This window comes from Camellia sinensis, chromosome 1 (assembly GCF_055761805.1).
Source record: "Camellia sinensis isolate YWXY chromosome 1, ASM5576180v1, whole genome shotgun sequence".
In the NCBI taxonomy this organism is placed as follows: domain Eukaryota; kingdom Viridiplantae; phylum Streptophyta; class Magnoliopsida; order Ericales; family Theaceae; genus Camellia; species Camellia sinensis.
In genome coordinates this window covers 47,064,557-47,136,645 of record NC_138961.1, presented here as the reverse complement: position 1 = coordinate 47,136,645, position 72,089 = coordinate 47,064,557, and the positions used below count along the sequence as shown (strand labels likewise).

General features: G+C 31.1%; 3 protein-coding genes across 3 annotated transcripts; 2 read left to right on the top strand and 1 right to left on the bottom strand.

The window, feature by feature from the left end:
- Window positions 1-4,693: 4,693 nt before the first annotated feature.
- On the bottom strand, window positions 4,694-7,201 carry LOC114285595 (U-box domain-containing protein 1). Its single transcript, XM_028228636.2, has one exon. It carries the CDS (start codon window positions 6,920-6,922, stop codon window positions 4,868-4,870), a length of 2,055 nt encoding a protein of 684 aa, XP_028084437.2. The 5' UTR covers window positions 6,923-7,201; the 3' UTR covers window positions 4,694-4,867.
- A 35,001-nt stretch (window positions 7,202-42,202) lies between these two features.
- Window positions 42,203-43,910, top strand: LOC114285584 (HXXXD-type acyl-transferase family protein). Its single transcript, XM_028228631.2, has one exon. It carries the CDS (start codon window positions 42,298-42,300, stop codon window positions 43,759-43,761), a length of 1,464 nt encoding a protein of 487 aa, XP_028084432.1. The 5' UTR covers window positions 42,203-42,297; the 3' UTR covers window positions 43,762-43,910.
- Window positions 43,911-61,970: 18,060 nt separating this feature from the next.
- LOC114285626 (RING/U-box superfamily protein) lies at window positions 61,971-62,426 on the top strand. The gene has a single exon (XM_028228692.2). It carries the CDS (start codon window positions 61,971-61,973, stop codon window positions 62,424-62,426), a length of 456 nt encoding a protein of 151 aa, XP_028084493.2.
- The last annotated feature ends 9,663 nt before the right edge of the window (window positions 62,427-72,089 follow it).

Genomic DNA, 72,089 nt, shown 5'->3' with positions numbered 1-72,089 from the left:
GCTCCATGGCAGCAATAAAAACTACCTGCAAACATTCAGGAACCAGGGAAGGCAGAGATTGAAGACGAGGACATGGAGGTCCTAGATGATGTCGGCAAGGAGCCAGCCAAAAAGAGTGAAGAGACACTGAAGAAAATCCTCGTCCAGGAGGGCGACGGAGAGCGCTTCATTCAGAGAAGGAAAATTGAATTTCAAGAACAAAGAGGCACATCGGCCATATGCAGAGCTTACATTATCTAGAGAACAAAAAGGTACAAGAGTACAAGCGACAAAAAGAAGGAAAAACTTCAAAAACTGAGATGATGCTTAACCGAAGTTAAGCCGAGATGATGTTTAACCGAAGTTAAACTGAGGTGATGTTTAACTGAGGTTAAATTGAGATGATACTTAACCGAAGTTAAACCGAAATGATATTTTACACTTGTTGAAATTCTGAGAGAATTTAGAAGTTAAAGAGTGCACAAAGTTAAATGTCGGCAAAAGATTCGCCGGAGTCAAACGTCGTTTTGATTAGAACCACTAAATGCATGCCAGAAGTGGTTACCAGAATTGTGAAAAGAATAAATACTTCAAGAAACAGCAATGATAGTTTGCAAAGGCCAAGAGAAAGAGGGTCTAAAGGGGGTGAATTAAATACCAGAAGTTTTAATACATCGGCGAAAGAAGAACACATCAGGTCTGTGACTACGGCACGAAGCCAACTTCCCTAATGTGATCCTAAGTACAACTTACGTTCACATTAGGGGGCAGGGAGAAGGTCTTGGGGGAAGGAATGATAATTAAGGAGCAAGGAATGTTAACACTTGTTGAAATTTTTTACAAGATGAGTTAACCGAAGATTATAAAGTCTACCACTTGTTGAAATTTGTAGCAATTTACAAGTTTGGTATAGCCGAGATAAACACTGAAAGACGTTTCTGAGATATGATCAACCGAGATGACCAACTAGCTTGTTAAGAGCTGAGAAGGTTGGCAAAGTACAAAAATGAAGACCTTAAAAAACTAGGGACTGAAAGTAAGAACGTCGGACTAATCTGCTTCGACGGACGACAATGGTTCAACCTCGGCAGTCAGTTGGAGGAGCTTCTCTTCCGCTACCTCGGCATCAATTTCAAGAAGGAAGCAAACTACTCGGCATCAGCGGTAGGTTGTGTCTCACTCCCAGAAGACAGTTGGAAAGAACTTCTCAGCAGCCTTCTCAGCTACGAGCTCAGCATCAACCTCCTGAAGAGTTTGATCAAAGCTCTTCTTGGCGATTGGCACCTCAGAGTTTTGAAAGCAAGGATTAAAAGCAAAAAATCTGGAAAAAGACACAGAAAATAGAAACATGAATGTAATTAGTAATCAAGAATGGTGATGAAGCTATCAAGAAATCAAGATAAAAAGATTGAACAAGTATGTCAAGCCAAGAACAGTGGTAGAAATCAACAGATGTGTGAACAGTGTGTATTCAAGAAGATGATTTGGAAATAACGGGTAAAAAAAGCAATGGTGATTAACAATGAAGCAGAGCTTCTTGGAAAACAACAAGAAATAAAACCAGGAGGAAAAGTGGCTTACCAGAAAGAGGGAAGCCGGAATGAGAATCGCCGAAGTCTGACGACAATAACAGAATGACATAAAGCTTCACCGGAGGAGAGAAACGAAGACGGTTGCAGAAGCTTGAAAAGCTTAGAACAATGACGGATTCAAGCAAAAGAGCTAGAAAGAGAAAAAGGCAGAGGATTGAATGAAAATTCAGAGTCAAGAAGATGACAAAGTTGAAGAATAAAGCCAAGTACACAGGCACTAAGTAAGTATGTGAAGAACAAGAAAGTAATGAACCGGGCATGATGCTAGCAACAGAAAGCAAAAATGACAAGAACAGTTCCAGGCATTCTAACAGCTCAAAACTTGAAAACAGACGAAAATAGAAGACAACAGAGGGCAAGTAAACGGATTTAGAAGAATTATGAAAGATTGAGCTTAATAAAAGAGTTTATGAACCTACCAAGAGAAATGAATGCCGATATGAAGATCGCCGAAGTCAAATAGATGACTGGAAGTCAGGAACCCACTAGAGAATGTGAGTGGAGCAGTTGTAAAGCTCTTGGAGTTTACGAAGTAATGGAACAAGAACCTCGGCAAGGAGGTGTAATCTCGAGCAGCTTGGAAAGCATGAAGCTATACACTTGACAGAAGTGGACAGTAAAGTCCAGGGAACTTTGAGGTCGGCGAGTTTGATCTCGGACAGAGGGGCACAGATGAACGAACAGTATAGGTTCCATCACCTCAGAATGCCGAGGTAATAGAACCTAGGGGGCAGTTGTGGGGATATATTTTCTGAGTACCAACACGTGGCAAGGTGACGCCGACGTGTCAGCCGAGGTGCCACGTGTCTTGGTCGTTGTGCCGAGGTCATCTCGGTTAGGCCGAGGTTGCCTCCGAAGATATCAGAATCCGAGATAAGCGGATAAGGGACAAGAGTCTTAGAATGAAGAGGGAACTCAACTTGGATATGGACAAGAGTCCTAGATTGGAAGAAGACTTCAGTTTGGGTAAATATAAGACTCTTAGAGAGTTTATCCTAATCTTACTGGGAGTCCAAGATTAGCAGTAATCCTGAGTCCATAGAAGTTAGGCTTCTATTGGGACTAGGTTTATGTTGACTATAAAAGAGAGGCACCCCCATGGGTCTAAGGTATGCTTTTGATACTCAAGCTTGTGAGTTTAATATTTGATTTATCTTTGAGAGATATACTGACTTGATCGTCGGAGTGCCCCCGGGTGGTCGAAACCACCGCGGGATTCTTATATTTCTGTTGTAGGTCAGTCAGGTGCCATCTATTCTGCCAGTGCTCTCCAGCTGATTACTAAGCGGGCAGTGTGGTCGGAAAATCACCCACACACTAATTGTCAATTTTTAACGACACATGTAAAAAATGATCACAAAAAATTATTTTTAATGATGATTATATTAAGACTTATTTTCAATAGGACTTGATAGGAATCAAGTACTGCTATTAGGACCTATTGGTAGTTTACCTTAAATTTTTTTGGTGGTTTTCAGCGGTTTAATAAATGAAGAAGATGGGTTGAATTTTAAAACAGTTTAATGCATTTGCGGGACGTGGAATTTGCAGTTAACAATCTTAGGGGCCTTCTTGACGGGGAAAAAAGAAAAAGCGACAAAGCTTCTTCCTTTGAGCTGTGTGCACACTCGATGGGTGTGCTAAGAAAATAAATCAAACTTGAGCATTCTTGTCATACATAAAACCAAATTCTTCAAGACACAAACTTGAGCCTTTGCTTTATATACTAATAATAGTTATAGATATAATAGAAATAGATTTGTAATTTGCTATTGATTTCTCATTATTTCAACACCAACTACACACAAGAACCTGATTAGCTTTGCTGTTGCAGATGCACATGACAGATTTAATAATGTGTACTGATCTGCAACCTTCTGGCATGATCACATTACCATAGATTATTTTGGAATTACAATATTTTTATTTTTATTTTTTAGGGTTTTCCAGACCTTGGTAAAATTTATCCTCTTTGAGGTTCTTCAGACAGGCTTGGTTTGGTCAACCCTGACACAGGTGACTGTCTCCCTGGTGGAATGCTTCCTTCTTGCGGTAAGAAATCTTCAGGTATAAGATCTCTGTTTATCAAACTTGAAAATTTCATTTTTCGCTTTGATGCTTGAAAATAGGGTTGAACTTTTGTTGACTGCTGCTTATTGACTATAGATGTCATTATATATGTGTGTATTTAAACTAAATAATAGCTTTCTTTTGCCATTTCAAGGCTAGAGAGTTTTTATATTTCAAGTTGTATGGAAAACAATGCACCACCGCTGTTGGTATTATGACATGTTCGGCTAAGAACAACCATGAACACACTTCATCGGTTGTGAAAGGCTCAGATGGGTTTGGAACGACCTAGCAAGTCTGAAAGGTTCCCAGCTGCATCTCATGTAAATTAAGTATAAAAACAGTGTCAAAGCTCAAGTAATAGAAGATATGTATTTCAATATTCTTTTCAGATGTCCTTCTTCAAGATGTAAATAGTGAATTTGGTTCAGCTGTGAAGTCTGTAATATAATATTTTTGGATAGTTGTTCAATCATTCATTAAAACGTTTTGCTAAAGAAGTCTTCTATGCTTGCTGGAAAACTATCAAACAGTGCCTCTGCTTCTCTCTTGATTTTATAAAAGCCATTGGGTTATGCAGTCCTAAATAAATTTGTATTGACTTTCATATTTGTTTTTTTGGGTGATATCATGCATAGAATGGATTGGATTGGAGAAGGTGGAAGAAAGAGACCAAAAATTTGTTTTGAGTGATTCTAATTTATTTATTTTTTATTTTTTTATTTTTTTATTTTTTCTCCTCTCTCTCTCTCTCTCTCTCTCTCTTAGATTAACTTCCAAAGTAGCAAGCAGAATCTTGTAGGTAGATTTTGCGGTTGTTTACTCTAGTGCTCTCATGTTTGCTCTTTATTATGGAAAAGCTGCTATATGATTTTTGATGTAACTGCTGGTATCTTTACATGTTATTCTTCTTAATCCTGTAATTCTTTCATTTTCCTCTCATTCCTTACGGGATGTATGCCCCATGATCTGCTATCCAATGGTCTTAACAGGACCTTGAGGCACAAAATTTGCTGCTTTGTATCCAGAAAATGAGAGACGGAAACAATTGGTTTTTATCTAAATCAATGTTTTCTTATTATCAAAACAAGAACAGTTTATAGAACAAGAAAATCTAGTGAGACATGGAGATCCAACTTACATAACAAATGAACAACATTTCCATTTATGTAATTTTCACTAATTTACACTTCTCTTATTTCGCAGTCTTCTTACACCCTGTGTTATCAAACTGGATTGCGAGATTGAGTGCAGCATCTGTTGAGTAATCTAAGAAGAGCACCAGCCTTTCTTCGAGATTTTAGTGACCCATCAGCAACCAAGCTTTGGAGGGAAGGGATGCTCCGTGGATTCATCAATAATCGTCTTGCAATCTCCTCTCCACCATCTTTGCACTGCCCCAATAGAAGGGTTATTGAATTCTCTTTCCCCTTCGGAGAACCAAATCTTAAGAGATCAATGAGAAGGGGCACCAAGACCCTACTCTTTTTTATTTCCTCCAAACCTTCATGGCAACCCAAAAGCAAAGCAAGCACTGCCAAGGCATCATCGGTGATGCCTGCCTTGTCATCCATCAACAGGTCAATGAGCAATGGAACTGCCCCGGCAACAACAGCACTTGCCTTGTTTACATCGTAAACTGTGAGGTTAAAAAGTGCTGTTGCAGCATCTCTTTTCCCAGCTGTAGTGCCTTCCCCGAGGAGCCCTACCAATGCTGGAATGGCTTTGGGACGTGAACCAATGATCACTTTGTAATCATCTATCATAGACAAGCTGAAGATAGCTGCTGCTGCATTTTCTCTCGCCTCCATGGTTTTCCCTGATTGTAGAACATCAATTATGTTGTCAATCGCACCAGCTGCCATTATTAATATCTTGTTGTTGTCAAAAATGGACAGGTTGAGGAGGGAAGTGACTGCGTTTTCTTGAATTCTTGGGTCAGGGGATCCAAGTAATGTCACGAGGAATGGAATAGCGCCTGCCTCAGCAATTATCCTGCGATTGTCCATGCCTGTTTTTGCAAGTAACCGAAGCTCATAAGCTGCCTGCCTTTGGATATCAAGTGACCCAGTTGCGAGTTTCCCCACCAGAAATTCAGCTGTCATTTTGACAGCATCTCTGTCAGTTTTTGTGGCGGAAATGTGATCGATTGCATTCTCACCAGATTTTCCCTCGCTGTTGCTTCTCTCCAAGCTTGATGAAGATGAAGATGTTTCCTCGGTTATTGGTATATTGTTTTCTTGGCACCATTGATGGACTAAGCTCTTTAGTGCGTAGTTGGGTATGAGGGCCATGTGAATTAGCCGCAACCCGCTTTTTGGGCACGTGTGGTGCCCTGAATTAATCCACTGGGAAATTGAATTTCGATCAAAAGTGTGCCCCGATGCTACTATCACAGGGTCCCTCATTAAGTCAAGTGAAATTGGGCATCGATATTCGTCAGGGATGTTGAAAACCGTTGATTGGGAAGAAGAATGATCTTGATGCCTAAATGATGCTGAGCGATGCCTCAAGTCTTCGTGGCTTTTTTCATTTTCTTCCTCGCTGAAAATCATAGATTTGGATAACGAAACAAGGGATATGAGATTGTTGATATTGGAAACCACGACGAGCCCACCTGTGCCTGCCTGCTTCTCAGCTTCTGCCCCTAACTTTGATATTTCTTGGTCATAATCGAATGAGCTTCTCAAACCAATGCTGCTTAAGATCTCTTTCAATTTTTCAAAGTCAATAAAGCCCTTGTTCTTGCTGTTCTCATTATTAGTAGCCATAACTTGGAGGAGCTCCTCTCTTCTCTGAATCTCACGAGGGTCAACAAACAATTCGACCCTTTTTGCTTGCTTGTGAAGAAGCTCGACTTGCTCTCTAGTATCAGCCGTTAGATTAAGCAAGCTCAGAGGTAATATATCAAGTGCTCTCCCCATCTCCTTCACTATACAATAAAATTGATTGGAAATAATCTCCGTCTGCACAAGGTTCCACAAAGCACTTCCTTCTTTACACCCTTGTATGAGAAACTTCACTTGACGTATAACAGAAAAAAGCTCATTGAGACACAGGATTGATGATGGAGGAAGCGGTCTTTTTGATTCTTGAATTTCTTCATATAGCGGAGAAAGAAGCTTGATCCTTCTTATCATTGTCGATACATTTTTAACCTGCACGAATGGAAGATTTGCGACAGACGTGACTTCTCTAGAGATGTGGATCAATGACTCTAGCAAAGACCCAGTTGGAAGAAAGCCTGAGGACATCATGAGAAGAGGTAAACCTGCATTCATGGCTTCTCACTGTGATAAATACATTTCTGTTCATTGTTGTTTTTGTGATTCAAAGGGCCTGTTAGGGTTTAGATTACTTGAAGAAAACTTCTATAGTTTGCTAAAAGAAATAAAATAATGTCATGGACTATTGATTGCTTCTGTTTGTACTTTTATCAGTGGCTGACAATAAGATGGCTGGTGAGAGAGGTTGAGGAGGGGCTCTTGGGTTGCTGCCACTTGGAAGACAAAGCAGCCTTGCTGGGTTAGTATATTCTCTGCCAATTTTATATTTAGTTCAAATATATCTATATGTTCAATGGGTTCATATATTAATAAGTTGACCAATGAGCCGTGTCAAATCTTGCGTTCGGTGGCAGCTGCTTTCTTGCAAATATACTTGTCCATATATTATATGTTTAATTAGGTATTCTCTTAGATCATACACTCACACCGTAATATGAACTTTCTTTAAGCACTGGAATAGGATACGTGTAATATACACTGCCGTAGGATGAGAACAAATTGAGTGACATCATTGTCTTTTTTGTCTTGATCCATTTGTTCTGAAACAATAATGTTATATGCTCAGAAAAATACTCATAAAATATCTGGCGGCTCTGTTTGGTTCTGGTTTATCTAACTGACAATTGATAAAAAATTAATTTTTTTATTTTTTTTTATCTTTAGTATTTTGTAAAATTAAATTATTTTTATTTTTCAGGCCTTTTTAGTTTAGAAGGATTAAAAAATTTAAAAAGTTTATTAAGGACAAAAAAATTACAAACCCCACCTAAACATTTCCAATAACAAAAAGGCACTTTTTTAGTATGTGTCAACCTCATCAAGTTTTTAAATTACAATTTTATCCTAAAAAAGTAAAAAATAAAAAAGCTACTAAAATGGAACTTGCCGCATCAGCCTAAAAAATAAAATGTGCGTACAAGATTTATTATGACCCACATAAGATCAAATTTAAATTTACATTATACATTTCATTTTTTGAATACTTTTTTGAAGTGCCTAGCCTTCTTTTGAGCTTGAGAATGAGGAGAGATATGAAAGAATTTAGCTTTACCAAAATGAATGGGTTAAATCAAGCTAGTCCAAATTCATCTGTATATGATCATGTTGATTTTCTTGCTCTTTTGTCTTCTACCTCTATCATGGTTTCTCCACTTCTTGCACCCTAGGTTTTGCAACAAGCGGTTTGACTCAGTTAGTTTTGAAACTTGTGATGCTGTGAAACACTAACATATAAATTAGAACTAATGCTCCTGATCTTGTAATGATTTTTAAATTTATATTCTTAGATCATTGAAACCTACAGCAGAATATTTGGATTAAACTGAATGTGAACATTAAAATGGAATAGACTGATTTTATTAAAATAATCTCTTTCCCCCTCAGTGTCTAGATCAGAGTTTATAAAATCTCAAATTCAACTTCGTTATATTTCTTGCACGGTTAAAATTTAATTGTCATTTGAAATGTTTATGATTGGTGTACAAAGCATCATGCTTGATGCTGCTTAGCATATCATTAACTTTTTGTTCTTTTTAGATTTTGATATCCATTGACTTGGCTAATACCACATTTGGAAGTTTCTAGCTGGATTATCTGCGCCTAATCGGCTGATTATTTGTTAAAATATATATGCCAGCGAAGCAAATCCTTGTCAATAGCTAGTTGGGTTGTTGCTAATATAATGAGAATACAAATATAAAACAGATGGTAAGACAAAAATGGTAGCTCTGAGACAGATTAATAAGTTAAGCATGGTTCATAACAAGTATTAATAAACAATGTACTGAACATTGTATTAATAAACAATGTACTGATCACATGTTGAAAATAACTCTCTCTCTCTAGGTTGTTTGTTTGTTTGTTTTTATCGTATTGTAAGATGAATGCACACGAATGGGTAGCTTCTAGTGGTGTGCTTGGTCAGCCAGGTTGCATAAAACCTGAACTATCTGATTGAGAATCACTAACCTTTTCATGCCTAGTGGTGTGGTGTCATGTTGGTTTCTCAACGTTTTAGGATTTAAATTCTATTTTGGAATTTTGTTTTTGAATTTGAATTTGTCAAGGGAAACAAAAATGAAAGAGAAATGGAATTACTTATATATTTTACAGAAACATTATAGGCTTCTAAAACATGACCTCAAATTTACCCTTAGATTGTGTTTGAAGTATGAATTTGGGTAGAAATTTAGAAAGGGAAAGAGAGAGATAGGTAAAATGTGAAGAAAACATGACTACATTTTATTTATATTTTACCACATTTTCTCTTTCTTTTTTCAAATTTCTATTCAAATCCATGAATAAAAAATAACCTATATTCCACCTACACTTTTCTTTACTTTTTTTTTAAAAAAATCTTTACTTAAATCCATACTCCAAATACAAACTAAATGTTATGACTGACAATGGGTTAGGTCAACTCCAATGGTTAATGCTAAAATGATTTTACCAAAGTCATTTTTTGATTTGCTGCAACACAAAAGTTATTTTTTAGTTCACATACCAATTTTTTGCCATTAGATGCACTTCAAAGGAATCTTTTTTATCATAGTTTAGTTGCATTGATGTGGCAAAAATAACTTTGCCAAATTTCAAGTCAAATTTGGTATAAGAATTTATTTTTTTGGTATTAAAATTTGGTACAAGATTTACCTTTGTCATTTTTTGACAAGTCATTTGATTTGTCATTGGAAAAAGTTTTTTTTGGGATGCCTAGCAAAAAAATAACTTTTGCAAGTCTTATGATTTTGTCATTGGAGTTGTTCTTAGATAGTTAATTTTTATAACCAATCAATAATCTATATTGTTATGGATAATTTAAAAGTCATATTTTAGTAGTCTCAAGTTTTTTTTTTATTTAAATATATTTTATGGGTAAACAAATATATATATATATATATATTTTTTTTTTACGACTACTCATTCATTTTCTTCCATTTTTCCAACTTAACGAAGCAGAAGAATTTTTTCTTCTTCTTTTACTTCATTTTATTTTTCTAAAGGCCTTATTTAAATTTTTTTTGCCCCTAAAGTTGCATTCGGAACGATGAGGGGAATTAGATCTGGCGTAGGTGGGCCAAGTAGGCCTGGACACATTCCTTGCTTCTTCTAGATCGTCCTCCAGATATTGGCTGTGTTTGGTATAGTTTTTTTTCAGTTTATTTCAGCTTTCAGCTTAATTTAAGCCATTTTGATGTGTTTGGTTTAGTTTAACAATGCAACTTATAGCTTTTTGTAAGTCAGAAATCAGCTTATTCATTGAGTGGGGCAGAAGAAGCTTAATTTATAAGTCAGAAATCAGCTTATGTTCATAGTTATAAGCTATAAGCTGTTAAGGCATAAGCTATAAGCACTTTTTCACAGCTCTACCAAACGGGGTCACTTTGCTGGCTATTATAATTAGATTTGGTGTCATTGCTATGGGCAATGCACAATTGTGATTGTTGTACAGGTTGTGAGATTTATTTCAAGTTTTATTTTGATAATTTGAACTATTCAATTTTTAAGAAATATCGAGAATAATATACTTATAAAATATTAAGTTAATCGGATATCGATAACTATTTTGTCAAATCATATTTGTATTTAGTTTGATGCATAAATATTTATTTATTTTATATATTGATGTAATTCGACGAAGAAGTTATTGATATCCAATCAATTTGATTTTTTATAGATATATTCTACTTGATATTTTTTTTAAAAATAAATATTTCGAATTATTAAAATAGAACACGAAGTGAGTCTCAAGAGCTGCACAATAGTCAATGCCATGCATTGTGCACAACAGTGACATTGGGTCTATTATAACTAGTATCAATCTATTTTAGTTACTCTAAAGAACTAGCTAGTTATTACAGTAGTTATTTTGACAAAAAAAAAAAATCAAGTTTAGTTACATTTGGAGAGTTTTGAAAGGCTTTTAACATTGTTTGTGTAGATAGATAAGAAACATAAAGAGTAGCGTTGATATACATAGATAAAAAAAAAGAAGGGTAAACTACCTAAAAAAAAAAATTATGTTTTAGTTTGTAAAATATAGAGTCATAAATGTTGCTCTGAAGGTTTTGTGTTTTTGGAAAACGGCAAACAAAACATTTTTTTTTAATTAAAAGAAGAAAAAAAAAAAAGGGAGTATGTTTGTTCTCTTTCCATTTCGTGCACATTATTGAAGTGACAATTATATTTGAACCTGATTTATGTGCTTCATAAATAAAAATGCCCAAATATTTGAACGCCATTTGTTAGAAATAGTTATGTCACCTGCTGGAACTGTCATACTACTATGTTTGGTTAGAGAGAAACAAAACAGGAAAGTGCCATGGTAGGGGTAAAGAAGGGAAAAGAAAGAGAAATTTTGCGGATGTTCTTCACTGAGAAGGGTATTGTTACTCAACTGTTTAGTTAAATACCACAGAAAATTGTAAGGAAGTTTTTTGCAAAATGACATGATTAAAATTGAGGTCTTGTTTGAGAAGGGTTAAAGTGGCCAAATTAATACAAAAAGATAAAGTAAGCTAATTTAATTAATAAGACAAAATATCACATTTAAATCATAATCATTTTACTTTCTTTTTTTTTCTTCTCACAACCATCATATCTAAACTAAAAAAAAATTCAAAAATTATTTCCAACTGGAGCTAATTTAGCCAAGTTAAATTAGTTAAAAAGTCAAATTAAATTAGATCTTTCCAAACGAAGGCTGAGTAATATATCAACTTGAAATAGAAGTCAATCAAGATGGTTGACTTTTATTTAACAATGCATCAACTCAAATAATATGAAATTTTTTTACAAAAGGATTTTAGACATTTTAAACTTCGAACATGATATTAGAGATGTATTATTTATATGATTTTAACATGGTTGCTTGAAAACATAGACTATATTGTTGTACTTATGTATAGTATAATCTCAGTTTTTATTTTTTGGTGGGAGGAGGGAGAAGGGATTTAAATATGATAGTAGGGTTTGTAAATTAGTGGTGAGAGGGTAATTTTGCAGTGAGTTAGGTTGGAGTGACGGTTAAAGATGTTTAACCGAATTAGTAAATGTCCATATTTCTAAACTTAGCTACCTCCTAGTGATGGTCAAAGATATTTGACCGAATTAGTAAATTCTCATATTTCTGAACTTAACTACTTTCTAGTTGCGGTTAACGCCATGGCCAAGTTACCAGGCAAGGTAGTAAAATGGAGAGGAGTCGAGTTAAGAGGAGAGCCGCGCAATGTCAGCTTAGTGGCACATCGTGCAAACATTGCACAACGTTGCATGTTGTACGGCTAAGCCATTGGTGGACAGAGCAAAAGTTGTTCGGTTGCACAGTAGAAGCAAAGACTTATGCCATCTCACTTGACTTGCAGTGAAGATGGTATTAAAGGATAAGCATTATCCTTTGGAAATGTGATTCTTAGGAGGACTCTACATAAGAGAGTTAGAGTCCTATTAAGATTGTGTCATGCAGAATCTACAAAAGCTCAAACCAAACCCTAATCTTAGGTATTGCAATTTATACTCCCCGAATTTATAGAGCTTTTATGTCTATTGTCTACTTGCTGACTTAGGCATCAGAAGGGTTTCTGGCACACACTTGTTGGCTAGCTCACGTTTGTGTTTTTAGGTGACAAGACGATGACGTTTGAAGGAATGCAAGTTTGATCAATAAGATTATAGAATACCGATTATTTCACACTCGTACAAGTGGTATGACCCATTTATTATGTATGAAAGGTCGGAGGTTCAACTATCGCCTGAGGTGAGAGTTGAGTGATTTTGGTATAAATGCAATTTAGCTTTGATTTGTAACCAGTCACTCGTAGCTAGTGTCACTTGGCAGCTTCTCTTATCTACCTTTTTAGGAGTATAGGCTAGATATATATTGTGTATTGGAATCCTATAAATAAATAAAGGGTAAATTACAAACACTCTCTCGAACTTTAGTAAAAATATAGATTCTCTCTTGAGATTTAAGAAATTATAAATTATTCCCGGAGAGTCAAATTTGCATAACAAATTAGGGGGGAATCTGTATGAAAATATAAACCTCATGGAGCAATTTGTTATGAAAATATAAACCTCAATGGGCGAAATGTAATTTCTCAAACCTCAGGGAGAATCTATATTTTTACCAAACCTGCCTATAAATAAGCATGGAAGTACAAAAGCTCAACTTCTGCCTTGATAAAGATAGAAAATAAAAGAAATGCTCTTACCGACTCTTTCAGCTAACTAATGTTAGTTTGGTGGATATGATGCTCTTTTATATTTGAAGATTAAAATGTCATGCTATATAGTGCCACTTTCATTATTATTATCATTTTTAAAATAAACATGTAAAATAGGAAAAATAAATAAAAATAAAATGATAGTTTTAATTAGCCACTTAAAATTTCAATTGGTTTGCGAAATTATTTTTTTATTTATTTTTAGTTTTAAAATCAATCTGAGATGTTTGACGGATGTGGGAATGCTACTGTGCGGAAAAATGGGCCCATTTTGGGGCCTATTTTGATAATCCGAACCATTCATATTTTACAATACATCAAGTAGAACATGCTTGCAAAAAATCAAATTAATCGGATATCGTTTACCTATTCATCCACTCACATTTGTATCTACAAAAATAAATAATAATTGTGATTTAAAGTATTAAAATGAATACAAATGTGAGTGGATGAATAGGTAATTGATATCTGATTAACGTGATTTTTTGTAAGCATGTTCTACTTGATATATTCTAAAATGTGAACGGTTCGAATCATCAAAATGGATTCATTTTTCCGCACAGCAGCCGCTACTTTGCAGCCCGCGTAGTAGCATCCCCACTTCCGACGGGATTCGATGCAGCTACTTTCTTTCAATGTGGTAAAGAATGAATTCCTATTTTGAATTTGAATGATGAGCAAAATTTAAAAGATATATTTAAAATTACTCTTTTGACATTAAGCATGCTAATTTAGATTGTGTCTCACTGTCCCTCCTTCATTTATCTGATTTTCTAAAAAAAAAAACCCTCCTAGAACTAGAATAAGAAAAATAAATTATTTAAAATCTATATGATTTTCAATCCTAATTTTAAGGCCACTCTAGCAAGTGTTCATGCCCAATTCAAATGTATTTTTCTTTTGGAGCAAAACAAAAAAAAGAGAAAAGAAAAAAAGAGTATATTTTCACAATTTCTACATAGATTGTTTTCATTTTTATTTTATTTTAAATCTTTATTACTCTGTTCTACCTCTCTTATATTCATCTTGTTTTCAACTAATCTTCATGGGCATTAGCTAATCTTCCCAATTGTTAGGTCTCTATTGTTATTTTATTTTATTTGTTTCTCATGATACTTCAATGAATGAACCAAAGTTCTTCATCAACATTGAAAATTCAAACTTTTAGACATAACTAAATTATTCTTCAACACTAAGGGTGGTCTTCTTTTTCTCCACTTATATTCATTTCTTAAATGGATTAAAAAAAATAAAAATAAAACCTAATTAAATTCTGTAATCAATTTCAAACTACCCGTTGACATATATAGTTTTTAATCCCCATACTGAAAGTATCTTATAGTTGACAAAAAAAGATATCAACAGGACAATTCACGTAAAAATATTCGTTGAGAATAGGACTAATGTTATGATAGTGTATTTTTTTTTAAAATATCATTTTTATGTATTACAACTGCATTGATAATAGACCTAAATAATATGACTTTTTAAATTAATATAATAATAACACATGAAATAATAAATAAATTATTTATCTTCTATAAGTGAAGGTCTAAATTGGTTTAGTGAAACTTTCTTTTCCTTAAGACTTTAGATTTTATTAAGAATATACTTATCATTTAAACAACATATATATTATGATATTAAATTTTTTATTATTAGTTATTTGAATTATACACATTACGTGTGCCGCCTGCTAGTGAAATGCGATCATCATAATATTATTATGAGAATAATATAAAGTTTGAAAACGCATCTATTTCTCCCATAAAAGTCCAACATCAATTACTATTAAAAACAATAACCTTGAATTTAGATTGGTTAAAAGTATTTGTCTCATGGTGAAATATTATGTATAAAAATTTTAGGAGTAGTTATTGACAGATTCTCTGAATCAAAAATATTTATTAAAAAGTCTTATTTTAAATTTTAGTGGTAAATTTATCTTTGTAAATGGTTTTTAAAATACAATCTAATTATTTACATTTTTTACATCATATTTTATTATAAATCAACACAAATAAATTAAAAATAAATTAACTCATAAACAAAAATCAAAATGTCTCATTCACTTACCACTTCAGTAAATTTCTATCTATAATTACTAGTACCAAATCATCATTCCATGAATACAAATCACATCTAAAAGGTTTTAAATAATTTCATTATGAAAACAATGAATAAATAAATATTCAAAACTTATGAGTAAATAAGTCTACTTAATAAGACCTGTTGGTAATTATCATAAAAGGAATAACATTTTCCTAATTTGGCGTATCTTCACATGGTCATTCCAATCCCACTTGTAAACTTAGCTGCTCAATTTATTTTATTTTATTATTATTTTTTTTGGTTGCTGTTTTTTGATTTTTTTTAAGTAGCTGCATCAACTTCTTGACACTCCTCATCTAGAAAGCCCAGTTAATTCTGATTTTGGGCCCAAACCAATTTCAATTTTGTTTTTTGTTTTTGTTTGGGGTACTAACCATTTTGTTGCCTATGGGCTATTGAAGTTTGCAAACTAGATAATTTTCAAGGTTCTAAAACAGGCCTCATTTTTACAGGCTTCATTGAAAAGGGGGGTTTTATTTATACTTAAAAAATTATTACGTACGTTCAATTAAAATTTTAAATTTTTTATTTATATTATATTTTAATGTAAATTTATTAATAAAGATAACATATATTAAACCCTAAAAAAAAATATTATTTTTTTTCATGATACACCCTATTCACATATATGTATTATTCATTTTCTTCCTCAAGTTTCAATTGTTCTCTTCTTTTTCATCTTCATTACAAAACTCCAAACCACCCCCACCAAAATTTATCATTATCATTAATATTATTGTTTCTTATCCTTACAAATAGAAAAAAATTTGAACAAAATCAAATAATGGATGAGAATAATAATAAAAAATTACTCTGTTTGTTTCTAGATTTCAGAATTCACTTTTCGAAAAATTCTATATTTTTGTTTTTCATATTTTTTTTTCTTTTCACTGAATTTTTTTTATATGTAGGAAAAATTACTCATAAATCTCATATTGGGAAATATTGCTCTATCTAGTCCTGAGTGTTTTTTTATAAACCATTTAGTCCTTTTTATATTTGGTATGGCATCTTTGTTTGCTATATTTTATATTTGGTATGATATCTTTGTTTGTTATATTGTATAAACATCAATATATTGTATCCCATATTGGTGTATGATGATGTTTGATGAGGTTGAAGATGTAGTTGATATATGATGATGTTCACAATGTTGGTAATGTTGGTGATGTATGATGATGTAGTTGATGTTTGATGATGTTGAAAATGTTTTATGATGTTGGTGATGTTGATGATATTTGATGAGGTTGAAGATGTAGTTGATGTTTGATGATGTTCACAATGTTGGTGATATTTGTGATGTTGTAGTTGATGTTTGATGATGTTGATGATGTTTTATGATGTTGATAATGTTTTATGATGTAATTAATGTTTGATGATGTTTTATGATGTCGGTGTTGTTGATGATGTTTGATGATATAGTTGGTGTTTGATCAATGTTGATGATGTTTGACGATGTTGGTGATGTTGATGATGTTTGATGATATAGTTGATGTTTGATGATGTAGTTAATATTGCTGATATTCGGAAATGAGGAAAATCTAAAAAAGGCCTATAGTGAGCTTTTAACATTCAAATAGGACTTATTAGTCTACAAAATAAAAGGCAGGACCAAATGGTTTAACATATTAAAATTTGAGATTTATTGGTGTTTTGCCCTAATATTTAAAGTAATTTTTTTAAATTTTCAGACACACCTAACATAAATACACTTATAAAATATAATATTTGTGAAAAAAATCTTTAAAAAATTCACTAACTACCAAAAATACAAAAAAAAATACAAAAATTCAGTATATTTTTCATATTTTTGTGTATTTATTAATTTTTTAAAATATTTTTTCACAAATAATTTACTATTTGGATACATCTAAGTAAGATTCATCTAAAAAAATAAAAATAAAAAATTACTTAAAATTTAAAAAATATTCACTAAAAATTTAAAAAATATATGAAAAATAAAAAATTTAATTTTCAAAAAATTGAATTCAAAAACTAAAACTAAACAGACTGATTATCATTTTTTGAGACAATCTATCAAAGATCAAAGCCAAAAGATGAACCTTCCAACCTTCTCGACCCGGCGGTTTCATCTCCTCACTTTACTCTTGATTGAGATTGGATTTTTTGGGACTATTATGCAGCTTTTCTTATTCTGATTTTTTATATTATTTTTAATGTTTTAAATTCGCTCCTTGCCATCTATCTTTTTGTGCTTGTTTTAGATTGATTCATGATTCTGTTTGATAACTCAAATTTCACGTCTCTTTTTTAGCTGCTTGATGTATCCTCTCAATTGTATTTGTGTTGGTTCATCAATATACTTGTTTTTCTCAATTAAAAAAAAAAAATTCACATAAACATCAAGGTAAAATTCTTGATTTTTATGTTTTTTTTAATATGTAAAAATGAATATTTAGCCTATTTAATGCCATTGTTTTTTGGACTTTTAAATATCAACAAATTCACTTTATTCGACAGTACAATGCCGAACAAAATCAACATGTTTGGATCTGAAAGTTCGAGCGAAACGATATTGTTCGGCATTGTAAATCCGAACATGGTAACTTTGTTCTTATTTAGGTGTATCTTAAAGGATAATTTAGAAAAAATTATAAAATGTGCTAAGAGTAATATAAAATCTTAAAAAAATGAATAGAGTGTATAGAGAAATTAGAAATGATTAATTATTTTTTAGGTGTAAATAAAATCCTCCATTGAAAAGCTATGGCGGTGACATCAATAAAATTGAAACCACATCAGATTGTATAAAAGGGCATTTTATAAAATAAAAAATAAATAAAAATTTGAAGGCTTTTTATTTTTTTTAATTTTTTTAAGAATTGTTATTGACGATAAATAATGAAAACAATCCAAAGGGAGCTAGGAGAGAGATCTATAAATTTCATGTGGGTTGTTTGCAAGATGTTAAAATATGGGCCTCCCAAAGCTACTTTAGTTCCTTAATTGTCACGAGCCTAATCCAGTTCTAGAGGTTTAAGACATGACCGGCTAATAATTATAAAGCAGCTATGATCTCAATATAAACACAAAATAAGTATTAAATATCGGGGTTTAAAACGGAAACAAAATCAATAATAAGACAAGTCTATTGAGTTGTGCTTACCACATAGCTTAATTAATCTAAGTAATTCCAATTGGGGCGTAATTTAATCATATGTAATTTTACTAAACTGAATTAAATATTTAATTAATTTCCCATAAGGCTCTATTCATAAAATTAAACTGATTTAATTCATCCATTTTATTTTCCTAAGCTATTTCGGCTTTCAATTTCTGTTTCAGAAACAAATCTTTAACAAAATCATATACAAATCAGACACAAATTATCACACACAATGAAACACTTATTACACATAATCAAATCAGACACAGAATACGCCAATAAATTTCATAACCAAACAAGAATATGCAAATTAACACCCAAAATCTCATAATTAAATAAATGTAAATGTTGTGTATTGTGCGGTTATCACAATCTTTCCCTTTTAGAAAGTTTGGTCCTCCAAACTTATAGCATTTACATTGGAAACAAATCATATATCGTTGTCTCCTTTCATTATCCATTTCCATGTAACTTTTTTTCCATTCGACTTTCATCATAGGAGTTCGTTTCATATTTCAAACATTTAACAATTAACAATTCAATTTGGTGATTCATCATAGTTATCAAAAGCTATTAAGAAGTGTTCAATAATATAAAGTGGATCCCGATATTAACCCCGTAGCATCATAAAATACGGTAATACTGAAGTAACCAAACACTGAAGTAATCAATCACATGACTCATACAATTCCGTTTAACTATAATTCACATATCCTCAAGCAGTTGAAGATTAATCTCAAATGGTGTTCATGATTCTCCTTACTTTTTAAATAAATCAAAATATCCTGCGGTTGACATTTCATGTGAAGACTTCAAATTAAATTGAGTATTCAATACAACATGAATAACAAATTCAAGTTCTCGATGTATCAATTTCCTTGGCATTATTAATCCTAACATTCGATTGTAAACAAGTCACAAGTCTCCATTAACAAAATCAAATAAGGTGAAAGTCCTACCCCATTATTCTCAAAAGAAATGCATTCAGTCTTGGAGGTCAAAATCAATTCGCTTAGGCACATAAGCAATGTTTACACAATACATATGTACAAAATTCAACTGTTTTTCCAAAATTACTTCATAGCGGTTCATGTCAAAAGGTATTAAGTCATATACAGCATCCCCAAATAAAGTTTCACATGTCAATCTATAACAGAAATTCCTAGATGGAAAAGAAACATTATCACATAATAATGTCATCAATGGTCTATCAACTTATCATAATAATGATCCATTCAAAACAAAAGAATGGGTGGGTCCAGAAACAATTAACATATAGGCATTTTATTCAAAATAACAAAGGTACCTGAGATAGCAGTCTTAGTATCCCGAGTGTCTCCTAGGACAAATGCAAATGCTCTCCTTTGTCTGACATTTTCTCTTGTAATAGTAGATCTCGTCATTGGTACTAAACCAGTTGAGCTAGTGGCATGTCTACTAATATTTTGTTTAGTTTGAGGGTAGTTTTTTTTCTTACCATATGACCCATCTTACCACATCTATAACAAGCACTAGAAGTTTGATAACAAATTCCTCAGTGCTTTTTCCCACACTCTAAACAAGTTGGTTTCTTTGAACGAGATCACTTTGACTAGACATTTCCAAGTTCGATTTCTTATTCATCGAAAACTTTTTATTCACATCAGAGCCTTGTCTCTTTCCTTTTCATTTAGAAGACTGGTTCATGTTAGATTTAGACATCAATGCTCGGTCCAATACATCAACATATTTTGGTAGCTTCAAAACATTAACTCTTTCTTAAATTAAGTCTTGGAGTCCTTCAAATCTTCTTACTTTCTTATAGTCAGTGTTAAACATATGTGGCACAAATCTTACAAGTTCGGTGACTTGACATTCATATTCAACCACTGTTCGGTTACCTTGTTTTAGCCTTTCAAATTCACAAACCTTTCGATCTTGAACGCATTGTGAAAAGTATTTTTCATAAAAGATCTCCAAAAGTTGAGCCCAATTAATATTTCTGTTTAAAACCCATCATCGTCTAGCTTCATCTTCTAAGGTAAATGCAACTGGTAAAACTTTTGGTGCATCAGTGAACGGGAAGATTTCAAATAATTTTTCAATTTCAAGAACCCATGCCTCAGCTTTCAAAGGATCAACTCGTCCCTGGAATTGCGTTGGTTTCATTTTCTTAAACTCTTTTGTCAAAGCAATAGTTCGGTCATCTACCTGATTACTTTGCATAGGTGCTGGCGGAGATTCTTGTCACGATGGCTGTTGTTGTTGTTGCCTCCATCATTCCCTCCATCATCCTTTCTAGCCTATCAAGTCGGGTGGAGGAAGACTCCTCCAATACATATGCTCTTGTTTTCACCACAATCTATATGAACATGCATTATGATTCACATAGAACAATATACACACATACACATACATATTCTTGATTGCATGACTTTTCACATACTTGTTAAATGAATGCAACTTAAATCCATTCTAGACATTCTAATACTCAACGGACACGTGTGTGAGGTATCAATTCGTACTCTGATACCACTCTGTCACCACCCTAACACATCCCTAGAGGTTAAGGACATGACCGACCAATAATCATAGATTATCTACGGCCTCAATACAAATACAAAATAAGTACTAATTACCGGGGCATGAAGTGAAAGTAAAATCAATGATAAAACATGTCTGTGCTTACCACAGAACTTAATTAATCTAATTAATTCCATTTGGAGCTTAACTTAATCATATGTAATCTTATTAAACTAAATCAAATATTTAATTAATTTCCAATAAGGATCTATTCATGAAATTAAAATGATTCAACTCATCTATTATATTTTCTTAAGCCATTTAAGCTTTCAATTTTTGATTCAGAAACAAATTTTTAACAAAATCATATACAAATCAGAACACTGATTATCACACACAATCAACCACTTATTACACATAATCAAATCAAAAAAAAAATATGCCAATAAATTTCATAACCAAATCAGAATATGCAAATTAACATCCAAAATTTCATAATTAAATAAATGTAAATGATGTGTACGGTGCAGTTATCACATTAATAATAAAAAAAAATTAATCAATTGGCATGGGATTATTCATCTTCAAAATGATGAAAAAGTCTCTTTATTCTATGCATTCACAATTATACAATTTAATTTAATTTTAATTATTTATGGACATATCCTTCAATTCTTATATTGTCATTTCTCTTGTACGTCGTGTTTAACTCATTAGAATAAAGGAGAAAGGAATAGAATGATGATTATACAAGGACTGACTATGCCCTTATTTGAAAATTCTATTTGTAATATTTTTTTTTTCATTTGTTTTTTTGAGAAACTAAAATGAGAATAACATTATGATGAAATGGTTATTCTATTTTCAAAAAAGATAATACCTAGAAAAAAATATCAAGCAATTTACCCGGAATGGCGAGGTGTGATCCATATTTGATTTTTGTATAATAGAATCCACACTTAAAAATAATTTTTTACCACACAATGCTTTTTCTTAGTATTTATCTGAATAAAATTTTTGAATCCCTAACATTATTATTCCATTTTATTTTATTTTAATGAACCAAACAGTACTAAAATATATTAATAATGTCATTTTTTTTGTTTTTATTTTTATTTTTATTTTTATTTCATGGTATCCTATGATTGGAAATCAAGAGATCTGTGTCTGGGCTCAAGGGGGACATTAATGAACACTACAAACATATAAGTTCAGATCTTTCCAACACTACATATATAGCTGAACCGACGTTATGATCATCATGGTGAAATATTATTCATGGGCATCAATACTCAATTTTTGATAAATTTAATATGCAAAACAAAAATTTGTGGAGGGCAAAACAGTTGATTGGAGTAAAAATTTAATATCAACCGTCTTGTTATATTATTACTCGATATCACTATTCAATAGTAAATTACAGTGTGAATATAATAAAATTCATTCTACAATGTTGTACTAATTAGATTGAGTTAGATCTGATAGTTACATCTAAATAGTAAGCTTTATCATTTTTTTTTGATAATTTATTATTAGATGATGATATCATACATGATATTTAAATATATAGTGAATTGAATTTTTTAAAAAGAGCAATGCTAGATATACATAGAATTGGTGTATAAAAATATATCAATAAAATTTTTCGTGTGGTCAAGATTCATTCTAAATGTAAGTCTTGCAATACATGACTTAAATTTGTTTCATCTATCACTTTTTGGGTATTTTTCTATGCACAAATTATGTGCACACACATATTTATTGTTTACAAAAACAAAAACTACACATCACTACCTTCTTTATCTATACTAATATATAAAGCAAACATTTCTATTAGTGTAAATGTCACAAAGAATTTTTTTCTGAAAATATGACAACTACTATAAATTGTACTATTTTCAATTGCTTGAAATAATTGTCAAATCCAATTACAAATTAGACACAAGTGTGTGTTCACTTGTAATATATATATATATATATACACACATTGGAAGCCACCCTAGGTTAAAATCACTAGTTGTGAGAAGGTCCCATTGAACACCAAATTCACTAGAGAGAAATCAAATCTGTAATTAAAAACTCGATAATAGAACATCAGTAACTGCTGTATAATTTTGTCAAGATCTCTTCATAGGAAAATGAATCCAAAAGAATAAGATTTTTATTGAGGATCGTATCGAGAGAGAATTAAATATAATTGGACAAATATATGTGGTTGGTAAAACTAAGTTTGATTTCTTAATAATTGGAGTTTTGGCAGTTAAAAATAGTGGAAGCACATTTTAATGTTTGCCTTTATTGCTACAACTTTTGGAAACCATACCACAACCTACTGCTTACTTTAGAGACCTTAAACTGATCTTATTCTCTTAGCCACTAAACCAGAGATGTTCTTTTATTAAGTATACTCTTCTTCTTGATACCAACTGAGAATAACACACCTCACTCACTGGTTGTCTATAGACCCACATAAGTGGGAGATTAATGTCAAAGGTTACAACTTTTATTCCATCTTCTTATAACAATGATCTAACAATCACACAATTAAGTGGGACAAGCAACTAAATACAAAACAATTTATGTGATTTTGTAACTCTTGAGATTATTGATACATTATTTTCTCAAGATCATATAATAAAATTTTTGAAACTTAGATTAAAGTTTTGCCAGTACAAAATTGATTTTTTGCATATAATATGTTCGATAAATCTTACAAATTAAATAGTTTGAACTGCGAAAATGGACTCTGGATGGGCCTACATCCATACAAATTGAACCATCAATTTCAAAAAGTAGATAAAGTAGACCGGAGACAAGCTTGATTAATAAATTTTTTTTTTTTAAAGAAAAACGCTAAAAAAAAATCCGTAGGGCAATTGTTAGTAATGAAAAATGAAGAAGTATTTGAAAAATGTATTAAGATTATAAATTTTTTAAGCATTTTGTGTTCGTTATTAATTGCACCTAGAATTGTCATTAGCAGAATCCTTTTTCTATAACTTTGATTAAAAGGCTTCCAGTAAAAATTTAACTTTTATTTGTTGCATCAGTTACCTAGTAACCTGTTTTATCAAAACATATTTTAGGTAACAAAATGATAATATTGCTCATCCACTTAGGCTATGTTTGGCATCTTCTTCTTGGATTAAAATAGTCATAAAAAGATAAAATAGGCTAAAAAGTGATAAAATGTCACATCCAAACTATAATCATTTTCATTTTTTTTTCTCAGAATAGTCAAAAAAGCTAAAAAATCCATCCCAAACGAAACTTTTTAACCCAAGACCAAAATAATCAAAAAATTAAAAAGCTAAAAAATTAACCCATATCCCGAACGAAGGCTTAGTAGTTGGTAAATAAGCTCTCAATTCTCATTGATTAAAATAGTGAGTATCCTACTATTTTAACCAATAAGAATAAAGGATTTTGTTCACTCACTTCTGATAGCATGAATTCGACCACAAAATTTTTTAAAAAATAAATAAATAAAATAAAGTAAAAATAAAATTGCCTGCAACTTGCCTCTTAAAATATGAGGTAACATATAATAATCCCGAAGCAATATTCCCATCTAATCCCCAATAAAATCTGAACTACATCTTTGCTTTATTTGCTTTTTTTGTTTTTTTTTTGTGAAAAGATGTGAAGGGTTTGAGACATATCCAACTGGTGAGAGAGAGAGAGAGAGAGAGAGAGAGAGATTTTGATGGAGAAGAGAGAGTGAACAAAGAAGATGGAGATCCATGCATATCCATCTAAAAAGCAAGACTAATCTAAAAACTATATATATGTATATGTTCTAATCTCATTCCCATGAAACCTATCTTTATTATATATGCTCTCCTATTGAGTGAAAATTTTGCATCACCTTTGGTCCCCCTCAATAGGGACCTACTTTGACTCTTATGATTCCTCCCTACATTTTGGGCCCATGTCCATACTTCTCTTTTCTTCAAGTAAGCTAGCCCTATCTCTCTGTCTATATACATATATTTGTATATATATACAAAGTAGTTTTCTTAAGTGTGCAAGTGCACACCATGTGCCACTTACACAAAAAATGTAAGTGTAAGGTGTAAGTATAAGTATAAGGTGTAAGTGTAAGGTGTAAGGTGTAAGTGGGTTGCACATTGTGTGCAACCTCAAAAAATGTGTAAGTGTAAGGTTTAATTTTTTACAAAAGGTGTAAGTGTAAGGTGTAAGTGTAAGGTATAAGGTGTAAGGTGTAAGTTGCACACCATAACCAAACACATATACAAAATATATTTTAATTCTTAGCATGTCATTTTTTTTTTTCCTTCTATTTTTTATTTATATAAGTAATTATAATTGTATTAATTAAACTGAAGATAAAGCAGGAAAGTTATTTGTCTAACTTGAGAATCAGTATGTATTTGTACATGCATTCAAGTAATTATAATTATATTTATAATTTTCTTTCTCACATTGTCGATTATGTGTATTAGTGAAAAACCATTTTTTACTGCAATGTTAAGGCTGTAAATTTAGCAATGAATCGATTTTGTCTGGAATTTTTTATTTTTATTTTTAAAAGCTTGAGAAAGAATACTTTTAATTAATAATTTCTTATATCAACTTTTAAAAAAAAAAAAAACACACACGCACACACACAAAACAGTTATTTTTCTAACAGTTGTAATATATATACATATTTAAACGGATTAATATTGTACTTATTATATTTTTTATTTTATTTTAATAATGTGGTACAATTATAATAATTTACTATTAAAGAAAGAGTTCAATATTCCTCCATTTCATTGAAAAGTCTAGTCCTAACTCTTATATTGTGCCAGGTTGACATTTCTTATAAATCAAAATTTAGATTTTTTTCAATCAACTCACAAGGTGAATAGTGAATTTGAGTAAAAAATCTGACTTAATTAAATTGATCAATCAATACATAAATCCTGAAATTATAATTTATAAATATAAAAAATGCAAATGTGGCATAATTTAGGAGATGACTCTCAAATCAAGTCCATACCATACCCAGTGAGGAGAGAATTCATTTTGAATAATTTTACATAAATTAACAATCTTATTAAAAATCTTACTAAAAATATAAGAGGCCAAATATGATTTATTATCAAACAAACAATGTCATTTAGGTGGTGTTTGGTTTTCATGTTAGGCTAAATAATCACAAAATGACCAAAAAAAAAATTCAAAAAATCACAAAAAGATAAAAAAAAATCCACTATTCCAAAGTTAAAAAGCCAAAAAGGCCAATCAAGAATATCAAACAAACAAAAAAGTCTCAGACTAAAAAAGTCAAAAAAACTAAAAAGCCAACTAAAAAAAGTCATTGCCAAACAAAGGCTTAACCATCTAATGATGTTTGGACATAGGTATTTTTAATAAAATCGTTAGTAACAGTTTAAGTAAACATAATATTGCTCATTTATTTTCTTAATGAAGTTCAAGTAACATTTATTATAATTAATGATTGTGAGTAACTAAATAAAGATATATATATATATATATATTTAAAATTATTGATTTACACGTGTGAGGATGTGTAATTTATTTTCTCCCCCTCAGCCTCTACCGACAAACAATAGATTGGTGGTAGGTCAAGATTTGTTTTGTGTTAACTCATACAGCATCTACTATTTTAATGTCTACATTCACTATTTATCTTGTTAACAAGATCTTTAAAGATATTGATTAACAAATCTTAATATAATTTTACATTTTTATATATTAAATATTTTTTGTTAAGATTATATACTCTCTCTTTTTTTATATGTAAAAAATGTATGATTATTTCAAACTTTAAATTCTTTATTTGGGATTTAATTAAGTGCAACACTTTTCAAAATAAATAAATAACAAGGTGAACTATGGTTTCAGTTCTATTTTTTTTTTTTTAGTTTTTTGAAGTGGTTTTCAGTCCTTATAGCTTTTAAACACCAAAAAATTATAAATAAATAACATGAATGTTAAATCTACACTTGGCCCTTCCTTGATATTCATGGGTTAGCAGTTTAAATTCATAACGGCTGAAAATTCAAAATTTGGTTGACAAGATGGTTGTATGTTCTGTTAATTTGTATAGAATTTTGTAGTTAGAAAATATACATGGTTTCAGAAAACTGAGCTTACTTTTCAAAAAATTAAATTTTTTGTTTTTCATATTTTTTTTGTAATAAATTTTTTTAATATTTTAAGAATTTTATTTTTTATATCTTAGATGCATCTAATCTAGATACAGTTAAAAAGCATAATATTTATAGATTTTTTTTAAAAAAAAATCATCAAATACAAAAAATACAAAAAAATATATAAAAATTCAATACATTTTCCTATTCTTGTATATTTATTGAATTTTTAAATATTTTTTCACAAATATTTTACTTATTAAATACATCTAAGTTATGTGCATCTAAAAGTAAAATATTTTAAAAAATTTACTAAAACTAAAAAAATATGAAAAACAAAAAACCTATCTTTTAGAAAAGAGAAATGTCCCAGACCCCCTATTTCTTCCACCCCACGCCCACGTGGGGGTTGGTAATTGAAAAAAAAAAAAAACAAAGGTGACCAATGGGGTGCCAGTGGGGGTCGTGGGGGTAACCCCCACTGGGGGTCTCAATCATAATCGTTTAGAAAATCAATCAAAACAAAACAAGAATATTTTCAACGGCACAAGTTTGGCTCCAGTCCAAAATTAGACTAAAAGAGTGCTATTGGGCTCCATTGAGCCCACGTCAATAACCTGAACTGTTTAATGTGTAGGAATCGTCGAATATTTCATCATTGCAAAAAAATTACTTTGATCTGAAATCGATAGCCATTTGATCATATCAAATTTGTATCAACGGTAACTATGATTTTGAAAATAAATTTTTGACAAAAACGTGTTCTGATTAAGTGGTTATTGATATACATTGAACGTGATGTTTTACAAAAATAAAGTACTCAACGAGTTCTACAAATTTAATAATTTAGATTATCGATTTGAATTCTGTGGTGGCCCATGTAAGCCCAACAGCACGCTCTAGTTAGGTTTCCTAACTGGGGGAGAAGCTTATCCCCTTTTTAATACATATGTTCTTCAACTATTATTGAATATTGCTTTTATCCCTTTCAACTGTAAAACCATATATTTGGAGTCCTATAATTGTAAAGTGACATCACTTTCACTGCATTGAGGAGAAAATTTTGTATATATATAATTTTACAATTGATAAATTTAAATGTACAATTTCCAAATTTAAAATTTTAAAAATAAAATAATATTTTAGTGACAAATAATTATGGGTCATTTTTCAAAAAGTCATATTTCTAATTGTTATATCCCATTTAATCCATCTTCTTTTTTAATATTCCATTAGATTGTGTTTAGAATAATATGACCAAATCACCCTTCTAACTTTTTGTGCATGTTTCCATTTTGAAATCAATACCCAATAAAAAATAATAACAGTCCCTCATTATATGGAGAAAATCTCTCCTTTATTCCATAGAAAAAATCTCTAATTATTCTAGGGAAAATCTCTACATTTGAGGGATAAAATCTTTTCCTTATTCCATAAAGAAAATATCTCCCTCATTCTATGCAGAAAATCTCCCTTTTATTCCACAGAAAAAATCTCTCACATTTTTAAAACCTTAAATTGTCTATCTTTTAAAAATTTCTCACTAAATGTTAATGTGAACTTTCTTATTACAAATGCAAACTGATAAATAATATTCCCTCATAGAACCATATACTGTGAACATTCACATTGTTTGTGCTAGTATGACTATTTTTTAATTTGTATATTAACATTGATTGTGATTTGTTAGGAGTGATGCATGGTTAATGTTGTTATGCTATTTTGGTATTATAAAGACATTGTGAACATTCACATTGTTAGTAATTGTTTATTTTTTTGGGTGGGTGTTAGTAATTGTTTGTTATTGTGTGCATATAATCATTTAGTGTGCATTGTGGTAAATGCAATATTGATGTGAACATTCATACCTCTATGTTATATTATTAAGATGCACAATATGTTGTGACCAAATATCATATTGTTATTTACGCTTATATGACTATTTCTAATTGTGAATATTAATATTCATTAAAGATGTGATAATCACAACACCAATGTGAATTTTCACACAATGTAATAATTATGCAAAAGTCATGAAAACTCATACAATAATCAGTTATATGTGAACATGAACATTCACATTATGCAACAATCATGCAATTATCAGTCTATATTACACATCATGCAACCATCACACATTTTTAATATTGAAGTTCATATCACCAAATACAAAACATTATAATATGATAATTTACAACAATAATGATTTCAGTCATAATTTACAACATTAAAATCTCAATCATCTTCATCTTCATCTTTAAAACCTAAATCTATGTTATTAAATTATAATATTGACAAGAAAACATGGTTGAAAAAGAATCTTGTAACACAAAAAAACTCTCTCATACTCTCTCTCTTATGCTCTCTCTCTTTCTTTAACTTGCTCGTTAGAGAATTGGGAAAAATCACAAAACAACAAAAACTCAAAGAGATGAATTGGGTGATGATCATCAAAGAAAAAAACAAAATAAGAGAAACCCAGAAAGGAGCTCATCATCATCATCATCATCATCATCATCATCATCATTCTTCCATTATTGTAGTTCCAAACTCTGCGTTCTTCCGTTACTGTTCGAAACTATGCGTTTTTTCATTATTGCAGTTCAAAACTCTATTTTCTTCCATTCAAATATCATAAGGGTAAGGTTAGCACTATTTTTGTTTTGCAACTACATATAGGTATGCGTTGGTAGGGATGTATGTTCGGAACTGTTCAATAATTTATTAAAGTTGGATTCGACTTTTTGTTTCGAGATGGATTGATATGATGTTATATATCTGTGTATATGTATGCTTATTGATTGGGTAATTTTTTGAATTTAATGTACATATCCACTGAAATCATTATTGTTGCAAATTATCAAATTTTAGTGTTTTGCATTTGGTGGTGTGAACTTCAATATTAGAAACGTGTGATGGTTGCATTATGTGCAATGTAAACTGATGATTGCATGATTGTTGCATAATGTGAATGTTCATGTTCACATATCATTAATTATTGTATGAGTTTTCATGATTTTTACATGATTATCACATAGTGTGAAAATTCACATTGGTGTTGTGATTATTACGTCTTTAATGAATATTAATATTCACAATTAAAAATAGTCATATAAGCGTAAATAACAATGTGATATTTTGGTCACAACATATTGTGCATCTTAATAATATAACATAGAGATATAAATGTTCACATCAATATTGCATTTATCATAATGTACACTAAATGGTTATATGTACACAATAATAAACAATTATCAACAATGTGAATGTTCACAGTATCTCTATAATACCAAAATAACATGACAACATTAACCATGCATCACTCCCAACAAATCACAATTAATGTTAATATTCACATTAAAAATATAGTCATACTAGCACAAATAATGTGAATGTTCACAGTGTATGATTCTATAAGGGAATATTATAAATAAATCCTCCAAATTGGATTTATAAATAAATCTCTCAATAATTATCTTGGCTTTTAAAATTTTGGGCAAAATACACTAATAGTTCCTATAGTTTAGGGTTCGTATTATTTTGGTCCATAACTTTTCAATTGTGACACATTTGACTTTAAATTTTGAATCTTATTCCAAAAAAGGACAATCGAAAATACTATTGCTCAATTTTAAGGACAAAGTCGTCAATTTGATAAAATACAAACTAATTTGAAAAAAAATAAATGTTAAAAAAATATTTTTGAATTTTTAAAAATTATTTCAATCCACCAAAGATAAAATTATGTAAAATTGATAAATATTTTACACATTTCTCTATTTATTTATTTTACCAAATTAATTTTCGTTATGTGTTTGGATAATGATCATGTAATGAGTGGTTGTTAGGCTTTTAATGTGTCATCGATATATTTAATATATAAAATATTTTTAGTTTTGGATTTTTTGATTTAATGAATTGGTTTAATAATAATATCAAAATTATTGCCATATTTGACTTTTAGAAAAATAGAAACTAATTTAATGAAAATAAAAACAACCATCCATTACATGATCATCATCCAAACACATAATAAAAATTAATTTGGTAAAATAAATAAATTAATGTGTAAAATATTTATTAATTTTACATAATTTTATCTTGGTGAGCATAAATAATTTTTAAAAATTTGAAAATATTCTTTTGACATTTCTTTTTGTCAAAATAGTTTATATTTTATCAAATTGATGACTTTGCCCTTAAAATTGAGCAATAGTATCTTCAATTGTTCTTATTTGAAACAAGATTCAAAATTTAGAATCAAATTTGTCACAATTGAAAAGTCAAGCATCAAAGTGACAGGAATCCCAAACTATAGAAATCATTAGTGTAATTCGCCTTAAAAATTTTAGAAAAATGAGTGGTAGCTCGAAAGATAAGTGGCCCGAATGGCTCAACTGACCAAAACGACGTCGAGGTGTTTTTTTTTTTTTTTTGTCGCGTTTATATATGAGAAACAGAGGGAGGCGAAGAGGGAGAGGGAGAGAGATGGAAACAGAGAGAGAGGCGACGGTGATGGAGGATTGGCGATGGTAACGGTGATGGCGGGGCGACGGTGATGGAGGGTTGGCGACGGTGAGCAACGGTGACTCTGATTTCTCTATTTTTTTTTATTTATTTTTTCCTGGATCTGAAGATGAAAGAAAATAAAATAAAAATTTGTTGGCTGATGTGTTGATGATGAAGATGTTGTTGTTGTTGATGATAGTGTTGATGAAGATGTTCTTGATTTTTTTTTTTGTTCTTGATGTTGTTTTGAAGATGTAAGAAAAAATAAATAAATAATTGTTGGCAATTGTTGGCTGATGTGTTGATGATGATGATGTTCTTGATTTTTATTTTTTTTTCTGAATTTTTTTTTGTTCTTGATGTCAAAGAATTGGTTGATCTATCAATCAAAAAAAAAAAAAATTTTGATTTTTTTCTGATCTTCGCGATGAGGATGTTCTTGATTTTTGATTTTGATTTTTTATTGGCTGATGATCTTCTTCTTCTCTCCTCTTCTTCTTTTCTTCTTCAACTTCAGATCAACAAATCTGTAGAAAAACGAGAAAGAGAGAAAAAAAAAAATCAAAACGACATCGTTTTGATATTCAGGCCAGTCGAGCCACGAAGATTTAGAGCTACCAAGCGGGATTGAAAATTTTATTATAATTGTTTATACAATCAATAATAACATATTAAATGAATATATGATCGTAATAACAAAAAAAATAATGACAAATCATAACATATTATTGGCCCGACATATGGACGCATGATTTTTCAGACATATTAGGTAATTTTTATTTCAATGACGGTTAAAGGTCGCTATGCATGAAGTAGAATTTTTTCTCTTTTTTTGTCGGTAAGCATTGAAATTCAACAATAGACAACTAATCTACTCTTTCTTGTTGACTTATTTCTTTGTGGATTATTTAAAATTGTGAGGACGACATGCCATATATATGTGCCCACCCATCTAATTTTCTTTGTTGCAGATTTCAAATTTCAGTCCAAAGTTCCAAATAAAAACAAAGCGTATCTAAGAGTTCGTCTTGTGTCTTTCAGTGACGACATTGGGTGCTCTATATATCCAAGACATACTTCCCCTATGACCATGGCAATTCACAGTGTGTTCTTAAAATTTTAAAAATATATATATATATATAATGAGGTCCACTAATGTGGTGTAAGATCTGGATTGTGTATAAATACCACAACCATAACATGTGAAAATTTAGATACAAAACATTATTGTATACTATATACAAATTTGAATTGTCCCTCCTAACTATGAAATGACCCAAAAATATCAATGGACTCAAAACATTGCACTTGGTATGGCACTAACCACCAATTTTTTATTTTATTTTATTTTATTCCTATAAGAGGGGATGAATTTGATGTTTGATAATTTGTGTAGTATCTACTTTATTTTCTTGTCTCAAAATATCTTTCTATCATATTATTGGTCATTTTGATCTATTTGTATGATAAAAATGGATCTTGTGATAGGAGAATAAGAGAGATTCGGATAAAAAATCTCATGTCACTGAATTTAGTAAGTCATAGGTCACTTAACCCATTGTCTAAAACACATTAAGAAAATCTTATAAGATTTTTATTGTAGAAGGCCTTAAATTTTAAACATCAAATGTTATAAAACCTTATTTTAGCATGAGGTCTCAGAAAATATTGTGTCTTTACTATTTTTTAATTGGAAATTGTTAAGTTTTTTATAATTGACAATCTTATTGGACAAAAATGTCATTAAATTGTAATTACTTTCGTTGTTTTTGTGTGTGTGTGTGTGTGTGTGTGTGTGTGTGAGAGAGAGAGAGGTTATGGAAGTTTAAATGTGAATCCAACATGTGCTGTGCCTGAGTAGAGGAGTTGGTGTTGTAATTTCGTATCTTGACTTGAGCAGTCCTTATTTGCCTCTTTGATGACTAAGCATAAGGATCGAGTAGTTAAGTAGTTCATTCAATATCTTAGCCTGCATTCTAAACTTTTGGAAAACATATTTTACCACTCGAATGGTAGATGTTACGCTCGCACGGTTGACCTATATGTGAGCATCGTCTACAGTCACACCGCTCAAGCGGTAAGTGGTAAAGTGAGCGTTTGAGTTGTATTCGCAGCATTGTTTAGTATAAAGTGCGCTATTTGTTTGTTAGGTTGAACCCGTCCAGATTCTCAAAGAGAAGTAAAAAATAAAGTGTTTTATATTGGAGGGTGTTTATGTAAAAGTTTTCTTGATGTATAAGTGGTGATCGATTGATCAACGAATTACATATTGACAAACATCAAAGGTGATTTTTGTTATTTCATTCACAAAAAGAGAGAGGTGTTCATCAATAGATTTCAAGGAACTTTGACCTGAAGCTGTGGTGGATTCCAGAGTAGTTTATTGTCGTGGATTTTACATCAACGTTGTGGATTCAATGTTGGACAAAGTAATTCCGAGGTGAAGACGGTGGTAGAAGAGGCACAACAAATTGGGTATAATTTGTGCATGGATTCACTAGGTAATTGAGAGATCTTGTGTGTAATTCTTTTGTCTTCTTAGTAGAATTTTTTTTTTTTTTTTTAATTTTAGTTTTGGGTTGTGATTTTTTATCACAATTAGAGGTGCTCAAATTATAATTTTTTCCACATTATATCGTTATATTGATTTGTCATTATTTTTTTGTAGATATAATTCAATTATTGTCTAGCTGAATTAGATCTATGAATGTTTGATTGTAAATTGTTATTTATTATTTATAATTGAATGGTAATTACAAAGCAATATCTCGAGGGTTCTAAAATTATTTAGAAATATTGCCCACGGTTGATCTTCCTAACCTAATTGGACGGTGGAAAAGCTTTAGATTGGAATGTACATGAAAGATTCGGATAAAATATTTCATGTTGCTAAGGAGTGTATTGACAAGTTGGTAAAAAATTGGCTCTTGATTTTTTACCAAGTTTTTTAATTTTTTTGAAAAGTGATTTGAAAAGTTGATAAAAAATTGACTTTTGACTTTTTGGTTTAATATTTGTTTATAGTGTCAAATCAAATTAAAATGACCAAAATACCCTTACCCAACATAGAAAATTTAGCCTATGTTTGGAACGATTTCCAAACTATGATTCTACGCCCACATTCCAATACGATGTTTGGATAGGATGTTCAAAGTATACTTCCACAATATTTAGAAAACTTTGTAGAAAACTCACACAGAGGTGCGATTTTCAAATTTTTTTTTTTGAAATTTGGCCTAACCGGTCGTCCCACCGGACGTCTTACCGGAACAATGCAAATTTATTTATTTATTTTTTTTTAATTTTTTTTTAAAATTGACATATGTTAATTTTTATATATTAGAAAAAAATATTTTCCAAATTTTTTTAAAAAAATTATGGGCTTTAAAAGAATTTTGAGTTGTATGTTTGGTTATGAGTTGTAAGTTTTTACATCAAAAATTCTCCACTTAATTCAAAACTCTTTTACCAAACAAATTTTTCACACTCAAATCATAATTCCAAAACTCACAAACTCAAAATATAACTTCTACTTTCAAATCATATTTAGAATGCTCTACCAAATGCTAACATTACTTTTTTACTTTTTTGCCCTAAACCCCAATTTGTTAACATGGAGGGTGGTTACGTAATTTCAACGACTTGCGTTTTTATCTCTCCCCAAAAGATTTTTGTTGCGTTACTTTTTTTCCCCTTGCATCAAAACGCTCTTTTTACTAATCTTCCTAAAATAGCACTAAATTCAGTTACAAATTTGAATTCAAACTTCGAATTCACTGACTAGTGGAATTTTTTTTGCGTGGAATTGTTTTCATTTTCTTCCCTTGTTTTTTTTTTTTTTTTGGGTTAAGTTTTGTATTTTTCAAACAAAAATAATGAAAAATTCACAAGCACCTAGGCCATGTTTGTTTGAGCGGACTGGATTAGCATTCCCATGACTAATAATCCTGGGATTACGAATCCGTTAGATTATGTATCCTATCTTAACTAAAAGCCAAGTTTAAAATAATTAGTCCGTACTTCAATTGTTTAACCAAATATCGAATTAATAATTTTATTGGACTATTAGTCCAATCCCAAGCTCATGTCTACCCAAACAAACATGACCCTATAGTTTTTATATTTGTTCAAAAACTATTTTAAAAGGAATTCAAAAAACAAGTTACAAGTGTTTCCCACAAATAAGATTTTCTAAAAACTTTCAAAAACAATTTTTAAAGCAATTTGTCAAACAAATATTTTGTATCAATTTCTATATTTTCCTGCTTTTAGGGATTAAAAAAAATACCAAATCCACAACATGTTCCAACAAACTTTATGTGCAACATTTTGTGCCGCCCTAGAGAATAGCAAACAGTATTCATTCACCCTAGTCTCACACCTAGATGATTATAAGATTATATTCTTCTAGTAGATGTATATGATATAAATTCAAGAAATAAAATATTCTTGTGGTCGATTTAATATAAATCCAATGGTTAGTTAGAATTCAGAATTTTCAAAAGTACAAATGCCCAAAAAGTTTAAGCGTCTGGTTGAGATGCTTCAATGTGACACCCTCTATTTTTGAGTCCATGTGGATTGATGATTAATAATAAGGTTTAGGTTAGGTCCACCATCCGACAAGTAGATGGTGTGCCTTTCAGACCTTTGTTGTTTGATTCCTCCTCTAATTTTAGAACCATTCAAGGACATGATAACTATAGATCCCTATTATTCAGGATTCTTAACCCTTTTTTGTTTTTTGTTTTTTGTTTTTTTGGGGGGTGTGTGGGTTTACTACATTTTGTACAGGGTAATGTTATGGTATACATTACTCAAAAAATATGTATCATATGCATCATTATTATATATTTTTATGATATGTGTTACATATTTTTGTAATCATTATTATGTATTTTTTTTTTATAGTATTACAACAATCATCTTGAGTAGCATAGTTCATATCCACATCGATTGAATATTAATCATTTTGTTTGGTTTTATTTTCAAAATCTGTTTTCAAAAAATAGAAATAGTTTGACGAAAATAAACACTAAAAAAATATTTTTTAAATTATTTTCATCCTGAAGAGAGAAAATCTTATGAAAGTGATAAGTACTCTTGAGTTTTCATTTTTTTTTTTATGAAAAAAAAAATAGAAAATATATTTTGAACCAAACCAATCAAGGTGAATTGTAAGATCCATAGTACTATTAGATGTTAGTGTGTGACATAAGATAATAAACAAAATATAATTAATTTTCCTAACATTGTTGTTATAGTTTTTTAGATAATTAGAATATTTTAATAATCCGTGTTTTCATTCATAATTTTTATAAACAAATCATTTTGAAAAAAATCGTGTTGTATTGTTGTTTTCAAGTGATTTTTTTATATATGATCTTTGTGATCAAATAAATATAAATTGTTTCTTTCTTTATTATTATTATTATTTCTTTTATTGAGATACCATTGTTGTACTAGTGAAGAAAAATATGTGTATATGTTTTTGTTTATAAATATTTATTTGTGTCTCTGAAAATGAAAAAAGTCACATGTGTGTGTCAACTCAATAATAAGAGATATGCAAGCATTTTTTCAATAAAAAAATAAAAAAAATAGAAACAAAATTATTATATTTCCACATATTATTGGATTGACATATGATGACACTAGAATTCTTATCTAATAATTTTTGCGAACAATGATTCTTTGTTACTCTAGTTTTTTGAGCATCAAGTCGAAATGGGTAGAGCCAAGTGCTTTTATTTTGCGACCGCAACGACTATTGCTTTTGTTTTTGTTATTGATTAGAAAGACACCGTTAATGTTAAATGTTTTAATTCATATAAAAATTTCAATAATTCTAGGATAGTTACAACGTCTTATTATATACTGTTTATAATTTGATACAACACACTCGCATTCATTAGTAGAATAAGTTTTACATAAATTTTAGTAGAAATTATAAAAAACAAAATCTCAAAATTTGACCCTTGTAACATAATAAATTCTAAATTTTTAATTTTGACAATTTAAACTCTATACATTTATTTGTTTTCAATTTACATCATCTGACTATTTTAGCTAAGTAAAATTGACAAAAAAAATAGTATTTTAATCATTAGGCTCAATGAAAAAAAGATATTTTAAACATTTTATGTATATATCTACATTAAGTTTGATGCTAAAATATTCTTTTTTCATTGATTTTAATTAACGAAAATAGATAAATGGTTTAAATTGAAAATAAATCAAAAGATTAAGGTTTAAATTGAAAAAATTAAATTAAAAATTATTTTATTACAAAACTCAAATCTTTAATTTTTCTTTATAATTATTCCTAAATTTTATTAATATTAAACCTTTACGAATATGCCACATTATATAATAAATGAAATATAATTTTTAAAAATATAATAAGAATAATATTATAGTAAAATTCTCCTGTAGACTATTATTTGTCAAAGATTAAAAGAAATGAAATACTTGCTATGTGGGCTTCGAAAAATATCATGTAACACAATAATTGTTGGGATCGGGGCAAATATGTGGACCCATCACAACTGTATCCGGAAATGTTCGTAACCCGACTGGTCGCCATCAAATCCTTGGTACAACTGCTCTTTGCACATGGACAATTGTACAATATATATTTTGTAACTATGTACGTATCTCCCTAATATATGCATAATGATCTCTATCCGCTTTATATCTTATGGCCCCGTTTGTTCTAGAGATGGAATGGAGGAGATTGATAGTGAAGGGATTAATAGTGAGGGGATTGTTAGTGAGGGTCGTTTGTTTTCAGAGATAAAATGGAGGGGATTGATAGTGAGGGGATTAATAGTGAGGGGATTGTTAGTGAGAGGATTGATAGTGAGGGGATTAGTAGTGAGGGGATTGATAGTGAGGGGATTAGTAGTGAGGAATTGTTAAATTATTTTTATATAAAATAATAAAACAAATAAAAAAATATAAAAAATTAAAAATTATATTTTTTAAAAAAATTCCAATATATAAAAAATAAAAAAAATAAAAAAATTTCTAATCCCCTCACTATTTTTCTAATACCATCTCTACCTCCTCACTATGAATCCCCTCCCCAAGGGTATTAGTAATACCAAGGTATTAGTAGTACCCTCCCTATCTCTCAAAACAAACAAGGTATTAGTAATACCAAGGTATTAGTTAGTCCCAAGGTATTAATAGTCCCAAGGCTATCTCTCAAAACAAACACCCCATATACTAATCCCAAGGTACTAATAATCCTAGTCCCCTTGCTATAACCCAAAACAAACGGGGCCTATGGGTGTGTTGTTATAATTTTATTAGTTATATATTTTTTATTTTTTATTTTACATAATATATAAAACAACTAATAAAATTAGAAGCGTACATAGTCTAATTGAAATTTTTAAAAGACAGAATAATTCCTCCTATCAAAGGCATCAAATGGACAGCTCCTGATAAATATTTGGGGATTACATGCTAATGGCATCAGGAAAAAAAAAATATTTAGGGAGTGTTTGGTGTAGCTTATATAAGCGCACTTATTTAGGTTATATCACATCTCTATTTTTTTACATATCTTTTCGTAAAAAGTTAAAAAATATATTTATTTAGATAATTCTAAATACTCCCTTATAATAAAATAATAAATATTAATAATTAAAATCATTTTTTATGCCATTGATGTGTAATTCCTCCTAAAAATTAAGGTAATTTGCACTCACTTATCTTAAAATTAAAAACAATATATATATATATATATACATCTCATATTTCTAACTTGATTACATTGAGTTTTTTGAAATTTTTATTTATATGATAATTAGATCTATTTTTATCCGTAATTCATTACTTGTATGAATGTAAAGATAATGTTGTCAATTTCATTCAATTAAAATATATATATTTATTTATTTATTTCAAAATTTGCCCATTATAACAAAATTGTACAATTAACCTTTTTCAAAAATAAAAAATAAAAAAAAAAACTTAGGGAGGTGAGCATAGTTTATCCTAAAAATAATTGTGGGGCCAACTCATATGGTAGACGTAGACTTTATTACTATCTGGTTGTACTTGTACGTCTTCATTTCATGCATGCCAACCGGATCTTCATGTACAAGTTATCAATATGTATGACAAAACATGTACAAATTTAACTACATAAAATTAAATTATAAAAATATATAATGAGAATATTCTTGCAAAATGATGATTTATTTTATTTTATTTTTTTTCTTAAGCTCATTATTAGAGGTGAGCATGATTCAATTGTTTCAATTTGAGTCTAAATTAAGGCTAGGTTTGGTATTTTTTAAAAAAGTCAAAAAATTAAAAAGTCACTATCCTATTTAAGTCACATTAGCTCTCTATTACAGTATTTCAAACTCAACTCATATTTCATAAAAAATAAAAAAATACACTTATTTAAAACATCTCAAATAACCCCTAAGTACTAAATCATAAGTTACGGTTACATAAAATTTAAGCTAAACCGAACTAATTCTACCACTATATAAAGAATACACTTATAATAGCAAAAGGATACAATTTCCAAGATATTTGAGTATTTATAGTAATTGATATAAGGATCATCAATGAGTTGGGTTAGGCTTACCAGTCCGCAACTAGTGTATCCAAATCCCACATATGAACTGAGTCTCCCAAGCATTGACCAATCAACTGGCCAAGTTTGACTTGTTCAGAAAATTAAAATTAAAAATTAAATTAATTTTTAAAATTTAATAAGGCGACAATCTATTAAAATATATACGACATCTCTTTCTCTTATATCTATTTTAATTATTAACTAATCATATCTTTTACAAATCATTAAGTCTAAAAAATAAAATTAGATATTAATTTTCTTAATATTTTTTTTATTATTTTTTCATTTTCTACTTCTCAATATATTTTCCGTACTCCCCGTCTTAACATTTCACATATAATCAAACATCCATCCTATAACATAATCAATATAACTATTGAAATGGAATTGAATTAGTTTATTGTATGAATTAATGAATCTTAACAGTGGACTTCTGTGAGTTAAAGAGCTATTTGGGCTCTTTTTAATTTCATGGTAATAGGCTCGAAATTAGACAATATATAACTCAGTGAACAGTGTTGAATTGGTGTAAGAGAATTATTTTCAGTAAACAGTTTGAAATACGAGCTAATGAAATGTTAGGGCCAGATTTACTCATGCGAACTTTTACAGATCGGATTTATAAGCGAGTTGGATTACAAACCCCTAAGTAAAATCTTAATGCTGTGTTTGGTTGGGAGATTTGGGGAGGGATTTGGAAAGGAAAAGGAAAAAGGTGTGTGAAATTATGTGAAATATAGGCATAATTTATTCACATTTCACCTACCTTTTCTATTTCCCTTTCCAAATCCCTTCCCAAATCCCTTAACCAAACACAACATAAATCGTCTTTTATGAATTAGAATGAGTTAGATATCGAAGCGGGTTGAGGTAGGCCAGACCATGGGATGGATAGACCGGACTAGGTGCATAATTTTTAGTAATTTTTTAAAGTTTTTAATATGTTTATTTAAATATGATAAATTTTACACATATCCATGAGTTTTAAGACATAAATATACGTATGAAGTGACATAAAGAAATGATATAAATTCAGTGATAAATAAAATTTCTAACTCTTATAATTTTTGGATTAATTGTTTTACATTTGCAATAGACTAATGTTATGCATTATAAAATAAATATTATTAAAATTTTATGAAACTAATCTATAGATAATTGCATAAAATCAATAAAATACTACAAATTAATCTAAACATGAAAAATTTTAGGCTTTATTTGTCAAAAAGTTAAAAAGTTACTATCCTATTTAAGTTACATCATCTTATTTAAATTATATCACCTCTCTATCACATCACTTCAAATCCAACCCATGTCCAACTCATATTTTATAAAAAATCAAAAAATACAATTATTTAAATCATTCCAAACCACCCATTAATAAAGATTTTTTATAATATTTTTTTCATAATATTTTAACATTATTATTTACGATATTCAATGCTAAAAGACAAGTTTATAAATTTTTTCACCAAATCGATTTTATTCTATCTACATACCATTAAAATGATATTTCTCCAAAATAATACTGGAGAGTTCTCCTAAAAAAATCACAAAAAAAATGCTAAAAAAATTAAAAAATTAAAAAATTAATTTTTTATCAACTATACAAAACACCCTACCATGTACTACATAAATATTGGAAAATGCTAGAGAGCTCTAAATCTAGCACTTTAATTTGAGCTCTAATGATGTATCAAAGTATAAAAAAAAAACAAAAAACAAAACAAGGCACAAATATCATGTCAGAATGGGTCTTACCTTTTCATTAAAACTATTAGAGCTCTTATATTAGAGCTCTAAAGCATTTTTGATAAATATTTTGTGGTTGCTACTGGCGGATAGGACATAGACAGGTATCAGCTTATAAAATCACTATTCAAAAACGAGAGAGAGAGAGAGAGAGAGAGAGAGAGAGAGAGAGGGGGGTTTGTGATAGCTATCATCAGTACGTGGAACAGACAGAAAGCAAAGCCCAAGCTGTTCAACATTTGTTTTTGTTAATCCAATTTTCTCCCATAAAGTTATGCCTGGAGAATCTCTCGCAAATCTTTCACAGTAGACACAGAAAAAGATACACCCACCCCCATCTACGTATTCATATATATATATATATATATAGTACTCTACTCTCCTACCAAGTGCAACAACCACCTCATATCCATATGCATGTATCATCATTCATAATATATAACCCACCAAAAACTTGCAACTCTCAATCATCATCTTCATCTTCATATAAATCATCAACCATAAACCCAAAACTAAGATTCAAATTCACAGCAGAACAAAGTGAAAGTGAAACAACAACAAACATGGGAAGCTTTGTAAGAGTGAAACAGCCTCTTCTCATCACTCCTTCCGAGCCCACCCCATCTTGTCTCCTCTCCCTCTCCGCCCTCGACTCCCAACTCTTCCTCCGCTTCACCATCGAGTACTTACTCATCTACCGCCCTCGCGCCCCCGTTCTCGACAAACCCACCATCGTAGCCCGAGTCATGTCCGCCTTAGCTCGAGCCCTGATTCCTTACTACCCTTTGGCAGGTAGGGTCAGGGCTCGATCCAACGGCTCTGGGCTCGAGGTAGTTTGTCGAGCCCAGGGCGCTGGGTTCATCGAAGCGGTCTCCGATTACACTGCGTCAGAGTTCGAGAGGGCCCCGCGGTTCGTTACCCAATGGCGCAAGCTGCTGTCGTCGGCCGAGGGCTTTAAAGCGGTCCCACCTCTCGTCGTCCAGCTGACGTGGCTGGCCGACGATTGTGCAGCGTTGGGTGTTGGGTTTAGTCATTGTCTTTGCGATGGGATTGGAAGCTCTGAGTTTCTCAACTTGTTTGCTGACTTAGCCACTGGCCGAGTCAAACTCGGTGATTTCAAAACCAAACCCGTTTGGGAGCGCCACCTTCTCGACCCGATAACATTAGCACCATCGGGTCGAGTCAGTCTTGTCGGGACTCATCCCGAGTTCGTCCGAGTCCCAGACCTTTGCAGGTTCGACACTCGCTTCTCTCAAATCACTCCTACCTCAACCACATTCAACAAAACATGGCTAAACGAGTTGAAAAGACTCGCTATGTCCACGGGTCAACCCAGCGAGTTCCCATACTCGTCCTTCGAAGTCCTCTCCGCTCACGTATGGAGAAGCTGGGCCAGAGCTCTAAACTTACCATCCAACCAAGTCCTAAAACTCCTCTTCAGCATCAACATTCGGAACCGAGTGAAGCCGAGTCTACCCACCGGGTTCTACGGCAACGCGTTCGTACTCGGTTGTGCCCAAACAAACGCAAAGGACTTGACAGAGAAAGGGTTGGGTTACGCTTCTGGGTTAGTGAGAAAAGCTAAGGAGAGAGTAGGGAAGGAGTACGTGAGAGATGTGGTGGAATCGGTGAGTGAGTCGAGGATGGCGAGTCCTGACACAGTGGGGGTTCTGATTATTTCACAGTGGTCAAGGCTGGGACTGGACCGGGTTGACTTTGGGTTGGGGAGGCCGGTTCACGTGGGACCCGTGTGCTGCGATAGGTTCTGTTTGCTGTTGCCTGTTCAAGATCAGACGGACGCTGTCAAAGTCATGGTGGCGGTCCCCACATACGGCGTTGACCAATATCAGTCCCTGCTCAGGAGGCCCTACTCCTGAGAACGATGTGATCATCTCTCGTTGAATTTGTTTTGTTAGTTTTGACTTTGTTTTTGTTTTCTTTTGTTTAAAAGTCCCAAACTGATTCTGATTCTGATCCGCAAACAATTTTTTCAAGAATGCAATCCTCACACCCAAGTTGGCTCGCCATTTGTCGACACGTGGCATGTGATGATCAAGCTGCAAACCTTTTTTAAAAAACAAACCACAATGATTTAGATCATTAAAAAATAAATTATTAATAGCATTAATACATTGAAAATGATAAAAATAAATAAATAAATAAAAGCAACGCATAGAAAGTGGGCGGGGCTCACTATCACATCATTAGTGTTTCCTCTAGTGATCCCTTTTTAGTGTTTTCAAACATTTTTCAAAACAACAATGATTCATTCCATTAAAAACATCACCACTAATAGCACTAATGCATTAAAAAAAAAAAAAAAAAAACACAACTCCAAGACCAAAACATCACATCATTAATGGCGGGACCCACTGTCACCTAATTAGTGGGAGCACTAATTAGTGCTCCCAAGCAGTTTTCTTTTCAAAAAGGAAATAACATATCAGTTGAAAAACGAAAATTAAATTAAATTAATGATGATAAAATTTATAAATTTTAATTATTAAAATTATAAATTGTTTCATGTATTTGTAATTATTTTTGAAAATCCGACTTGATTTGTAATTTTTTTAAAATCTTAAAACATTTTGAAAAATTGTTAAAATGAAAATATTAAACGTCACAGCTTTTTACTACTATTTTGTATTATCACTCACTTGAATTCTTGTAATTGTTTATTGGTTTAATTATAATTATTAAAAGAAAAATGCTTGAGACCTTATTTTTTGGAGATCCCCACAACTTTCTTTAGATTTCAACCATTAATGTATGTGTGGATCCCACTTATATATGTGTGGAGTTTACACCATCAATGGTAAAAATTCAAAAGGAATTGTGAAGGGGTGTGAGGCTCTCTAAAAAATGGAGGTGTCAATTATTGTTGTTATCATTGTCACGTGCATTGTTTTGTAAGATGATAAAAAGATTGAATAAGGTTAGACAATGGTCCTGTTTGGGAAATATTTTTTTTGCCTTTTTTGATTAAAATAATTAATAAAAACAAAATAGATTAAAATGGTTAATATGATAAAATATCACATCTAAATAATAATTACTATTTCATTTTGTCTCTCACAATTATTAAATTAACTACAAAAAAAAGTCAGCTATCATCTAAAACATAATTTTTTTAACCAAATTAAAATAGCTAAATAATTAAAAAGTCAATTAAAATAGACAAGATTCCAAATGGGAGTTTTTGGCCCTATTTGGTAGGGCTTATTTCCAACTTATTTCAGTTTTAGCTTAATTTAAGATATTTTGATGTGTTTGGTTCAGTTTAACAATACAGCTTATAACTTTTTATAAGTCAAAAATTAACTTATTCTTTGAGTGGGGGATGAGAAGTTTAATTTATAAGTTAAAAATCAGCTTATGTTCATAATTATAAGTTATAAGTTGTTAGATTATAAATTATAATTACTTTCTCACAGCTCTACCAAACGGGGCCTTTGTTAGAAAAGAAAAATTATTGAGTCTTCATAGCCATTGTTGAAATATAGTTAAGATTTCTCTATTTTATTTGTTTGTTATTATTATTTTAATTTTTTTGGGTGAAAGTAATTAGTGCTTGTAGCATCATATATTAAATAATAAAATTAGAGAGCCGCTATTTCACTTTATATTATTTCAAATATAATTCATTCTTCATTTTTATTGTACATAGTTATTATTCTTATTTACTTTACTCCAAATATATTTATTTTTATGTACAATAAAAATAAAAAAATAAAAATATTTGAAACAAAGTAAAATGTGAATAACGGTTCTCTAAAATTATTGTGCTTTATAGACTTGTAAGATTAGACTTTCTTATTTGATTCTTACTAGTGGTAATCCGTGCTATGCATGAGCAAGTAACAAAAGCTGATAAACAACAAGATTTTAAAAATTGGACCGGACTGGCCGATTCGACTGGTTGAACCGTCGACCGGTCGGGGTTCCAGTCCGGATACACCCACTAAATTGTTCGAAATTAAAAATCGGCCTATTTTGTAAAAATCGAAAAAACCAGCAGTTGAACCGTCGAACCGGTCGACCCGGGGGAGGTTCACCGGGTTAATAAAATTGAATTTTTGTTTATTTTTTATTCTTTCTTTCTTATATATATATATATATTATATAAAAAAAATTTAATTGGAAACTTTCTTTTAAGGGTTTTTTCTTGTGAGGAAATTTCATTGAGAGCTTGAAATTGTTGTGAAAATCTCTACCTATATATAAGAAAAAAAAATTTCCAAAAAAACTCAAGAAATTTATGTGAGATTCAATCAAATTTATTGGAGGGAAATTTTAAATTTTGATATCTCTCCAAAATTTTTACTCTTCTTTCAATCAAATTATTTGAATTAAAATCATATGGAGGGAATAGTGAATATTTGATTTCTTCTTCCAAAATTAAAATTAATAATATTTTCAAATATATTTTTATATTTTTTAGTAAAAAAAGTATTAGGAGAAATATTTAAGATTATTTAATTTTTTTAATTTATAATTTTACTACTTATATTTTTATTTAAATATAATTTTAATATATTTATGACGTCACGGTTCGATGTCGAGTTGAACCGGTGACCCGTCTACCCGATCATTTTTCCGGTACACTCATCGGTCCGGTTTTTAAAACATTGATAAACAATACTAAATATGTTAAAAATTAATAACAAAATTCTATGATATTAATTTAGATAGATACTTAAATAATAGATTTGATTGATCTCAACTAAAAAATAAATGTCAGAGTGAGATTTTATAAATATAAGATAAAAATAAAAATAAATTAAGTGTGAATTTCAAGATAAACTATAAGAATATAAAAAATGAAAATCAGATAAATCCTAGAAAAAGAATAAACTTAATTGAAAATGAAGAGTAAGAGTAGATCCTGTAAATATAAGACAAAGATTAAAAAAAAAATCAAGTGTAAATGTGAAGATAAATTATAAGAACATAGAAAGAGAAATTTAAATAAATCCTAGAAAAATGAGGTAGCGAGAAATTTAGTAAATATCAAATGAAGATTGAAAAAAAAAAAAAAATCAAAGTTGAAATTTAAAAATTCAAAAATTCAAAAATAAGATAAGATAATCTTGATATGAAAAACATCTAATATAACTCTAATAATAGAAGAACAGGAGAGAATAATAGTTTTAAAATTAGATAAGAGTAAAATGTCACCTATAATTTTTTAAAATTTGTTAAAAAAGAACTCAAAAATAAGAACCGTAGTAAGTTAAAAATTATATAAGAGTTAAATGCAATCTATAATTTTTTGAAATTTAAATTTTGTATAGTTAAAAAATCAACATTTATGTTATCTTATTATACAAATTTTAATTCTATTTTTAACTGTTTTTGTATTCTAAAGCTATTTAATTACAAACAAAATTCAAGGATCACTTTTCTTTTTTTTTTTTTAAATTTGTTTTGTGTCTATAACCTATAAATTTCAACAACTTTCGTATTTTGAAGTTTTTTTTTTTTAACATCTTAGTTAGTTTTATTTTTACTATAGCGACCCCGGTCTTTTTCCCATTTGATTAGTGTATCCGGACTTAGGTTCCGTATATTCTGTCATTGTATAATTGTTGTTGTCGTCCTTTATTTTCTCATTTGGAGTTATAGGATGCAATGGGCAGGTATGTAGCAGGTTGGTTGAGCTCGGAAGCAAAGGGTTGCTGCCCAGAATTTTGATCCTTTGCTCGAGCGAGAAGTTCTTCGCTCGATCGAACTCTTTGTTTTGGTCCGTCGCTCGAGCCAGGGTTTATTCGCTCGAGCGAGCGATTGTGTCTAGTTTAGACCTGAGAGCAGTGTTTCTTCGCTCGAGCGAGATTTTCTTCGCTCGAGCGAGCGAGGTGTATGTTTTCGAGTTCCTCGCTCGAGCAAGCATTCTGTCGCTCGAGCGTGCTTCTGGGTTGCAGACCTGAAGCATTGCATTCTTGGCTCGAGCGAGATTTTCTTAGCTCGAGTGAGGATTTATTGTGTCTGGTAGCTCGAGCGACCAAGTCTTCGCTCGAGCGAGCCTGTCGGGTTTAAATAGGCAGCAGCGTGTTTCAGATTAGTTTTTCATCCACTTTCAGATTCCAAAACCCTAGGTACGAGTTCTCTCTCCCTCTACACACCTTCTCTCTTAGGATTGATCTACTTAGAGTGAGTTTCTACCTTAGATCCTTTATTAAAAAGATAGAGTGAGTCGAGGGCTTCCATTTAATCTAAACGTTTGGTGGTTTGGAGCACATTGGAATTTGGGTCTTCATCTCCGTCTTCTCCATTCGGGTTATTTTCTTCGAGGTAGGGATTTCCTACTCCAATGTATACGTTGTGTCCTAAGTTCTGGCATTTTAATATCTTGGGGGTATTTTGGTAATTTTGGGAAAAACCCTAGTTGTTTAAATAAATTGAATTGTATATTTAATTTAAGGAACATTGGGGAAACTAGTTAAATTCATGAGGTTGAGCAATTTATTGATTAAATGGGGTAGTTGGTTAATTTAAATCACTCGTTCATTTAATTGTTGAGTTATTTATTTCCAAGTCTAGAAATAACTGTTTTGGACTATCGGTGGAGGATAGTCGTGATTGTTGTAGACACTGCATGTGGAATAGGGATAACTGAAACTATTCATTGATTAAGTCATCAATTTTGACTGTTGAATTAATACAGACATTATGTGTATTGATTGTGTGTTGTATATGTTATGTGTTTACATACATTGTTTTGTGTGGGAGGAGATAGGGGATGTACTCCACGGTTTAGGGGAAGATAGGGGATAGACCTCTAAACCGGATTTTGTTTGGGAGGAGATAGGGGATGGACTCCATTAGCATCACTTTTATGTGTGCTTATTTATATTGAAGTGTTTTTATTGATACAGCACTAAAATGTGTATCAAACTAGAAGTATGAAGTGTTTTGATTTGAGCCTGAGTCTCATTTGTTTGTTGACATTGGAAGAATGTGAATATGATATATATAGTTCACTGTTGTAAGTTTGGCCAGGTTCTGAGCCATATTGATAATGTTGGAAGGTAAAACGTATCTTAGACATTAGTGTCATGAGACAGTTTAATGATGTAATTGATTATTTAGGTTAATCATCTATTAAATGCTATCGCTTTATTCATTGCTTATATTTGGTTTAGTATATTTCTACTGGGCTGTGGCTCACCCTATATGGGAACATCATTTTCAGGTTCAGGTGATAAGCTACCTCCAAGGACTTAGCTTGGAAGGATTTGGATTTTGAGGACTATCTTTAGTTATTTGTTTTTATTTGATAAACATTCAAGCCTAGGGCTTTATTTGTATTTGAGTTAGAACTCATATTTTTGTGTCCAAGTGTTGGCTTGGGAAGATGTAAGCCCATAGGACATTTAATTTGATGTTACATGTAATGTTTTCATTTTGTAATACTCTGATGAATGAGATAATGAATTGTTTTCTTTTAATATTGCATGTCAATGATATATATATAATGGGTTTATTTTGAGGGCGTGACATTTACTTTATGTTATATGATAATATAATCATTCATTTTAAATAATAAAGCATTAACCATAGAACGCACATGACATGAATATTTCTATGACAGTGGCACGTAATATAAAATTCAAGAATCATAGAAAAAAAAATTCTTACCTATGATTTTTGTGTAAATACATAAAATACATTTATTCAAACTAAATTTTAAAATTTTGATCATTAATATGTAATGTGTTTATAATTTCAAGACAAACATAGTTGAATAACAATTTTGTTCATAAGAAATTAACCAAACTTTTATTAATTATTCACATATTGAATCCAATCTGTTTAAGAATTACATAACAATTGAAATTAACTATTAACTATTAATTAAGTAAAAAACATGTATATTGAGTTTTTGCTCTTCGAATGGATCCAAATGACCTTGTCTACAATTGGTTTTCGTTATATATATATATATATATATATATAAGAGTATTATGAGTTAAAAATAAAGTAATTTATTTGTATATTCATTAAGAATTTTAAAATCCAATCTAGTGCTTCAAATATTTCTTTGTGCAGTTGACTTTTTACTACAAAAGTGAAACTTATCATTTAAAAACTTAATCCTACTCACTACATATATGCAAAGAAACAAATTTAAATTCATGAATATCTCAAATAAAAAAATAAAAATATAAGCAAAAATATTTTAGAGCTACTACATAATTAAGTTTATGTACGTCAGAATTTAAATTGAGTGCCCTCCTTATATATTACAACAAAATCGAACACATAAATTAATATAATTGAAGAACAAAATGTAATAAAAAAATAAATGAGATTTAATAAAAACTTCTTTCAAACTCGTGAATGTGTTCCAAATACTCTTCTCGATTGGTCCAATTTTTATTTAAAAAAAAATGGGTGAACTCCAACGGCATCACAAAGCATCACTCTTTGTATTGGTCTTTTAGCCCATTGTTGCCATTTCTACTTTTTTCCTGTACGTTGTAGTTATAAAATTTTAAAAAAATGAATAATAAATTTTGGAGGCATAAGCACATCTACTACATTATTATAATTTCAACAACTAACTTAGATTATGATGGAAAAAAAATAAATACACCAAATAGACTAAAACTAAAACAAACAAAAAAATCTGCAAAAGAAAAAAAAGAGCAAAAAACATAATATGGTATTTCAAATATATATTTCTTTTCACATACAAAAAATCTTGCATAATTGGTTGAATCACCTGTTTAATTTCTCGGTTCTTCTGTTTTCCAATATTTTTGCACAATTTCATATTGTCATGGAAGTAAGGTTTTGAGATTTATAGTTTAATTTATATATTTTTTTTGAAATATCTTTGAGTAGGATATAAATTTGATGAATGAATTTGAATTAGACTCAAACTTATCTTTTATCTATAAATATTTTCAAAAAATCCTATCCATATAATATTACATATATCTATGCCTTAAGTAATTAAAAAGTGAAAAAAAATATATTTAAAAAGAGGAAAAATAAATCCAATATTGTTGTCCAATTTCATATTGTCATGGAAATAAGGTTTTGAGATTTATAGTTTAATTTATTTATATTGAAATATCTTTGATTAGGATATAAATTTGATGAAAGAATTTGAATTAGAGCCAAACTTATCTTTTATCTATAAATATTTTGAAAAAATTCTATCCATATGATATTATATATATCCATGCCTTAAGTAATTAAAAAGTGAAATAAAATATATTAAAAAAAGGAAAATATAAGAAAATAGAATGAGAGAAGAATAGATATGTCACCTAAAAAAAAATTTAATGCGATGTTAGAATTACAAATTTAAAATTTTCTAAGAAATCACTACATTATATAGAGTATAGACATACAAATAATTATAGATCCCTACACTCTGAATTAATTGAAGACGCCTTAGAGGACAAAAATAGAATATAAAAGTGCAACAAAATTATTCAGCGTTATGTTTGGCACCACTTAATTTGACTTTGTTTCTGATATAATGAAGTTATTTATTTATTTATTAACGATAAGAAGGGGAGGTGAGCACATGCATATGATGCTAAAGTCGTTTGGTGTGGGAGGACATGTGATGGAGCAACAGCCTTTCTCCTACCTTTTTTTTTTCTTTTTCTTTTTTTTTTTTCTTTTTAACAGAGCCTTTCTCCTAATTAATAATTGAATATAAAAACTCTTATTTGGGCCATAAAATCAGAGATGGTTAAATTATTAGGTGGCGTAACTTATGGTTTTTAATGCTTAGGCTTTATTTGGGGAGTGCGTTGGTTTTTTTACTCTAATCTGGAGTTAAAAAATCTCATTTGAATTAAGTTTTTTCGGCTTTTTAACTTTTATGAGAGAAAAATTAAATGATTATGATTTAGATGTGACATTTATTTTATTGATGTTTTAGTCTATTTTATTTTTTTTGTAACTATTTTAGCCTGGTAGTTCCATAACAAACGAGGGCTTACTTTAAGGTCTAGAAGAATTGAAACAAATTATTCATGCTCCTCTAATGTTTCACTATTGAGAGAGTTTATTCAAAATCACTCATCTTTTAAACTCATTTTTGTGTATTTATTAAAAATCGTGCATAACACGGATATCATGCTAGTTATAAAATAAGTCAAATTTAATAACATTTTGAGTATCATGCTAGTGAATCACTGTATTTAGTTTTAATTTTTTGGAAATTGAGTATTTTATTTTTTGTGTTTTTTTTTTTGGTTTTTAATGAATATTTTTAAAATTTTAAACAATTTTTTAAAATATTTTTTAGATGTCTAAAAAGTAAAATATTTGTAAAAAAAATATTTTAAAAAATCAATAAATATACAAGAATATGAAAAATGTGTTAAATTCTCTTTTTTTATTATATATTTTTGGTATTTAATGAATTTTTTAAAGATTTTTTTACAAATATTCTATTTTTTAAGTGCATTTATGCTAGGTGTATCTAAAAATTAAAAAAAAAATTGGTTAAAATATTAAAAAAAATAGTGAAAATAAATAAATACGAAAAATAAAAAAATTAATTTTTTAAAAAGTAAATCTTGAATCCTGAAATCAAACAAGCTTTTAAACTTGGATCGATCTTAGTTTGTTATTTTTATTTTTTAAATATATGAATGAGCTTATATCATGATTAGCTTTGATTGAACTTCATTTGAGATCAGTTAAGGAATAAGCGGTACAAATTTAAAACATTTTGAAACTTATTATGGTTTATAATTAAATTTAAACAATCAATTGCTTGACTTGTTGACATTCTTGTTTGACCTTTAATTCTTAAAAAATTCTTACGCTGTGATATGAAAGATGTGCAAAAATTCTCCCACATTTATTTTGTTCAATTGTTTTTCTTGGGTCAATTTGTGCAAATAGTGACTCTTTAAAAATAGTAGTGCTTCAATATATATATATATATATATATATATTAAATTATGGCCTAATCAGTTCAGCTACGGGGGGATTTAATGACCATCAAGATTGGCATCTTAGGCATGTATCAAGCTAAGCTTTAGCCCAAAAAATAAAATAAATTAATTTTATGATTTTTTTTTTTTTTTTTTGGGAAGGTGGTGGTAATATCAATTCTTTTTAATTGAATTTAGTTTTATTTGTATAAAGCAAGTTGTAAGTTTTTTTTTTTTTTTTCTAATTAATTTTCGACAATGAGGACGGAAAAGGAGCTAAGTTAGGGATCTAGCTAAAAAAGTCTTTTTATTTTTTTTAAATTTTTAAATTTTAGTATTTTTTATAAAAAAAAATTGTGTCAAAATTGTGTACTTTTGAAACCATCTAATGAAGGATCTAAAGAGTAAATTTTTTTTAAAAAAAATCCAAAAAAGTTAACTACAAAAAATTGCAAAAGAAGCCAATCATTTTATTTTTATTTTTTTGACTTTATTGAACTTTTTTGAAGTTTTTTACTTTTATAATCCATTTAGTTGAGTATAAACTAAGAGAGTACTTGTTTGAACGGACTAGATATAGGGAAATTGTACTTAAATGGACTGTTAATTTTCAAATAAATAGTTCCTATATTTTTAGATAAAAATGATTTGTTTTTTACTATTAATTCAACTTTCACGTTCTAACCAAACGATATACTAATAAATCTGTTGGACATCAAGTCCAATCCTATATCTTAATTCCATTAAACAAACACCCCTTTAAAAGTAGAGTTTTTTTAAAATTCAAAAAAGAAAACCACTAAAAATCAGAAAAAGTAATAATAATAATAAAGCCAATCACTGCTTTTTTACCGCACCGTTGGCTGTAGCTTAAATTTTTTTTTTAAAAAAGAGGTAATTAGTCAAATGTCCTATACGAGGGATAATTAGTGAAGTATCATAAGTACTTGTATGGATCAAAAAATTTAATAAATCTTTTGTTCACTTTTAATTGTTAATAATTAGTGACACTTTTTTGATAACAATACCGCTAAAAAAATGAAAAATAAGATTTTACAGTTAACAATTATTGACACTTTTTGATAACAATGCCGCTAAAAAAATAAAAAATAAGATTTTCTAGTAACAATTAAAAGTGAACAAAACTTTTTAATGCACTAAAAAGTCAAAAAAAAAAAAAAACGTATTAGAACATATTCAACGTTGTATTTTTTTTACTAGTAAAAACTCTGTTTAATATCACACGCTTCAATGGAGGATTTTGAACTTTCATCAAAACACAATCGATCGGGTGGATAGCCAACCAGTCGACTAGTCAATGTAATTTTTAAACAAATTTTTGCAAGGAGGTGGTCATCTGGCCGATCGTCCGATGGTGAAAATGACCTGTAACTCTAATTTCTATGAATAGTAAATTGATAAAAGGTCCCAGTTATCCTCAATTTGATAATCATTTAATAAAATAATTGAAATAATAAAAAGAATATTTTTTTATCAAAATTAAATTTGATGAAATAATAGGTGAATCGTTGGAGTACTCTATCTTCCTTAATGTAACTTTTCACTCGGTTCCCCAAAAAAGAATGAGAAGAAGTAAAGTTGAGTGTGATAAAGTCCAACTTCTTTGTGAAATTGAATTGGGCCAGGATGGTGTTTGTTTGTCAACTTATCAACATTTTGGGCCGGGCCATGAGCTCTTTTTTTTTTTAGAAAGGACTCGGAGCTTGGGATAGAGAACACTCCCACTAAATACCCAATTTGTGATGGCCAAATGTAAAACACGAGTTAATTTATAAGGTTAATGCCAATTCATTAAGGTGTGTTTGATCAAGTTCTCTTGGTGTATGGTTAGATAGATAATATAGGAAAGAAAATAAATAAGTTTTTATTTGTTTGTTTAAATAGAAAATCTTAGAAAGTAATAGAAACTAAAGTTTCCTGTACAACTCAAATTAACTTGTTAATTAGGCTAACAATTTCTTGCAAAATATACAGAAAGTTTTATTTTTTTTCAAAAATCTTGACAGGGTTTATTTTGTTTTTGTTTTTTTTTGGCCCATGTTTCTTTCTACAACTTCCTATTATGCAATGATTATATTTTTTTTCCCCATCATTTCCTTACAAAAATTCTCACCTATTCAAATGCATGTAAGAAAATAATTTTTTCTTTCTTTCACTTCACTTTCTACTATTTTTATTTTCTATCACCAGTTTCTTTCTAGATAAATATAGCCATAAATTTAACCTTAATATGAATTTGAGACAAGTCTAACCTTAATATTTTTGCCATGAAAAAGGGCCTAGTTTCATTACTATCTACTTCTTGGTTAAGTAGTTGGATTTGAAGTAAGAAATAAAACGTTGGCTCATTAAACGTAGGAGCTTATCTTTTATTTTTTGTTCATTTTTTTAAATATCATAATAGAAAGGCAGAACGAAAATCTTATTTAAGTTTTCTTTTAATGAGATTCCTAATTTTGTTTCCAAGAAGGAAAAAAAATGAGATCAACAAGCAAGTAGAAATTAATAACATTTTAAATATCGATTATTATGTATGGTATCGCCCGTCTTGCATTGAGATTTTGAGCATGGAAAATTATTTTTCATCAATACATTGGTTGATAGTGTCCAATATATATTGTTGATACTAACACATATTTTGATATTATTATTTAAAAGTTTGATAGGAATCAAACTCGTACATTCCCTGAATGTTGTGTTTAAGAATGATACAAGTAAATATTCTTACAATATTTAAAATGATATTATATTCTTATAGAGATAAATTATATTAACAAAAAAGTATTGGAGTATTGATTAAATGGGATACTTACGTGTATGGCCTAATAATTGAACTTATTGTCTAATTGGTCGTATAAGAAAAATTTGTCATAAAAAAAGTCACTAATTATAAGTTTTAGCGACAATTTATAAAAATTATGACAAAAAAAGTCACTAATTGTTAATTTTTAGCGATATATATAAAAAGTTGTCACAAAAAAAATTATTTTTAGCTACAATTTTATCAAGACTTATTTTCAATATAACTTGATGAGAATTAAATCCAACTATTATCACCTATTCATAATTTACCCTAATTATAAATTTGTGATAATAAGATTCTCAATTTCTCTTTTCTTTCTCTTTGAAATTGTATGCTAAATTGTCACGGGCATGACATGGATTATTCTGTGGGTGTTTGGAAAGTTGTTAAATTTTTTTAGTTTTTGATTATTTTAGGAGGTTAAAATTTTTATGTTTGAGAAGATAATTGAGTTTTTTTTATAGTTTGATATGATGTTTGTGAGAGAAATAATGAAATGATTATGAGTTTAATGTGACATTTTGCCTGGTTTTTTTTTTTTTTTTTTTTTTTTGATTTTTTTTGCCAATTTTGTCTTTTAATATTTTTTTAACCCAAAAAAAAAAAAAAAAAAAAAAACACTTCCCAAACAACCCCAGAGATGTCACTTTTTGCAATGAGGTATGAAAGATGGTAGGGTTTAAAAAGGAAATAAACTCATTACAGTTCAAGCACGGGGGGACTGTTAATATAATTGTTATAATTGTTAATTGAATAGCTTTAGCTTTAGTATATAAATTGTATAGCTTTAGCTTTATTCCTTTTTTTGCTTTCGGTGATAGTGGGTCTTTGTTTGGTATCCAATGTTCCATTCTTCTCTCTATAAAGAGAGAGTTCCTTCTCTTTGTAATTATCACATACAATACAGAAACACAACAATCTTGTAATACATCAATCAATAATACATACAATTTTTCTCTCTCTTTCAATTTATCTTACATGGTATCAGAGCTAAGTTAATAACCTAATCATTCTGCTTCACCGGCGGGCGGCAACCTCGCCTTGGCCGCCCGCCGGACCTCTACACATACCTTCATTCCGCTGCCACATTTCTTGCTGCCAGTGAACCACCTCTTTCCCTCTCCCTCTCTCCTTCCGGCGACTTTTCCGACCCAACTCCAGCGGAGGTTTCTGTTCCTTAGCTCCGTCATGGAACTTCCAGCGGAGGAGAGGGGTTTCCGGTCTCTTTTTAACTTTCTCTCTCTAGAAATATTCAAAGAGTTCCATTTCAGATTTCTCCAAAGTAAATGGAACATTCATCAAAGACCTCACGGATTTCTCAACTGGGCATCGATAAAACCCATTGCTCTGATCAATGGTGCCGTAAAGAATCTGAGCTCTCTTCATGTTCTTCTTCTCAACTTCCACCAAACACACCTTTGCGACGATGATGGACAAGCCAGCCCAACCCAACCTCAGTGGCGGGAACAGCAGCAGCATATGCTATGTCGCCAACACCGAATCTCTCTCTCCCGAACCCCCCTTCCCTCCCGACATCGCTGCCATGAGACGACTCTCCGAAAATCTCGAGTCGATCTTCGATTCCTCGCCTCCTCCGGAGTTTGACTTCTTCGCCGACGCTAGCATCGCAGTCGCCGGGGGCCGAGAAGTCACCGTTCACCGGTGCATTTTGTCGGCGAGGAGTCCGTTTCTGAAAACTGTGTTTTGCGGCAAAGAGAGAGGAGTGAAGTTGGAATTGAAGGAGTTAGCGAAGGATTTCGAGGTGAGTTTCGATGCGTTGGTCGTTGTTTTGGTGTATTTGTATAGTGGAAAGGTGAGATCGTTGCCGGAAGGTGTTTGTGTTTGCGTCGATCACAGACACACGACTGCTACACAGGTTAACACACCCACACACCTACACACACCATTAACACTGATCTCTTTCTCTATCTGTGTTCCACCAAACACACCACAATTCTAAAATATTATCCCCACTCATCCATATCTGTGTTCCACCAAACACACCACAATTCTAAAATATTATCCCCACTTAAAATATTATCTTCACTCATCCACACCCCACTTTCCTTTGCTTTATTTTATTTTATTTTTCGTCATCAACCACCCCACACCAGCACTCACTTCCCTCTTTTATTTATTTGTTTTCCACCATTTTCCACGGAACGTGAGCCAGCTCTTTTCACTTACTTTTCCCTTACATTTTTTATTTTCCACCCATTTTTAATTTTCCACCCATTTAAAAAAATAAAAAAAAAATAAAAATAAAAATAAAAAAAAAAACACATTTCAAATTTGCACAACAACCCATATTTTATTCATCTCAGGGATCGTCTCGAGCATAATTTTACACAAAAAAAAAAAAAAAAAAAAAAAACAACAACAACAACAACAATCAACCAACCAAAACAGTGGCATTTTTTTTCTTCTCTACTCTGCTACCGGTCTTTTCTTCTTGCCTCCGTCCTGGATGGCCCTTGACCGTGCTGCCTCTGTGCTTTCTCCTCCACTGGGCATGATCACTACTCCCTGCTCCTCCACTGCAGCATATGGCGGCCCTCCAAATCGGAACATCACGGTGGCCTTCCGCTTCAGCTCCTTGTTTTCTGCCCTTAGCACGCTTATCTCTGCTCGCGCATCCTTATACATGCGTTGGAGCAGAGCCAGCTGGGAGTTTAATTGCTGCACCTCATTTGTCCTACTCTGCAGCCGGTGCGACAAGTTTGTGACCGCCGTCATGGACTCCACACATGCCTTCAACGTATACTGATTGGCCTCCACATCCGACTGCACCGCCATTTTTTGCTCCACAGACCGCATCGGAAAGTTCAGAGGAGCAAACCCAGCGGTGTTTGGTTGAGGTTCACTGGCCACCGCCCCAGTTCTCTCTCCTGTGGACTCGTTGAGGTCGGGAAAGAGGGTAAGCAGCCCGCGGGAAGACGAAGCCATTTTTTTTTTCTGGGCAACAGAGTGTTATAGAGAGTGTTACAGAGTATCTTCTCAGCAAAACCTTCTCAGCAAAACGAAGAGTTTTTCAGAGGATTTTCGCCAATTGTTTGTCTTCGCCTCTGCCTCAGCTCTGTCTTGGTTAAATAGCCGAGGCAGCCACGCGCATCGCGCGCCTCTTCTCGCCGACAAACTGGCACGCCTTTTCATGGCTCGCCTTTTGATGCATTCGGGCCCGCCTTTTGATGGCACGCCTTTTGAGGGTGCGGGCACACCTTTTGAGGGCACGACTTTTGAGGGCTCGATATCTACATCCATGTCTATCTTTTGGGCAGCCTATATACACACTCATACAGTGTCTTCTCCACCGGTCAGCATTATAAATCCCTTTTCAACCTCCAATAGGTTTCTATCTTCACACCTATTTGAGTTTGAGGGGGGGTTATACACAGTATCATGTTCAAGCCACCTCATGGCGCACTCCCTAAGTCGCCCCCTTGGTGCACCACCACAATCTTCTACAACGGTCCGACATGACCCCATAAACTGTCCCGATATTGATTCCGGTCAGCTTCTACATCGGTCCGACATGACCCCATAAACTGTCTAAGTCACCTCATGGCGCACTCCCTAAGTCGCCCCCTTGGTGCACCACCACAATCTTCTACAACGGTCCGACATGACCCCATAAACTGTCCCGACATTGATTCCGGTCAGCTTCTACATCGGTCCGACATGACCCCATAAACTGTCTTCTCCAACGGTCCGACATGACCCCATAAACTGTCTTCTACATCGCGCACTCCCTAAGTCGCCCCCTTGGTGCACCACCACAATCTTCTACAACGGTCCGACATGACCCCATAAACTGTCCCGACATTGATTCCGGTCAGCTTCTACATCGGTCCGACATGACCCCATAAACTGTCTTCTCCAACGGTCCGACATGACCCCATAAACTGTCTTCTACATCGGTCTGACACGACCACACAGTGTCTGCTACACCGGTCCGACATGACCCCGTAAACTGTCTGCTACAACGGTCCGACACGACCATACAGTGTCTCCTATCCCATTTTTAATTGTCAGCTTATTTTTTCTGTTTTGTTACTCTCTCCAAACTCAAGTTGGCTAGTACCTATCCTCCTTGAGTTTGAGGGGGGCTGTTAATATAATTGTTATAATTGTTAATTGAATAGCTTTAGCTTTAGTATATAAATTGTATAGCTTTAGCTTTATTCCTTTTTTTGCTTTCGGTGATAGTGGGTCTTTGTTTGGTATCCAATGTTCCATTCTTCTCTCTATAAAGAGAGAGTTCCTTCTCTTTGTAATTATCACATACAATACAGAAACACAACAATCTTGTAATACATCAATCAATAATACATACAATTTTTCTCTCTCTTTCAATTTATCTTACACAGTGTCTAAAATTAAATGCAGAAGGTAGCAGACAACACAACCACAACCACAACCACAGCCACATCCATACACACCGCAATATTAATCGTATTATCACATGGTGGAATCATTACAAATACACATAAAAATAAATAAATAAACAATAGTAATGTTTTTTTTTTCTAAGTTTATGATAATTTTTGAAATTATGCATTTTTTTAATAATATTATATATTTTATAGTTAAAAAACATTTGAATAAAAAAAGTGCAACATTATCACAAAAATGCATCACATATATTATCACAAATGTGTAATTTTTATTTTTGAATTACAGATAATTATAGTAAAAAAGACAATTACAAAATATACACAAGAAGAGTGCCAGTGCTCACCGCTGTCCGCTCTGAAGGCTTTCCCCTCAACAAGAGTGCAAATACTCACCACTATAAAGGCTTCGCCCATAAATATAGAAAAATAATTAAGGCCTCGTTTGGCAAGAGGCTATTTTAGCCAATTAGTCAAAAAGTTACTAAATTAGCCAAAAAGTCAATAACCCATACTAAAAAGTCAAAGATTCTCTTTTCTCTCTACTTTTTGCACATCTTTTCGTAATTAGCCAAAAAGTCCTCCCAAACATACAAATTTTTTTTACCTACCTTTTTAGCCAAATAGCCAAAAAGTTACTATATTAGCCTGTTCCCAAACGAGGCCTAAGTGATCTTGGAGTGTCACGTAGAAATACTCTCATCAATTATTAAATATCGAGTAATGGTAAGAACACTAAAATTTCTAATAAATGTTTTACTAATGCTGTGTTTGGTTGGGAAAATTTAGAAGGGATTTGGAAAGAAAAAAAGAAAATGTGTGTGAAACTATGTGAAATATAGGCATGATTTATTCACATTTCATCTACTTTTTTCATTTTCCTTTCCAAATCCCTCCTCAAATCCTCCAACCAAACACAACATAAATGTCTTATGTGGGGTAGATCTCACATTAGTGGGCTCCACATTCATATGAGACATTTAATAAAACATATGGTAGAAATTTTGAAATCTTTAACATTTTTCTTAAATATTATGTCCTCTTGATGTTCTTTGATCATCCAATACTAAATCATGAATCTCATTCCCTCTATCAATCATAACACTACTCATACACCACCTAAACATGCCCGAAATCACCAGATAATTTTTCTCCCTTATTTATTTATTTATTACATTGTGTATAGAGTTTTGGCCATAATGTTCCCGAAACTTGTGGGCAAACAAAGGCAAAAAGGGGCAAAATTACTAGCCGATGCCAAATGACACATGCTTGGAATAATTTGAGATTCGGTCGAGACATAAAAATTAACGTCACACTCAATACCCATTACTTTTGCCATAGTATATAATAGATTTCGATCAAATTTCATTGTTTAAGCTTTCAATTATGTGATTTAAATATTTTTAAAAATATTTATTTTTTAATTACTTGATTTAAACAAATTTGTTTGAATTTAGTTTTTTTTTTCCAGTATATTTTATTTTTATTATTTTCAAGATTTGAGCATAACTTGAACTTTCTTATTTTTTGGTAAATTTTAGATTCTCTTTGATTTAGGCTTAATTAGTAAACATTACCTTTTCAATTTATTTCCTATTATAATTAGGCCTCTCGTGTGACTACAAATAGGAACCCTAAGCCTTAGAACAAATCAAATTATTTTTCAAATATATCAAAAGAGAATACTATCTCTGATTAAGATTTGCACTTAATTTTCGTTTCATTAATCTACTGCATCACATCGGAAACAAATAATTCTCATACATGTTTGTCAGCCTTAACTAGTTGTCCAAAAACCCTTTTTGTCTTTGTGTTTTTATATCTTTGTCCCTTTGTTCAAAAAATCTTTTAACACCTTCTTCGTCCGATGCACCACCGCATCACCACCATGTCGCCGCCGCAATCTTCTCACACCTCCACTACCGTCGCCGCCTAATCATCAACGAATTGAAAGTAAAATGGCCTCTCAAGACACCCCACCATTCCACTGGCACTACTCCGAATTCGACGACAGCAACTTCCAAATCCGCGGCCGCACCTTCTTCTACGCCGTCGTACTTTTCTCTATGCTCCTCCTCCTCATCACCCTCCTCATCCTCTACACCCGCTGGGTCCGCCGCTCCGCCGCCGCAGATGCTCAAGCGCCGCCGCCGTCTCCTCCTCCTCCTCCGCCTCAAGGACTCGACACATCCACAATTAACAGCTTCCCCATCATATTGCACGATTCAAACACAACAAATGTCGGCGAGTCCGAGTGCTGTATATGCCTCGGAGTATTCGAAGATGGTGACAAAGTCAAAGTGCTGCCAATGTGCCGCCATTGTTATCACTCCGAGTGTGTCGACAAGTGGCTCGCTTCTCGCTCCAGTTGCCCTCTCTGCCGCTCTTCACTCCTAGTCGACTCTCCTGTTTGACTCTGTTTCAACAGTTTTTTATTAATCACTTATTTTAATCTTTATGTATAAAAGAATGGGCAATTATTTTCTATCATATATAGATCTTGGAAAATTGTTGTAAAGGAATGCTATATTTTCTTTCATTATTTTTTGTTAATTCAAATTTCCCTTGAATTTAATTGCAAGGACATCATAATTTTGTTATTGAAAAAAAAGTGTACTGATATAATTGATTTTAGGAGGAGTGGTTGAATATTTGTGTGATTGTAGATTTGTACGTGGTTTGTCTGTTTGTACTAAGCCTAACAAACATTGGTCTCCACTTGTTTGATGAAATTCCTGTTTGAGTTTTGTATCTTTGTTTTGAGTAAGCTTTTTTTATATTGTTTACTTAAAACATAAGGAACATAAAAATTGTTCATGATTTAGTGCGAGTCGCACATAAACAATATGATTAGCCAATCAAATTTGATTATTTTGAACTAGGCTTCCTGTTGGTAATGGCATCGTTTTAGAATTTGTAGCATCATTCAAAATGGGACTTTGCATATATGTTTTGTTGATCGCATTTTTTTTCATAAATGTTTACTTGTAGATTCATTTGGGACCATGAGTTTTCGATCTTGTTTAGAGGAATTTGTAGATATATTGATGGAATACTTTTTAGTATTTGACTCTCAATCCGAATATTTTCCCATCCTGTGGATCTCAGTGTTTCAAGTTTTGTTGCCTTCTAGTTAACAAAATGGAGGATATACCTTCTACAGTCTTGTGTCATTAAAATCAACCTAAATGGACTTTGGTTGTTGTCTGAGTGGAAGACGCGAATGTTTTCAGTGTGTTACCGATATTGTTTTCTCAAAACATGGAAATCATTCATGCTTCTTTGCTAATTCCACATATTCAATGAGGTGTCGATCAAATTTGATTACTTTGAACTAAGCTCCCTATCGGTAATAGCATCATTGAAATGGAACTTCATTTGGGACCATGAGGTTTCAATCTTGTTTAGAGGACATGGGCAAACCATACCGCCCCCATCCTTTTTGGAGATATATTGATGAAAGACTTTTTAGTACTTTGACTCTCAATATGAATATTTTGCCATCATATGGATGTGAGTATGTTAAATTTTGATGCCTCAGTAATTACCCATATATTTTTAGGAGTTCACAGAGCTCTGAAATTAGCTGAGCTTGTGAGTTTGTTCCTTGAATCCATCAATTCAATTTTGAGTCTAATTTGCAGGCTAGCAAAGAGTGAGCTATCAGTTGTGAAACATTTGGTGTCTTCATCAAAAAACTTGTTTAAGGTGTTCTTAGCCACCTAAGCAAAAAAGGGTATTGTAGGCATTTCACATTGAGTTTAATGACAAAAATATTATTTTCCCTTTTGTTTTACCTAATGGAAATAGTCAAATGACTTAAATTGAAAATAAATCAAAATATTAAGGTTTAAATTGACAAAACTAAAAACTTTTATTTTGTTACAATGGTCAAATTCTGATTTTTTTTTTTTTTTTAAAATTTCTCCTAAATTCTATGTGTTCATTTATACAAGATATAAATTATATAATATTAATAATCTGGATTAGCATAAAGGCCATTACTAACCTCTGACCTTTTAATCCTTTTTTATTGACTTGAATATCATATTGCATTACTTGTTTGCTATAATTGTGATTGTGTATTAGATTGGGAAAAAGGAACAGGGTGTGTGTGCGTTTATTGGGCATTCCAAGCTCATAGCATTTCATATCAGGTACTGAAAACTATTAGCCAATCGAAGACGAAGCTGAAGCAATTGAAGACGTATGACTATTCTAAAAAAATTAGAAACTAATTTTGTTTAGTCCCTTTGGGTTTGTAAATGTTAAACCTCTTCTTGTATTTAAAACATGATTTTGTAATGATTGTTTTACTTATATATATATATATACACACACCTATATATCCTTCGTGTAAACTTATCTTTATTTTTTCCGTTAACTTATGCAGACCTTGTATTAATACTTTGTTAAGATCTGTGAAAAAGGTAGTTTTGCTATCTAAGGAAATTGGACTTTGAAGGGAGATTATATTAAGTCCTCCGATCTTTTTTGGGATCTTACTTAGTTCTTGATTGAAAGACCCATTAGTGACCTTTTTTAGACGTCAACCATATAATAAATTTTTGGGGCGTCACACCTTCACACCCAGCCCCAAGCTTCTTTTCCATACTCCATCTATGAGGATGTTGGTCACCTGTGAATCAAGAGAATTATCTACTGCAGAATTCTAGGTTAACTTGGTTTTCCCTCGTAGAAGCTTTTTGCTCAAAGAGGGAATTTTTATACATTTACACTCTGTTTCAATTGATGTAAAATAATTTACATTGTAAAACAATAGTTTTTGGTGCATGCATTTTAAGAAGATGTATTTAGTCATATTATTTCACCAGACAGTTGTGGCATACATCTGAAAATCGAAACAGAACAGAAATAATCAACATTTTAGCAGTAAGAGGAGGCAAGTCTGGGTTGCGGAGCCTAGGATTAATCTTATTCTAGGAGGTTGGGATCCAATTTGAACTCTAGAAAATGATAGAAACTAAATAGATCAAAGTATATATAGATAGACAGACAAATAGATAGACTGAAAAGTACCTATTACGGTGGTTAATTACCTGCAGCATTAAAGATAGCTGGGGAAGTAATGTTGAGATGGTGTAAACCTCCCTGGACGTCCTGTTTAGTAGTGGTGAATGGTTCTGGATGAGACATGTGCTCTTTTGTTTTTTTGCTTTTTGGGGAAAAAGGATTTACAAAGAATGTTTTTCTTGTTTTATAGGTCACAGTGGCTATGTTTGGAATAAACTTTTTAGGCTAAAATAGTCGCAAAAAGATAAAATAAACTAAAAAATTAATAAATCAAAATGTTATATTCAAATCATAATTATTTCATTTTTTTTTTACAGAAGTCAAAAAGCTAAAAAAACTCATCCCAAACAAGACTTTTTAATTCCAAACTAAAATAACTAAAAAATCAAAAAGTCAATCCATATTCTAAACGAAGGCAAAGTATGTTAAGGGGGCATCACTATTATTTTCTTCAGCTTATACATTCTGAAGGGGATTTATGAAATGCCAACATGGATATTTGTTGATGTCTTTTGGGTCTTCTGAAGGGGATTTATGAAATGCCAACATGGATGTCTATTTGTCATTGTAAGGAAGTCTTTCGGGTCTTATACTCTTATGTCATATATTTCTGTTAAAAATGGAATGTTATTCTTATAATGATAATTTGCTGCCACCTAGATTAATACCTGGATGTGTGTGCTTGATCTTTTTTCTGTTGCCTGCCCCTCGTGGCGATCTTATGGAGGTGAAAATGAACTTTGTGTGTGTAATCACTAATCACTCTTTTTTTTTTGGTTTGTTTTACTTTCTTTTTTTTTTTGGCCAGCATTTTTCCATGTTATATAAATGGTATTACTTTTTACACATTATTCTTAAAATTAATACTGTTATAGCCACTTTATTGATTGGGTAATGTTGGGAGGGAGGGATCAATAAGAGTTTTAGTAATATATATTCGGGAGTGTTTTAGGAAGTTAGTAAAAAATTGATTTTTTAATTTTTTTAGTTTATTTTATCTTTTTATAAGTAAAAAATGTGAAAGGTGATGTAATTCAAAATAGATAAAAAGTTAAAAGCTAACTTTTTATTTTCTTTCCAAAAGACCCTTAAGTTTCCAAATGGACAGCAAGGGTAGTTTGTGACCCCACAAGAAATTCAAATTTATGTTGTAGATTTCACAGAGTAGTTTTTGGGATAACTTTTTGAGGTAACTTCTTGGGACAAGTATAATTTGTGATCAAATAGTTATAGTGTTTTGCCGATTAAATATGTTAGTCGTGAAAAAATATGACAACTTTGATTAAAATAGTTAGTCAGAAAATGTAATAGGACGTGACTAAAATATTTAACCTTGAAAAACAATGGCAACTAAAAATTTGGTGGCTGTGAGACCTTGTTTGGGAATAGATTTTTTTAGTAATTTTTTTATTTTTTGGTTAAAATATAATATATATAAAAAAATTAGTATGTTTGAAATGACTTTTTGATTTTTTACAAAAAATGTGCAAAAAATAGAAAGAAAACAGAATTTTTTACTTTTTGATATAGCTTGATTTTTTGATTTTTTTAATGACTTTTAAGTGAAAAAGTAATATTGCCAAACAAGACCTAAATGTAACAAAAATTGACAAATAAAATAGTTGGTAAATGTGGTACGTATTAGCAACTAAAACGTATTAGTGATTAAATATTTTGCCGCTGAAAGAGACCTTTATTTTTGTTTGAGAATTTTCGACGACTGCCCCTTTCGTCGCCAAAAGGTGTCAATTAACTACTAAATTCGTTTTAGTAACCAAAGAGAATAGTATTAGCTACCAACATAAATTCAATCACCAATACTTTTGCCGACAAGCCTTTGGTGACTATCTAGGGCGACTAAAAATTTTAGCCACCATTGATAATCAGCGACTAAAAACGAGACTTTTGCGACTAATTTTTTAATCACCAAAAGCATATTTTTATGTAGTGCAAGCATGGTTTTGAACACTAGATCGGATCAGCCGGTTAAACTGTCGACTGGTTGGGGTTCCGATTTAGATAACCCTCTAAATCGTTCGAAGCTAAAAATTGGCATATTTAGAGATAATCGAAAAAACCGACAGTTGAACTGGCGAACCGTCTTCGGTTTGCCAGGTCGTTGAATTGAAAATTTTGATTTTTTTTTATTTCTTCGAAATTTTTTATTCTTTCTTTCTTTTCTCTTTCTTTCTTATTATACATAAGAATATAAGAAAATTTTAATTAGAAACTCTCTTTTAAGTGTCTCTTCTTGTGAGAAATGCCATTAAGAGTTTGAAATTATTGTGAAAGTCTCTACCTATTTATAAGAAAAAAATTCTTCCAAAAAAAATTAAGAAATCCGTGTGAGATTCAATCAAATGTATTGGAGAGAGACTTGAAATTTTGATATCCCTCCAAAATTTTTGCTTTTCTTTCAATTAAATTATTTGAATTAAAATCATATGGAGAGAATATTAAATGTTTGATTTTCTTTTCCAAAATTAAAATTAATAATATTTTAAAATATATTATTATATTTTTCAGTAAAAAAAATATTATGAGAAATGTTTATGTCACGACCCGCTCCCCGTACCCAAGGGTTAGGCATCGTGATGGCCAGTAACCGAGGTTACCTCCGGCCAAAATCTTTAAACAAATTAATAAACGCAAGCGGAAGAAATATTTAAATAAGGGTACTAAAATAATCATTGGAGCGTCTATTTTTATTACAAAAGGTATTGACCAAAAAGGTCGATTTTTACATAAAAAAAATACATCAATAAAAATGCTTTGTGCCTACTCCACAAGCTGGTCCCGACATGCCACCTGAAAGTGGTAAAAAACTATAAGCTCATGGCAGAGTGAGAAATATTATACTAAGAGTATAAGGCATAAAATTTACCATGGATAATTGGTTAGGCCAAAAGAGCTTGATACATAGCATATATAATACAGAAATTATTTGACATATACATGTAATACGGAAATCACTATACAACCATAACCACGGTACATCACTAAGTGCCAAGCACTACACTGGTCAATGGATCCACGACAAACACTGGACCACAAAGTGGTCAATCACTAAGCCAATGGTTATTTAAGTCCCCCAAGGCATGAGACTCACTAAGCCAATGGTTATTTAAGTCCCCCAAGGCATGGGACTCCCGTGGTGGTACTTACAAAACATATTTTCATATAAGTTCATAACTAAATATTCTTTAAAAATAAAACAGACACATCTATGAGTTTCCTTTTAAGCAAATAGGGTTCAGAAATAAAACCACGTGCATGAAACCTTTATAAAACATAAGTTTTATAAATATATTAATAAAACATAACTTGTATAAAATAGATTTTGTTAAGTTAAAACATAAGTAAAATACTTTTTGATGACTCAAGGTATAATATAACTCAACTTAACTTTAATACCTTACTCTTTTTTTTCACTATCAAAGACCCTTTTAGCTTCCACTATTCTTTCCTTCCTTTCCTCTCTTTTCTTTCTTTTCCTTTTATTTTTCTTTTCTTTCTTCCCTTTCCCTCCAGGTGAAACGTCCCCCTTAAATAGAGAGGAGAACCCACTCTCTGGCCAACACGTGGCCGATCCACTAATCATTCCACCGATTCGATTATATTTTCATAGATTTAATCCTATCTTTAATAGATATTTAGGATAATTAGCCTTTGACCTAATATTTTAATATAATTATATAAATAATTTAATTTTTAATTAAATTACACTTTATCCTATACTAACAGAAATTAATTATTTATTTTAATACCACACCCATTATTATTATTATTTATATTAGCTATATTATTATTATTTATATTTTGACTCCTAAACTTTTAATAATTATATTATTTTACAAAATTACGCATAATAATATATAATAAATTATATATTTTCTGAACTGAGATTAAATAATATTAGTATAAATTCTACAGAATAATTAAAAATCTGGGTTGTTACAGTTTAAGATAATTTAATATTATAAATTTTAAATTTTATTACTTATATTTTTATTTAAATATAATTTTAATATATTTATTATGTCACAGTTTGATTCTGGTTCAACCCGACGGTTGAATAGGTGACCCATCCACCTGATCTCTTTTTCAGTTCGCTCATCGGTCCGATTTTTAAAACATTGAGTGCAAGTCGAACCTATCTAATAAATTGGCTTAAAAATTCAACACAAAGGCTTCATTTGGAAATAGTTAATTTAGTATGACTATTTGGCTAATTTAGCATGCCTAAATTAGTTCTGATTGGGAAGAACTTTTGACTTTTTTTTATTTGGATGTAATGATTGTGAAAAAATAAAATAAAATGATTATAATTTGAATGTGACATTTTATTTTATTAATTTTTTTAGCCTATTTTACTTTTTTTATGCTTATTTAAGGGGTTATTTGGGATGATCTAAATAAATATAGTTTTTGACTTTTGTGAAATATGGATTGGGTTTGGATTGAATTTGAAATGATATGTTAAATAAGATGATTTGATTTAAATAAAATAATAACTTTTTAACTTTTTGACTTTTTTCAAACATACTAGACCAACGGTAAGTGAAAAAATTGTTACCAATTGATTACTGAAAATGCTGCTGTGTTGGACAAGTTGGGGGAGCCAAGCCCATCACAAGTAACAAATAGAAATAACCATAGAGAGTTTTGTTAGGGGTGCAACTTAGGCGGGCTCAACCTGAGCAACCCGAGTTCAGTCTAAATTTTTTTAGGATTTGGACAAAATATTTTCAAATTCGGTACGGGCTTAGGCAAAAATTCAGAAACCCGAATTAAATTTGGACGGGCTTGGGCAAAGACGTCAAGCAACCCGAGCAACCCGAAACCCGAATTATACATATATAGATATATAAAAATATTAAATATATATATATATATATATAAATTATTAGCCATTACATGATATTAAAATAATTTATATTATTAACTCATATTGAATATATATTATATATATAAATAACATAAAATCTTACTTTTTTTCTTTTTATTTTCACTCATAAATTATAAGGATTACTATAGTGGCATCTCTCTTACGTTATATAAATTATTTGTTTTGATGGTATTAATGATTTTCTATTTTTTTAAAAACAATTGTAAATAGAGTCAAATTTTAATAATTTAATAATGTAGCTGGGAAAACAAAAAACTGAAATTCATTTACAATTCGGGTAATTCGGGCAACTCGGGTTTAACTCGGGTCGGGCTTGGACAGACAACCTCGGGTTACAATTCGGGTTTGGCGCGGGCTTAGACAGGTCTCAGCACAACTTGGGCTAAGCTTAGACAACCTCCCAACCCGACCGAACCCGCCCGAGTTACACCCCTAAGTTTTGTACAATGCGATTATAGATTTATTATTATTATTATTATTAAATATGATTTTATTAATTTATAAAAAGATAAATTATAAATACATCTCTTGATTATTGCTTAAAATATGGATTATTCTTTATAGTTTGGAAATTATAAATATTTATTTGGGCGATGCACCAATAAATCCCAAATCTTTATCTTATGACCCATTTGGTCCTATAGTTTATCTTATGATCCAATTAGTCCCAAGCTAATGTTAATGACAAAATAACCAGTGTTACACTATGTTTTGCGCTTTTTAGTAAGGGTAAATGAGGAAAATCCCAACGTGGTATTGACTAAAATGCCTAAAACTCTGTAGATGTTTGTTTTCCCTCCAAACACATCAACAACGTCAAACATCATCAACAAAACATCAACAACATCAAACTTTAAAAAAAACATCATCAAACATCAAACATCACAACATTAATCATCAACATGTGTACATCAAACATTCCGGTCCAACAACGTCAACAAAAAATTTGAATTTTGGAAATTGACCATAGAGGGCATATACATCAAACAAAAACATCAACAACATCAAACATTAACAAAATATCATCAAACTTCAAACATCACCGACATTAATCATCAACATATGAACATCAAACATTCTAGTCCAACAACATCAACAAAAAAAATTGAATTTCAGGGCCTAATCGAACATCAAACATTGTTCTTCAAACATTGAACATCTCCACTATCAAACATCAAAACATTAGGGCCTAATCGAACATCAAACATTGAACATCAAAACATTGTTCTTTAGACTCCCATTTCCTCTGTGGAATTTCTAGATGGATTGATAACTGAGATCTCGTGGCAACGTTTGCTTACGGTTCGTGACACAACAGAGAAATCTGCGAACCAAAATTCAAGAGAAACAGATTAAGATTTGAATTAATTAATAATTGAGGATTTAATGTGTAAATTGAATATGACTAGTCCTATTTACCTCTGGATCTGGATGAGTTATATGATCTCTTGTAGTGAAGAATGGCGCTCTGGATCCCATTGTGTTGTTCGAGAAGCGAATCGTCTCTTCTGGAAGCTACCGGCAGTATGATTCCGACGGCCGACGCAGCCGATTGGCTCTTTCCGAGATGCTTGCACACCTCTCGAAGAGGCGCTTGTCGGGACACAGACGGCGGGGCAACCGCTGTCTGCGGCAGCTTGGGCCCACTGAAAGACTCCACAGCGCTACTCAAACTGCTCGAAGTCGGCCTCTAACAAACATCTTCTCTCTCTTTCGCCATTGATGAATAGTTGCACAGTGAGAGAGAGAATTCACACCCTCGCCATTGATGAATAGTTGCACAGTAAGAGAGAGAAATCACACCCTCAAAAGGGTATTGACGTAAAAATAAATGAATCAAATCACACCCTAAAAAATCTGACAATACATTAGGACTAAATGGTATACAAAAAAATTTATAGGACTAAATGGTTTAATTTTTTCCAGGATAGGATTTATAGGTAATTTTTCTTATTTATTTATCAGAATTTTTTATTTAACAAAATTAATTGAGAAAATAAAATTTTTAACTATTTTCATATATAATGATAAAATTACCAGAATTATTAATTAAAATAAATTTTTAACTTCATAAAAAATTAGTAATTAACTTAATAATTTATTGATAAAATAGATTATTTATTATGAAATTAAA

What these genes read in the sequence shown, in the direction of transcription:
- LOC114285595 (XM_028228636.2), bottom strand. Translation starts at nt 6,922, where the DNA reads ATGAATGCAGGTTTACCTCTTCTCATGATGTCCTCAGGCTTTCTTCCA.
- LOC114285584 (XM_028228631.2), top strand. Translation starts at nt 42,298, where the DNA reads ATGCATGTATCATCATTCATAATATATAACCCACCAAAAACTTGCAAC.
- LOC114285626 (XM_028228692.2), top strand. Translation starts at nt 61,971, where the DNA reads ATGGCCTCTCAAGACACCCCACCATTCCACTGGCACTACTCCGAATTC.